General features: G+C 35.9%; 4 protein-coding genes across 4 annotated transcripts; 3 read left to right on the forward strand and 1 right to left on the reverse strand.

The window, feature by feature from the left end:
* The first annotated feature begins 38,570 nt into the window (after positions 1-38,570).
* Positions 38,571-43,878, forward strand: LOC143582313 (putative transcriptional regulator SLK2). The gene is made up of 10 exons (XM_077064913.1): positions 38,571-38,632; positions 39,767-40,778; positions 40,863-40,994; positions 41,537-41,585; positions 41,691-41,905; positions 41,975-42,043; positions 42,132-42,232; positions 42,660-42,753; positions 42,854-42,923; positions 42,998-43,878. Exons 2-10 carry the CDS (start codon positions 40,008-40,010, stop codon positions 43,702-43,704), a joined length of 2,208 nt encoding a protein of 735 aa, XP_076921028.1. The 5' UTR covers positions 38,571-38,632; positions 39,767-40,007; the 3' UTR covers positions 43,705-43,878.
* A 286-nt stretch (positions 43,879-44,164) lies between these two features.
* On the reverse strand, positions 44,165-46,274 carry LOC143582314 (E3 ubiquitin ligase BIG BROTHER-related-like). Its single transcript, XM_077064914.1, has 8 exons — positions 46,228-46,274; positions 45,667-45,776; positions 45,337-45,565; positions 45,110-45,144; positions 44,961-45,023; positions 44,588-44,709; positions 44,390-44,498; positions 44,165-44,269 (listed from the first exon to the last, which is right to left on the reverse strand). The coding sequence occupies exons 2-8, from the start codon at positions 45,769-45,771 to the stop codon at positions 44,237-44,239; spliced, it is 696 nt and encodes a 231-aa protein (XP_076921029.1). The 5' UTR covers positions 45,772-45,776; positions 46,228-46,274; the 3' UTR covers positions 44,165-44,236.
* A 12,194-nt stretch (positions 46,275-58,468) lies between these two features.
* LOC143582311 (uncharacterized) lies at positions 58,469-58,909 on the forward strand. The gene has a single exon (XM_077064911.1). It carries the CDS (start codon positions 58,469-58,471, stop codon positions 58,907-58,909), a length of 441 nt encoding a protein of 146 aa, XP_076921026.1.
* Positions 58,910-66,345: 7,436 nt separating this feature from the next.
* Positions 66,346-68,041, forward strand: LOC143582315 (putative (S)-N-methylcoclaurine 3'-hydroxylase isozyme 2). The gene is made up of 2 exons (XM_077064915.1): positions 66,346-67,218; positions 67,400-68,041. The coding sequence occupies exons 1-2, from the start codon at positions 66,346-66,348 to the stop codon at positions 68,006-68,008; spliced, it is 1,482 nt and encodes a 493-aa protein (XP_076921030.1). The 3' UTR covers positions 68,009-68,041.
* The last annotated feature ends 4,048 nt before the right edge of the window (positions 68,042-72,089 follow it).

The following is a 72,089-nucleotide window of genomic DNA, read 5'->3' on the forward strand; positions in this document are numbered from 1 at the left end:
GTTTATTATGGCATGTTTGAGATTGAGTTTGAAAAATGATTATTGGTTTTTCAAAAAGTCATTTTTAATAGTTAAGATTCGGGGCTTTTGGAAAACTACTTTTTAACCGTTTCAAAAAGATAAAATTAAAAAGATTTTTGTGATTGTCAAACACATTTTAACTTATTGGCCTTTTAAAAACACAAATAAGTCAATAAGCATTTTTCAAACTCAATCCCAAACATGCTCTTAGAACAAGCTGAGTAAATGGTAACGGGTACCGGTACTAGTATCGAATCGGGTACTGCCGGTATGAATTTGGTACCTGCTAATTTTAAGGATTTAGGATCGGTACAGTATCTGTATTTTACCAAAATAGTGCGCCCGAATTTGCTCAGTTTGTAATAAACAATATGAAACTGATTTTTTTTTTTGCTTACGTGATTGTTTTTCCATCTATTTGATCATATATGCTCGCCTTTCTCAAATTCATGCAGTTCTCTACAACACTTACTATTACAAAAGATGATTTCTGGTTTGTTTAATTATTACAACTGAGCAAATTCGGACGCGCATGTTTCGAGCGAGCTTTGAGGCCCAAGCTTTTTGGGCAATGCTATTTTACAAACTCAAGTTCAAAAATATTGTTGATCCGAAACTGATAGAATTAGTTTTGAGTTGTATTTGTGAGGTTCTTGTATATGGGAGTTAACATGTAAAAGCTATTTAACATGCATGTTAAAAGGTTATGTTCTTTTATTCGAGGCTTTAAGGTTATGTTCTTTTATTCTTTATTTATTAATAAACTAATTAATCTTTTCATACATTTTTTTTATTCATCAAGTCCTTTTGCCTTTTGGGATCTTCTTAAACAAGATTTTCTTAATATTTTGAATCGGTTTTATTAGGAGGTCTGCGGATTCCTTCATTCACCTTATCACGAAGGTTTATGACCCCCAATCGATTAGCGACTTTCACCCCATTAGCCTTATCAAACTGAAGCATTCTAGATGGTCTGTTGAATGTTAATAAAGTTTACTTGTGGCTTAAACGACCGAAAATACCGTAAATCAAGCCTGTTTCCCTTTTCATTTCCATTCACTAAACATTAAATATGAAGTCTTTAATATGAATTCTTTCTAAAATTTTTAATTAATGTTTTGTTGTGTATCTTTACTATTAATAAAAGTATTTTATACATTTCATTTTTAATATCTTATTAATATTTAAGAAAAAAAATTTCCAACAACTATATGGGGTATATATAAGCTTTACATTATGCAAACAAATTTAGAAAAAAATTAACATATACTTATTATAAAGTGCTTGATTAATTATGCTTAATTCAAAGAAATTATTTTCTATTGACATCTACATATGTCTTTAAAATTAAGATCAAAATATTTTCTTAATACTTTTGCCCTTATAAACTAAAATTTGATATTAATTAAACAGAAAGTAAAAACCAAAAGGCATATGATCTAGCGATGTGGGGATATTTAAAAAGATGTGCTTTCACATATGTAGATTTATGAGCATTTTTAATTAATCAAATCAATTTTCACATATTAGCTAGTATGATTACAATATAAAATGATATATTATAAAACTTTGAGGATTACTACAAAAAATAAAAATAGCTTTACTAATAATTTTTTTAATAATGCTTTTTTTTAAAGTACCTATTATGTTTTTTTGTAAAACATTAAATATGCTTGAGCCACGATATATTATGTTTTTCTCCCTCAATTTACACCCACGATATATAAGTCACAGTAGCTTGATTTCCCCTCCTTTTTTTTTCTTTTTTATTACTTTTTACTAAATAAGCATTAAGGCTATCCGCTATGGTGGGGGGCTTCGAAGCCCCTCAACAGTGCCACGTCAACGCCACGTCATCGTCTCGTAGAAAACGGGACATCGAAGTCCCCCCCGCTATGGTTTAATGCCCCTTGGGCGTCCAATATATATATATATATATAAGGTTAAAATGAAAACTCATTTGAATTGTAAAAACCCGCGAAAACCCTATGTAACATCATTTTTTTTTGTTACATGTAATTTATGTCGTAACATTTAATACAAAATATCGAAACATCAAAAAAAATGTTTTGCTATTTTTTTAATATTTTTTTACTAATTTTTATATATGTTTTCAGGAGAGAGAAAAAATTATATTTATATTTACATTTTTTATTCACTTTAATTGTGGACCATAAGATTTAAACATTAATTAAAAACATGTGGTTGAGAATGAGTTTCTAGAGTTTTCACGACTCAAATGGGTTTTTATTTTAGCCTAATGCCCCTTGGGCGCCCTATATATATATATATGTATGTATATATGTATGTATGTATGTATGTATGTGAGAGATGAGAGAGAGAGCCCCATCACTGCGCCCATCGTCACAACGGCCATTCCTCCTTCCTCGCCCGCTTCAACCGCGCCCCTTTGCGGTGTTCCGCGCCCACCGCGCCCTCATCACCCCATCCGCGCCCATAGCGGATAGCCTAAAGATTGATTGCATTAACTTAATAGAGAAAAGTTAAAATACAAAGGGAGACAAAAATGAAAAGGGTGAGAAAAATTTGTGGCCTCACAAAAAACCCTTAAAAAAATTCCAAAAAATTAATAAAAAAAATCATAACTCAAAATATAAATACAAAATGAAAGAATTAAAAAACAAAAATGTTTCCCTTGTCATTCTCGTTCAAAAAAAAATTCCAATTATAAATAAAAAAAAGACATAATAAATCGCAGAAACAAAAGACACAATGACGAAAATGAACAAAAGACACAATTATAACTAAAAAAAACACAATAAATCGCAAAATATAACACTATGCCGAATAAAATGTAACACAATATTGACTAATATAACACGATAAAAAAAAAGACACAATGTCAAGAAAAAAAAGACACAATCAATGACGAAAATAAACGCAAAACACAATGATAAACAAAAAGACACAATAGTTTTTTTCACTCAACATTGTGTCTTTATTGAGATTTTTTTATTTTTATTTATTTTTTTTAAGAACGAGATAGACGGTGAAAACATTTTTGTGTTTTTACTTTTTTTATTAACTTTTGAGTTATGATTTTTTATTTATTTATTTTTAATTTTTTTAAAGGTTTTTTTGTGTGACTATAAATTCTTCTTATCCTTATCATTTTTGTCTCTATTTGTAGAATAACTTAACCCTAACTTAATAACCAACTTTAATATTTAACATGTAAACAGAATAAAATATTAAATAAATATTTACTGAATCAAATTGTTTTTCCAAGCACCATGATTTTTAGGGAACAAAATTAATAGACAAAATCATACCTAATCAATACAAAAAATTAAACTTAATGTTAAACTAAAATCAAAGAAAAAATCTAAAACATTTAAGTATTTACTACATTTGAATTTTTTAATCATTATGTTGAACAAAATTGAAGTGTATGTTGATTTTTTCCCCATTAACAACTTTATAAAAGAAATGCTAGAGACTTACACCTCTTGGTTGGAAGTCTCAAATTCAATAATCGAAATTAAAATTAGAAAAAAAGAAAGGTTCAAAAATCATGTTTTTCCAAACTCCATAGTTGTCTTTACTAATTTAAATACAAATATTAAATAATTAATAAGTTATTTAAAAATTTTGTTTTCCCAAACACCGTAATTGTCAGTGCACACAACTTTTATATATTTGGAGCTGAAGGTAGAACTTTGTTTCACAAAAGGTTCACCATTTACATTCCTAGGGAGTTGCAAAAGGTACATAGCACAATTCTTTATTTTTTTATTTTATATATTTATATTTATACTTTCTTGCTTTTCTTGTGTTGCAACTAAATCATATGCTTATTGTTCCGTCTTTCTATTTGCAATATTTTGTGATAAGAACTAGGGTGTTTCTTAATCAAACACTTCTTTGATTGGGCCAGTGTTGCCATTATAATTCTCAGTCATATTCTTGATACTTACGGATCCTATCAATTTCAAATAAAAAAAAGAACTATTCGCGGATAATCATTCGATGGTGACTGATGAATCAATGACAAATACGTAAAAGAGACTTTCAGCAACAAATTACGAGGGGCCATCGATCTGGGTAAGTCCAAATTTGGATTGTCTATCGCGGGAACCATTTTCCGGCAAATGATGGTGGCAATAATGGGTTAATTTGTAGATTTTATATGGAAATTGTTCGAATGCGTTCTTTATTGTCAGATCTAGTCTGCTTATTAGGTTATAGGCAATGTTATGATCAAGTAGGTTATAGTGTGTACACACAGATTTAGGCAGCGTTTGACGAGGCTGGAGAGAGTAAATCATACTGTTAACTTATCATTCGCTCAATATAATACATATTTATAGATATCAAGCTCATTCGCTGGCATCTCCTGCAAATGAGGCTTCATACACCTCATAACAACCTCATACGCTGACATCTCGAGCATATGAGCTCTACTTCTAAACGAATAATATCCAGTCGTCAACTACATAGGCAAATATTCAAAACAAACGAATAGGCCTGATACGCTTATATTCCAAGCGCATGAGCCTATCAACTATATATAATTAATTGGGATTTTTACATATTTCCTCTTTCTAACCCTTTGAAATTACATATTTCCCTATACATTTATTTTAAGACCAAAACAGTACGAAGTATAAGACAAACATACAATATTGTATTATTAAATTAAAATTGCCAAATACTGAAAATTAACTCATAATTTATTTCAATTGACTTTTGAAGAAATAAAAGAAGCTTATGATTAAATTTTCTCTTATTTCATGTCTAGCTTCTGTTAAAGCTATTCAAGTTTTATTACCTTGGTATTAAAAAGATGAGTTTGAATTATCTTAAATTTACTTTTGCCACACCTTTATTCGTTAGTTATTTAATCACTTTTGTTTATATATGTAACACCATTTATTACATGAAATGACACCTTTATTCAATTGAGTCATTAATTATTGTGGGGCTGTATTTATTTTTCTAAAATTATATTTACCAGTGTTTTATGAGAAACTAATTAATTAATTCAACACATTAGTTAAGGTTAAACAGATAATACTATTAATGAACTTTTAATATATATAATAGTTTTGGCACCTCTACCAGTTCTAAGTTGTTTTATTATTATTATTATTATTATTATTATTGTTGTTGTCGTTGTTGTTGTTGTTGTTGTTGTAATTTTGTTCAAAGTTAACATGTGAAGAGACTTTAGCATTCAAAAAATAATTAAGATACTTTTTTTGAGATAAAACAGAAATGTATCAGCCCATCATGTACTTTTATGAGATAATATTGGATTTCTTAAGTTCTACATTAGCCCATGACGTAGAACGTAAGAAATGTATCACATGTATACCAAAATAAAAAGAAATCTGATGATGCTAAATCTTTTGTTGAAGTCATCAAATGAATTCGAGTTGTAAGAGTTCATCAATGGAGGATCATTCTGTAAGAAAGAAGTCAAAAATTATATGGACTAAAGGTTTGAGTAAGAAGTTCCTAGAAGCCATTGGGAAGCTTGGAATCGATAGTAAGATCGAACATCTTAACCTTTTATTGTTTATTTGATAAGGCACCATGTATTTAATTATACATGAGAAGCACCATTTTGACAAGTTTTCATGTGCTGTCAATCCCAGATGCTTCACCCAAGAAAGTCCTTGAACTTATGAACGTGGATGGTTTAACAAGAGATCATGTATCTAGTCATTTGCAGAAATACCGAATCTCGGTTAGAAAAAGAACTAATGCATGCAATGATGATCGTTCTGCTTCAAAGCATTACTTGTTAAAGAGCCCTATGGTTAATGCCATCTCTTTGAAGAACTCTTCGTATGTGCATAACCGTGAACAAATGAAATGGGCATCTTATAGCGGAATGCATACTACAAATCTTCAACCTATAGACAACTCACGCTCTTGTTTTCCCTTCTTTGAAGCTGCAAAATTCAATGCTACAACTTCATCTGCATTTACCCATACAGGTGCATATCTTGCATTATTGATGTCCAGAGATCAAACCCTCTAGACATCTGATTTACCTCCCTCATGTTAATCGTAGGACCGATCCGTGGGAACGCCCAATGGTGGTGTACGCTATCTTTTTTCTCTTTTCCCATTTCAATTTCCCTTGTTCCTATATGAGACAAGGTTTTGCAAAAACTCTTTTTTCTCTTTTCCTCACACTCAGCCCCAAAGAATACATTTTTTGGCAAATTGGAAATAAACAATCCCAATTTTTATGTATTGACAGATAATAATCCCAATTTTAAAAATCACTATCAACGGTCCCAACTTTCAACTATTTTTGTCTCAATAGACTCCGGTTAAAAAACACTTTGCGTCATTAAGTTTTTTTCCCAAGTTTCAAACCGATGTTTTAGGGCTTTTGATCGAAAGAACGATACGAGTCGACCGATATAAAACTTATCTCGAATCGGTGATCCAAGCATGAAACAATGTTTCAATTCAGGTGCTTGAATTTCCAATTAGCGAAAATCAAGTCATTTGAATCACCGTTTCGAGATAAGTTTTACATCAGTCGAATCGTATCGTTCTTCCGATCAAAAGACCTAAAACATCGGTTTGAAACTTGGGAAAAAAACTTAACGGCATTAAATGTTTTTAACGGAGGTCCATTGAGACAAAAATAGTTGAAAGTTGGGACCGTTGGTAGTGATTTTTAAAATTGGGATTATTATCAGCCAATACACAAAAGTTAGGATTATTTATTTCCAATTTTCCATATTTTTTTTTTGTTTTATTTGAAATTATTCTCAACATGTAAAACACTTGATCTTGTTGTAGTTAATTAATATGCATGAGAATGACATACAATAATTGCTTGACAAATATTGTGGCAATATCAGCCCATGAGGAAGAGATCTTAGAGGGATTTCAGAGTGAAGATAAGCTTTTCTTGGCTAAAGGTACAACGCCAGATGCAGTAAGTAATGCATCAAATCATACATACCAATATAACAAGAAATCAAGTGATGCTAAATCTTGTAGAGAAGAGAATGAAACGAACTCGAGTTCCAAGAGTGCAATAGTAAAGGATAATTGTTCAGGAACGAAGTCTAAATTTATCTGGACCAAAGACTTGAAAGAAAAGTTCCTAGAAGCCATTGGAAAGCTTGGAATTGATAGTAAGATCTTATAATGAACACATTAACTTTTTGGTGTTTATTTCATATTATATCATGTATATATATGATAACATTGAAGCACATTTTTCACAAGTTTTCACGTGTTATCAATCCTAGATGCTACCCCAAAGAAAATCCAAGAACTTATGAAAGTGGATGGTTTAACAAGAGATCATGTAGCCAGCTTTTTGCAGAAATACCGAATCTTATTGAAAAGCATAGCTAAAGCAAGCTATAATGTTCAAGCTGCTCCAAAACCATACCTGTTAGAGAGCTCAAAGGTTAATGACACCACTTTTGGCAAATCTTCAGTGACAGTTGATCAGCTTCAAAAGATCTGGCCGTCTTATACCGGAATGCTTACTAGTAATCCTCCACTGGTAGACGCTTCAAGTTCACGCTTTCCCTTTTTTGAAGATACAAATTTCAGTCCTACAACTTCTTCTTCATTAATGCGTTCAGGTGTATATCTTACCTTATCATTAAAGTGAAAGATATTTACGGTAAAATTTATGCTTTCATATGCCAACTAACGAGGGGTGAGCATAAACCGGGTAAGACCCGCGAGACCCAATCAGATCCGGTTATTTACAATAGATTTCTTGGGTCCTAAGAATACTATTAAACCAATCAGACCCGGTTATTTAATATTTACAATAGGGTCGGGTCCTGAGTCGTAAGAATACCACTACATGGGTCTGGGTCAGGTCTCGTGGGTCTGATCCGTTGGTTATGTCATGCAAACCATGACCAACAATCTTGATGAGCAAATAAACTCAATTAATGATACTACATGTATACAATTTGAACTCTATTAAATCTTGTTAGTGCATAATTTGAATGGTTTCATCTATGATTAGGATGGTTTTTCAACTATAACGTCTGTATAATAATACTACTGAAAGTGGCTCATCAAGTGGTATTCATATTACCGAAGATTTATGGATCAATTATCAATTTCAAAAACAATTCAAATAGGTATATTACATATATGAATTCAGTTCTATGCTTTACAATAGAATGACATCTATTTATACTAATTGAAGTTTCCTGCCTCTTCCATAAACATATTCATCTTGTTAGTCTTCTTATAGTGGGACTGTATAGACGATTTACTATAGGTTTTCTACCTAACCAAGCCTCATCGTGTTTGAGTAGTAAGTGATTTGGAAGGAGATAAGTTCATAATACTTGCATCCGGGATCGCAGCTTTTGCGCAGAAATGATTAGGAAACTTCTTTGATTTAAGTATGCTTCTTGTAAGTTTTGACACCGTTCTATTATTTCTTTCGGTCACACCATTCTGTTCTGGAGTGTATAGGGCAGTGAGTTGCCTTTTTTTTATCCATTGAAGCTCACAAAACTCACTTTATTCCTTTAATGTGCATCATCATGCTAGCCCTCTTCAACTTCCAATGTAGTCACTATTTTCGCGTGTTCCGTGTGCTTCATCTCTAAGCCAACTGTCTTTGTAACATGACCGCATGTATGAGGGCAATTATTTCTTTCTGGCCCATGACCCCTTCCTCGGAATGTACTCTGCCCATGTCCACAAACTTACTACTTCTATACTTACCATTTGACTCCCAATCTGCGGTTTAATCGTTCTTTCTAGGATTTTAAAAATCCCATTAGTTTTGCCGGAGTCATGCAAATGCTAACTCAATTGAGGTTTTAATTACTTTCTTGTCATCGTAGGTCAATTGGTATAGTTTCGAAAGTAGTTATTCTACTCATAGTGTACGTATTTACTGAAATCGGTTCATTTTGTTTTTCAGAGTGGAATGGCAATATGGAAAATGTGACAGCAGAAGATAATCTGGTATTGAATGAAACTGATATAGCTTCTCTTTTCTCATAAACCGATGATAGCTTTGACAACCAATCTACTTCAGTAATATGGCCATTACTCTAGAAGGCTGATCAATACTTGTAATCTTAATCTTGTGTGGTGATGATAAAGCTTTCCAAATATGGATCTTGATTTCGTGTGTTTGCATTTTTTAATGTAGTATGTGAATTGTCAAAACTTTCAGAAGATTGTCGTGTTTGATTCAAATCTCAACGTGGAAATCACATTGTGTTTTGATCCAACTTTCAACATCGTTAATAGTTCTTTATATTATTATATAGGAAAATTGGTTTTAAATAATCCCAACTATCACCTATTGGTAAATAACAGACCCAACTTTGCACTTGGCTGGTGGCGGTCATAACTAAAGGGGTATTTGTTTTTAACGGGCCCCGACTAACGGATGTTAACCCCGTTAGTGATTTGCTGACGTGGACCTTCTTCTCCTGCCGGAAACCTGCAACTCGCCTCCATTCTCCCTAATATCATCATACAGTCTCTCTCTCAGTCTCTCTATCTTTCCCCTCATACGAAACCTAACCGACGTGTCGCCGTTGTTGTCTCCGGCGAAGTCCACCCTCGTCAATCGTGCGTCATTCGAGGTAATTGACACTTCATTCGACTCGTTTTGACCCCTTTAACAAAAGCCCTATGCCTATTTTGTAGATCGTGTAACATTGATTACGAATTTTTGAAAATAAGATCGGGTTTGGTATCTAGGGATTGGCCATGGAAGAAGATGTAATGTACTTCATTTTTAAATCTCCGATGTGTTTTGAAGAGGGAGGAAGACGGTGTGATGATATTCGGGAGAATGGAGGCGAGTTGCAGGTTTCCGGCCGGAGAAGAAGGTCCACGTCAGCAAATCACTAACGGGGTTAACATCTGTTAGTCGCGGCCCGTTAAAAACAAATATCCCTTTAGTTAGGACCACCACCAGCCAAGTGCAAAGTTGGGCATGTTATTTGCCAATAGGTGATAGTTAGGATTATTTAAAACCAAATTTTCTATTATATACAGGAGAAAGTTAACGTATAAATGAATTTAACTTGCTAATTGTGAGAATTAAATAGAGTAATTATATATATAAATAGAGTAATTACGTAATTACTCTACTTGTATATATTTTTAATCTACTTGATTCTCACAATTAGCACGTTAATTTTATTTGTATTTGATCTAAACATATATATATGGATCTTGCGAGAAGTGATATTATAACGAGAAGTGCGAGAAGAGAATCTGAACATTGATTGTGTTAATCAATGGTAAACAAAAGAAATGACAAATTCGTAAATAAAAGCATATGTCTATGACATATTTTTAATTAAAAAGGGTGCATATATATGCCTTTTGTGATGTAACCCTTATTAAGCTAGACATTAATGCATTTAGCGGTTTCATTTTTTATGCTTAATCAATGGTAATACTGTCATATATAATTTTTACTATTTTATTTCTTTCATTAAGCTAGACATTAATGTATATGAAAATTTTATAATTGTAGATTATTCGCATGATCCGCTATTTATTATATGTATTTAATATATAAAAAAAGAGTTTATTTTGTACTGTGTAAATGGTATTTAACGGGTTTATTTTTTTATGCTTAATCAATGGTCATAGTGGCATATATAATTTTTACTATTTTATTTCTTTCATTAAGATAGACATTACCGTATGTGAAAATTTTATAATTGTAGGTTATTAGCATGATCCACTATTTATTATACGTAATTTAATATAAAAAAAAGATTAATTTGTACTATGTAAGTGGTATTTTGAATTGTGTATGTGTAAACTTTATTGTATGTAGCTTCATATATGTATTATGGAGAAGGTATTTCGAATTGTGTACGTGTAAATTTTGTCGTGGGTAAGTTCATATGTGTACTGTATAGGTGGTATTTCGAACTTTGTACGTGTAAATTTTATAACATGTAGGATCATTTATGTGTTATGTAGGTTCATATATGGGTTGTGTAAATGACATTTTGAATTGTGTATTCGTAATTTTTATCTTCTGTAGGTTCATATATATACTGTGTAAGTGGTATTTTAAATTGTGTATGTGTAAACTTTAGCGTGTATAGGTTGATATATGTACCGGGTATGTGGTATCTCGAATTATATACGTGTAAATTTTATCGTGTGTAGGATCATTTTATGTAATATGTAGGTGGTTTTACGAATTCGGTATAAAGTTGAAAATATTTCTAGATTTGGTTAAATTTGAAATATTATGACGAACGAATTAATCATAGATTAAAAAACAATTTAGAACAGCACACAGTTTGTTACTTGGTTATATTATTTAATAAACTGGTATTCGAAATGCATCAATTATTTCATGGTAAATGAAACTAGTGAAAAAAGAAACAAAAATAAATCCATACTAACAAAAGGACATCTAATGGTATAAATAAATTGTAACTTACAAATCATAAAGTCTGGATATTAATGCTTTAGACTTTTATTTAGGGATAGGTTAAAAAAATTAAATGATGAATTATTTTAATCTACCTATACTACACTTTTATTTATTTATTTTATTTTTTCACAAATTTCATTAATTACAATAAATGCAATACATTTTCAACCATTGATTAATAATCTAATGGTTGAGATCACTTCTCGCATTTCTCGCTATAAGAATCACTTCTGAAATGAACCTAATCCTTTATATATATACACATATATATAGGGAAGGGTTATACTAAAAAGAAGTAGTTTTCTAAGAAGATTAGGAATAAATAATAGTCATTGGATCATGTTAATCAATGGTTAAGATTTAAAATTACCAAAAACTGACATAGTTTCCTAGAATTATTTTTTCATCATAGGTTATAATGGCACATGTCAAAAATCTATTGGTTCTTATCATTCTTAGGAAACTACTTATTCTTATTTGAACCCTTTCCTACACACACACACACACATATATAATATATATATATATGTGTGTGTGTGTGTAGGGGAGATTTCAAATGAGAACTACTTTGAGTTTTAAAAACTCGAAAAAACTCAATGTAATAATTTTTTTTTGAATTTTTTTTACACATGCGTAATATATGTAGGTTACATATACGTAAAAAAAATTACAGAACCTTTTACGCACCGAGTCGATTTTTTACACATGTGTAACGGACGTAAAAATTAGTGTAATCACTTACATCTTTATTCTCTCTTCTACTTTGACTTTTTTGTCAGATTTTTAATCTCAACCACATAATCCAATCCATTCAATTAAATGTGTGGCCAAGAATTGAGTTCTTAAGTTCTTTAAACTCATCATGGTTCTCAAAATATCCATCCTCTCTCTCTCTCTATATATATATATATATATATATATATATATAGGGGAAAGTTAACGTACAAATGAAATTAATGTGCTAATTGTGAAAATCAAGTAGAGTAATTAATTACACAATTACTCTATGATGTAGTTACATAATTACTTGACTTGTATATATAATTACTCTACTTGATTCTCACAATTAGCACGTTAATATCATTTGTATTTGATCCAAACCCTATATATATATATATATATATATATATATATATATATATATAAAGTTAATTTTGGATATAATTGAAGTAATTTATCAATAAGCTTATAGTATTAATTTTTTATACAACATATCTATAACCAATTCATGGTGCCTATTTCGAGTCAAAACCATGTTTAGTCATTTAGAGATGACACTATAGGATGGCATAATGGCATAGTTTCATACCTGATTCTTAGACTACGTCCACGTCCCATACGCAACAAAGTGTTCGTCGGATATCGAGTATACACATATAACCACAAATCACTAATACTTCCAATCAAATATATAAGCGTGCTATTGATTCTTAGTCAGATTATGCAAAATTATGAATACATATTGAACACTATAAACGCAAAATTAATATTTGTAAACGAAGATTCACTTAAAAAAGTTACCAGGATCAACAGGAGAGATTCTTCTTCACTAAACGAATGGTAATATGCTCAAAAGCAAAATTGTGAGATCATATTCACAAACATTTTTACAAAAATGGACATAAAGCATACCTTGATTTCATGAGCCAACGGTGCTTCAAAGCGACAACTTTGATATTGCGACGGCAATATTGGTTTTTCTGTCAAGAGATCGAGCGATGGAGAGACATCAAGAGGAATCAGTGTTTCTAATTTTACAACTTTGAATCATTACACAAACTAATCTGATTACTAATTATTTTTTAATATAAATATAAATTAATAATTAGATTAGTTTGATTGGACAACATCTACTCCCACCTTCGTTGTAGAGGACCCCCAAACGAGCTGGAAAACGAAGTGGGGCGGGGTTCACCGTGTTTTCGCCAAAACAAGCGACTACGCATGATCTTAGAAGCAGTGAAATATGAATCAGGGAAGTGGGGGCACAGTGAAGTTAAACCACCTTTAACCGATGTTGACCGAACCTTAAAAAAGTCAAAGTTTGACTTTATTTTACATATATGTAACTTTGGATAATAATAAAAATGTTCTATTTGAATCACTCAGCTTTCATTTCTAATTTAAATTATAGGTTTTACCAATTTTTTTTTAGAATATTTTTTTTGTTTCAATTAGGAAAATCTTTTATTTTATGTTGATGTGAGCTGGTAATGTGGATTTTAGGTAATTTTTATATTTTTTAATATAATTAGCATGTGTTTTTTATACTTTGTTAATATAATTACGTGTATTGGAAATACCGACCCTACATCTTCTGCTCCATTTCATTCTTGACACAAAAAGATTTCGATGATGGCTCGATTTGAAGGATTAGTGGCCCGATTTGGATTAAAAAAAACATGGGTGACCTAACCAGAACACTTTTGAAACTTGATTACTAATCGTGAATCTTATGCAAAGGTTTTTTTTACCCGCTCGGTTTTGAATAAATCTTATGTCGGCACGTAGATAAAAAAAAGCGTGTCTCAATGGTGTGTTTGGATTTTAGTAAAACTTTATATTTTAAAAATTATAAACGAAAAACTAATTATGAGTAAAATTAAATATAATAATATAATATTACGAAAAGTACAAAAAAATTCATAAAACTCGTCAAGACTATTTTTTACCTAAACTGGTCGTCTCGACAAGTTTAGGGTGTCAAAATACCCGTCCCTGAATTTTTCTTAGCCTAAAATAGTCGTCGCGACTAGTTTTATAAACTACTCGTTGACACCAAGGATCTAATCGTCACGACTAGTTTGAAATATCTATTTTTAAAATTATTTACAAATAATACTTAAAACTTGAATTTTTTTTTAATTACTCATTTTGGGAATTTTCCCGGTAATAATTAATAATAATATATAATATCCAATAGCTAACATGGTTGAGTGATATTATAAACAAGGCCCACTAAACCCAATAATAATTATAACTTTTTTGCCAAGTCTATTTCAACTAGAATTTCCCTTTCAACAACCATTTCTCTTGGGATTATAATTCAACTAGCACTCCTATGGAGATAACAAGAGGTACGTGACACAAATTTCTTGTAAATAATTAATCTTTATCTTTTTAGGTTGGCTGATGATAATCACAAATAAGAAAATTGTTAGTTTCAGCTCCTACTCTTCACATATTTTTTTTCTAATTTCAAATTTATGTTTTAAGGCTTTTTATCAGAATGAAGATGTGAGTCAATTGATTTAAAACTTATCTTGAAACGATGTTTCAAATTACTGGATTTTTGTTAATTGAAAGTTTAAACACCCGAATTTAAGTAGCATTTCGTCATTTGAAGCACTGCTTCTAGGTAAGTCTTACATCAATCCACTCGTATCCTTGTTCCAAACAAAAACCCTTAAACATTAGTTTGAAGTTTGGGAACGGTCAATGAAAAAATAGTATGAAAGGTGGGAACCGGTGTCGTGAGATGAGATTATTATCGGCAACGTAAAAAAGGTCGGATTAATGAAAGTTAGTTTTTCCTTTTTTTTAGTTATTATCTTTACTGGGTCAATTCATGTGATTATATGTATTTATTGTAGTCAAAAAGTCATGAAAAAGAAACAGACGTGTTTTATTATTATTTTTTCCTTCTTATTCTATGTTTGCTTAATATGCCCTCGACATCTAAAAGCTCATCTTGAGGCATCATTATATGTGAGCTTTTAACGTTTTTAATTATTAAATGAAAAAATATATATACCAATCTCTCAAATTTTCATGACATTTAAAATGGATCTAGTGGGAATGATTTTTTCTAACAACTAAATGTTACACTCTATAAGAATTTAACTCTTAATCTTCAACTTTCAACTTTGTGCTCTGATCACTTTATGACTAAGTGATTGATTTATTTGTAGTTGATGAAACATGGAAAATGATATTGCTAATTGATCAAAAATATTATTTTCTCTTATTTTATCACTTTTGGCTTTTTATGATTTATTATTTTCATGATAAAATGACGAGTTAAGTATGAAATACTATAAAATTATGACACCTTTCTCTGGTAAGTTATTACTTTTGACTGTATGCAAATTAATAACTTGTTTCCATTCAATTAACACCCCATGAGTCATTAAATTCAGTTATTGTCTATTTCATAAATACTCAAGAGTCAAGACTAACATGATGCCTTTTTATTATTATTACTATTATTAATTTTTATCTATTGTTGTTTACTAGAAAAGCATTGTCCCCTTTAAAAAGAATAGATTAAATAACTAATGACCATTTAGACTTTCTTAATTTATTAATCTCAGCATGATCATTCCATTATAAGAATAGTGAATGATACAGGCCATTCACAATAATCAAAGAAACCGAAAAGCCCGTAAAAAAGTGTCTAGACACTTGTCATATCAGATAAACGCTCCATCTTAACATATATTATATATATATATATATATATATATATATATATATATATATATATATATATATATATATATATATAGTGTACAATGGCCCCAACCCCAATCCTGTTTTTCTTGTTCTTGGCCAAACTACAAAAACTGAGTGCCAGAAACAAGAGCACCAATGGTAAAGCAAGATGATGTGGTGTCTTTTGAGCCCAAAACAGGCTTATTGACCATACCTTTACACAACTAAATCATTTGGTGAAGATAAAGAAAATGAACTGTATTTCCATGAATGCACTAACTGGCCGTCATTATTCAGGAAAGAGGTCTGCAATCAAGTGGACAAAAGAACTGAATAAGAAGTTTCATGAAGCAGTTGAAAATATTGGAATTGATAGTAAGATCATAAATTGAGTCACTTTATTTTCTATAATAATTCTATCATGTATCTCATTATGCAAGTTTGCACTTCTATTCTGAAAGTTTTCATTTGTTATCAATCGCAGACGCAACCCCGAAAAAAATCCAAGAATGGATGAAGGTGGACGGTTTAACTAGAGACCATGTATCAAGTTATTTGCAAAAATATCGAATATTATTAAAGAAATTAGCTAATGGCAATCATGGTGTTAAAACTGCTTCAAAACCAAGATTGATAGAGAGCTCAATGGCTAATTACAGAGCCTCTAGGAACAACACTTCATGGATTCTTAATCAACAACAAATTAATTTGTCAAACTATAGCAAAATACATACTACTATTCCTCCAACTTTGAACACCTCAAGCTCCTGTTTTCCTTTTCCTCAAGGTATACACATATAATTGTAGTAATAGTCTGACATCTAATCGCATATCATTCTGGACGACCGCCAAGATAGAGGTCGGATGACTGTTTTGATTAAAAAGGTTTCAAGTCTAACCATCTACGCTTTGATACCATGTAAGATGGTAAAAGAATGATTAATTTCACTTAATGATCAACGGTTACATTACCGAGAGATCATAAAAATCCCTAGAAACCTAAACTGGGTTTGTGGGCCTGTGGACTCAACATAATATATTTTATATGAATGGTCGTCTGATATAGGCTAGACGGCCGTTTCGAATAAAAATAATTCAAAGTTTGACCGTCATAGTTAGAACGGTCATCCGGATATTGGTTTGACATCCGATGTGACCAATAATTTTCAAAATACATTTGACTCTTTTTTTCTTGTCAAAGTGTTTTGTGAAGGTCGTTTGATGGTGTGAAATCATATGGGAGCGGTGTAGCTATAGCTATTGCATGACCCTGTCATAAATGTTATTTCTGTAATATTTGCTTTCTTACACCAACATACATTAAACGATTTTAGGTTATTCCATGCAAAAGATGGAGAACAATCTTGAGGAGCAAAGGAGCTTAATTCATAGTACTAGTGGCATGGGTGTTGTGAATTTCATGAATTCTAGTAATTCTAGGTTGGTTCCTGATCATGATGGTTTCCATCATGATTCTAGTGGCTCTTCAAATGAAGTACTTCGATACAATAACATTCAAATAGGCTCATCAAGTGATGTAATAGTTAACAAAGAGTTAACAATGCGTTGGGATCAAGAGAACCCAATAAACATTGCAAATTCAAGCAATTACTCTTTTGTAGCAAATTCCAATGGATTTGAAAACAATTATTCTAGTCAAGGTGCGTTTGTTCAAACGGGTTCCTTGTTTGGTTCAAACTTGAATGGTTATATGGAAACTCGGATAACAGAAGATGATTTGATATTGACCAATGCGGATATAGCTCGTCTTATATCATATATTGATAAGAACGGTGAGCACGCAAGTAATTCAGATAATATAACCGTTACTCTAGACACCTCAAATCAGGTACGTGCAAATCTTGATCTTGTTTGATGGATATAATTTTTTTCCGAAAATATATTGATCTTTGTTTTGTGTTTACAACTTTTACTGTGGAATGTGAATGGGCAAAATCGTCATCAAACTCTAGATGGACATCTTCTGTGATCTAAGTTTCAACCAGGTGAATGCTTCTTTATATAAGAAACAATTAATTAAGGATCAGTCTGAAGGTTTTAAAATACTAATCCTTGCAGACAATATGACATTTCTAGGCCTGCTTTTGGATCCAGATGCTGAAGATTGGCGAATAACCCTCATTTTTTTATTGCCTAGTTTTCTTATGGCTAGGTCGGATTAAAATCTTAGTTGTATTCTCGCATAAAATCGATTGAGGTTCAAGCTTAATACATCGTTCGTCGTCTTATTTTGTGGAATACTTCGTGCTTCTCATTTTGTTAACCTTTTGAAGCTAAAAACTACTTGAACTTGAATAGTAACTTGGAAGAGTTGTGACCAATCATGCATTCATCAACATATTAATGATACTGGGTTGGCCCGCCGAAAAAGTATGGGTTCGCTCGTAAATACGTATCTATAAATTACATATAAAACCGAAAATTTACTGGGTTCGACCGAACTCGGTCGTAACTATGTGGCTCCGCCACTGCATATTTGTTCCTTGATCTATGGGTCTACTTGACCTACCCACTTTGATCAAGTAGCCAAGATTTTGGCCGGATTTGAAATCACAGGGGCTCGATCTAGTGCCCTCAATCAAAACAGAAGCCCAGCTACCCAGGGGTAACCCAAATGACAAAAGGCGACCCCGAGCCCGCAATTGCAGACTACGCTAGGTAGTCCAAGACCACCATCTTCTGTTCTAGGAAAATTCCGCCTCTCGAAGGCCCATTACAAACTCGGGTGGATCGGATTCGAACTTGAGACCTTACGACCTCCAGCCTGAATCTTCACTTTCTCTCCAATACTAATTGAACTAAAGCTCTTCGACATCTCCTTTCTTCTCTAAAGCTTTTACAATCTTTTACATCATTTCTATGTGATAAATGCTTCAGTCTAATAGTTAAATTATCAGTATCTTAACCTAATCAATTTGATGCAGTTTCGATTAGCAATCAAATGGCTCAAGAACACAATGATTTCATTCAAACGATTTGAATCGAATGCTTCGGTTGATAAGCTTAAAGCTTACAAGTTCTTTATTAAAAATCAATCAACTGAAATGAAAAGACCTGACAACCCTATTTACATATAAAAAGAAACATTTGGACCGGGCCGGGCCGACTTAGCATCATAATTTATATGATTAAAATCATTTATCTTATTCATGTTTGTATTGTCCTCAACTCCAAGGGGGTGGTACACGTAGAGTATTAGTATCTTAACCTGGCCAATTTATGTTATTAAAATTCTTTATCATATTCATGTTTCATGTTTGTATTGTCCTCAAGTGGGGTGTAAGGACCATTCCCTCACCAGGATTTGAATCATGTAGTGTACATGTTGAATGATTTTCGTCAATAAGACAAATTTGACTTCAATAAAACAAATCACTAGATTGACTTAACTTGTAGCTCTAAGTCTTATATTTCCGATACATGTTGTGTCCCTCAGTCTGTTAAATTATTAATTTCCCTCGTTCTGTTAAATTAAGAAGTCAATCACCGTCACCGTCACCATCCATTTACACCCAAGGGATCAACCATCCTCATTTTCATCCATCTTTTTCTCACTATTGATCATATTTCACTGTAGGGGTATGGTACTAAACCCGGTTTTACGACCCTAAATTTATTATGTTTGGCTTATTTTATTATATGGACTAATACAATGTTATTGGGCTGAGGGGGTTTTGTGGAGGTAACCCTAACTGGGCTAGGCCCATTAGGGTACCATGATGGTGGCCATGAGGCTCTCTATATAAGGAGGTCTCCACCTCCTTGTTAGGGGGTCATTCTCAATAAGAGCCACCACCCTATTTTTGTGTCTGTAAACAAGAGATCCTCAGGATTTCTTAGCAGTCACCTCCACACCCCCGAAAAGCCATTGCAGGTCTCAAGCAATCGAAGAAGAAGATCAAGTCGTGGTTCGTTCATCTCGAAATCCGTGGAAACATCGTCATGGATCAGGTCAGATTCATTTCATGCTTCGACATTGGCGCCATCCGTGGGACGGCAACGAACTACCCTTCGATTTTCGTCTCGGCTGTCAGATCTCTTCCAGGAAAAACCCAGATCTGGAAGTTTACAGAAAAAGGCTTCAAGGCTTGTCTATTAAAGCTCAAAAAGATCCATAGATCTAAAAGAGGCTTCCAGATCTGTGCAAAAAAGAAACTACATGATTCGGATGATCAAGCCTCCGGATCTGTGATGGTTTTAAATTCTCTCCGCTACGAGCTTCAGATCTATCTAGATCTGATTTACAGATCTAGATCTAGATTACAGACCTGGATTTTAGGTTTAAAATTACAGATCTCTCAAATTGTAGACCCAAAAATTACCAGACTTCCGCCGCCATGCACGCGCGCTCGCGGATTCTCACTCCGCAGCCATGCATGTGCCACCGCGGGAACCACCATGTGGGTTTCGCGCAAAAGACCTCCACCATGTGGGTTTTGCGCAGAAGACTGCCACCACGCATGCTCGCTGGCGAGTCACCATTCCGCCGACATGCGTGAGCGCAACTCTCCGCCATGCACGCGCGCCCGCGAGTCACCACTCCGTCGCCGTGCATGCGCACATAAGGCCAAGCGCCAAACTTAAAGGTCGGGAATCCTCATAAACCCATAAGGCCAAGCGCCAAACTTAAAGGTCGGGAATCCTCATAAACCCATAAGGCCAAGCGCCAAACTTAAAGGTCGGGAATCCTCATAAACCCATAAGGCCAAGCGCCAAACTTAAAGGTTGGGAATCCTCATAAACCCATAAGGCCACGCGCCAAACTTAAAGGTTGGGAATCCTCATAAACCCATAAGGCCACGCGCCAAACTTAAAGGTTGAGAATCCTCAAACCCATAAGGCCATGCGCCAAACTTAAAGGTTGGGAATCCTCATAAACCCATACGGCTTCGCGCCGAATACAAGACCGAACGCGGCTCCGCTCCGCTCAACACGCCGTCATAATTAAACCTATTAACACAAGCCACGTCACATGCGCGCCACCGCGGGTCAACCATTCCGCCATTCTACATGCGCACCGCCATGATGCTTGAGCGCAGTCGCATATCACATGCTCATGCACCACTTATGCTCACGCATCGCATATGCTCACGCATATTACATATGCTTACGCATCACATGCTCACGCATATCACATCAGCGCACGCAACATCTGCGCATGGCGCATGACACAGCCTGTGCGCACGCGCACGCAACATCTGCGCATGGCGCATGACACACAGTCTACGCGCACGCGCATGCAACATCTGCGCGTGGCGCATGACACACAGTCTACGCGCACGCGCATGCAACATCTGCGCGTGGCGCATGACACACAGTCTACGCGCACGCGCATGCAACATCTGCGCGTGGCGCATGACACAAAGCCAAAGCCTATGCGCAAGCGCATGACACAAAGCCAAAACCTATGCGTAAGCGACACAACAAATGAGAATAGTCTAATCCCAAATCAGGATAAGGACAACTTTATTTAGCAGCAATTAACTATGGGACTATCGTGGTATACCACCACTACATTATCGCGATGGAAGACATCCGAATCTTAGGGCGGGAGCCTAACAATATCCCAAACGGCCACGCGCTAATTTGATATGTTTGTGCAGGTTCGGCTACGAGTCGCACAAGCACATGACATTATTATTATCTGGCCGACTGCGCCTCCATTATTATTTTGAAAACAAGCTGGGATAGTCATCCTGCGTAGAAGAGGCCCTTGTGGGCCAGTCATTATCGTCATATTATAGCTCATAAGCCGCAACGTGCGCAAGCTTCATTATTTTATAGCTCGTAAGTCGCCTCGCGCGCAAACTATTGAGCATCATTATCGAGATGCGCGCTCTATCTTTTATCAGGCCTCGCGCCACTATCGTAAGTCGACATTGCGCGCAAGCTTCATTATTTTATATAGCTCGTAAGTCGCCTCGCGCGCAAGCTTCATTATTTTTATAGCTCGTAAGTCGCCTCGCGCGCAAGCTTCATTATTCTTATAGCTCGTAAGCTCCCTCGCGCGCAAACTATTAAGCATCATTATCGAGATGCGCGCTCTATCTTTTATCAGGCCTCGCGCCACTATTGTTATGATGCGTGCTATATCTTATTCATGCCAGTGCACCATCATTATCATAAAGATCACAACATGTCACCATCATGGAGAAAACCTCCCAAAACTCAAAGACAATAAAGACAAGGCCGAAGAAAAGGAAAAAAAAAACCGCCTCATGTCCTAACACACCTTATAAAGTCCAGCGCTCCACCTAAACGCTTGCACGCCTAGGAGCAACACTGGACTTGGGGGGCTTGTAGGGGTATGGTACTAAACCCGGTTTTACGACCCTAAATTTATTATGTTTGGCTTATTTTATTATATGGACTAATACAATGTTATTGGGCTGAGGGGGTTTTGTGGAGGTAACCCTAACTGGGCTAGGCCCATTAGGGTACCATGATGGTGGCCATGAGGCTCTCTATATAAGGAGGTCTCCACCTCCTTGTTAGGGGGTCATGCTCAATAAGAGCCACCACCCTATTTTTGTGTCTGTAAACAAGAGATCCTCAGGATTTCTTAGCAGTCACCTCCACACCCCCGAAAAGCCATTGCAGGTCTCAAGCAATCGAAGAAGAAGATCAAGTCGTGGTTCGTTCATCTCGAAATCCGTGGAAACATCGTCATGGATCAGGTCAGATTCATTTCATGCTTCGTAAGCATGAAATGAATCTGACCTGATCCATGACGATGTTTCCACGGATTTCGTGGAAACAACCCCCAATTGATCTTCTTCTTCGATTGCTTGAGACCTGCAATGGCTTTTCGGGGGTGTGGAGGTGACTGCTAAGAAATCCTGAGGATCTCTTGTTTACAGACACAAAAATAGGGTGGTGGCTCTTATTGAGCATGACCCCCTAACAAGGAGGTGGAGACCTCCTTATATAGAGAGCCTCATGGCCACCATCATGGTACCCTAATGGGCCTAGCCCAGTTAGGGTTACCTTCACAAAACCCCCTCAGCCCAATAACATTGTATTAGTCCATATAATAAAATAAGCCAAACATAATAAATTTAGGGTCGTAAAACGGGTTTAGTACCATACCCCTACAATAGATATATTATAATGGGTGAAGTAAATGCGAAGTAATATATTATTGTGGTGGCAGGTTTGGTTGTTACTAAAGTGTAAGTCATGAGTTCAAAACTTGTAGTAAGCAATTTTTTTTCTTAACAATTGTCATAAAAAAGCCTCAAAAACTTATTTCGATTTAGGCATCCACATTCGTTGAGCCGGCCCTGATCCGTTGGCAAAGCCATTGCCGACCGTCGTTGAATTTGTGCCTCTATTCGTCTTGTATATCGACATCGCTTGTACTAAGCAATTTTTTTTTTCTTAACAATTGTCATAAAAAAGCCCCAAAAACTTATTTTGATTTAGGCCTCCACATTTGTTGAGCCGGCCCTGATCCATTGACAAAGCGATTGACGACGGTCGTTGCATTTGTGCCTCTATTCGTCTTGTATATGGACATCGTTTTCCACAATTTGAGTTAGGGTTTCGTGAAATTAGGACGAATTGAAGGTGCTTTAAGAAAGTAAAAGGGAGATACGATCGAAGGTTGTTGTAGGTTTTAATCGATAGGTCTGCAAATTGAAGATGATGTAAAATAGTTTTTAATATAAATGAATTAATGTACATAACTAAAATGTGGCTAATTTACTGAAATACTCTTACTTTCAACGTCCAAATTTAATGAAGGGATTTTAAGGATTGATCAAGTGGTTGTTTTAAAAGGAGTGTTGCAAAGTGCATTCACCCATTCACCGCATGGGTGCATAAAGTATTTAACTCTTAACTTTTAGATACGATGGGAAGTACCATTATGAAGTTACAGGGATAACATTTGCTTACTAAGTTGTTATGCATAAGCAATTTTATAGAGATTAGGCATCTTGTTTTTCTTTCATGGCGAAGATATATTAAAAAACAGGAACACTAACAATAATCTAGGAATAGGGGCATTTAAAAACCCGAAATAAAAAATAAATCAAAATCCAAATCATAACCGAAACCGTGAGAAGCCGATATGAATTCTTATTAGGATATATTGTTCAGATTTAACCAAATCTTTACTTATTTATTCCCAAATTGGGTTAGGATTCGAATATAAAAAATTTTAAGAATTGGTTATTCTTATTATTCGGATATTCATTTAATATGAATAAGCATGTAACATGTTTGTTATTAGCGGAAGGGCCGAGCCCATTATGCTTATTATTATAATATTATAAGCGTGTCCGGCCCACTCATCACAGACTATATAAGCCTTACTATCTTAGCCTAGTTCTCGAAAGGGCGTCTTCGCCTACTTCATGATTTCGGTGACGATTCAAAGTGCTTCATACTATCACGTTGCAGTTTTCGCCACTTCACGATTCAAAGTCTAAAGCAAGAGTAAAAGCAAGAGATTCAGGTGACGATTCCAGATTGGATTCCTTTTACATTCAGGTTTAAAAAATACACTTTGTTACCATTTTATATGTTTCCCAATTTACTTTCTCAATGTCTGAAAATAGGAGATTAAAGTTCATCTGAAAATTAAGATAATTTATCTAGGTTTTGCTATCATTTTACATGCATGTTGTTTCGAATGAAACAACAAAAGGAAACGTAACTTGCATAAAGAAATTGAGATAATCGGAACTTGTCATCTGTTTGTTTGGAACCAAAAACTAGAAAAAATAAACATGAACAATGAAATAGGAAAAAAATGTTGTTCGCGTGGGTTGATTCGGATTATTCGATTTAATTCGGATTACTTTAATTTATCTGAATTCGACGAATTGAAATCGGATCAAATCAGATTGCGGATAATGTCTTAAAATTTACAAATCTGAAAATTACAATACTAATAAACAGATATTCGATCTGACGAAGGGTACAAACGAAGACCAACCCACAGAAATATATAATTTAGTTTCGGTCAAAACACTCTTATGTAATATAAATAAAGGGGAAGGTTCATGTGCATTTTAGTGTTAACATGAGTACGTAGGAAATAATATCATTTTATAAAAAAAAACGAGAACGTAAGAAACAACATCAACTACAATATCAATCTATGTAAACAATTATTTATAATAACAAAGAAAAAAAACCTAAAAATTACAACAAAAGAATCAAAATCAAGAACAAAATAATAACAGCAAATACCAACAAATACTTATATCAACAAAAGAAGAAATCTAATAACAACAACAAAATATAAATAAGCAAATACTTACAACGTTGCATAATAAAAAATTAGCAACTACGAACAAAAAATAACATCAACCACTTATATAAATAAATCTAATAATAACAGCAAATTGGTTCTCACTTTATGTTAAGAATAAAATGTATTTGATTGTGTTTCTATAAATAATATAATAACATCATTCACTAAAGTTATCAAATAATCAAGTAATTTTATTCTTTACAGTTATTTCATGTACATTTAAAAATGATTTTTATGCCATACACTTAATTTCAGTTTGCTTTAGTTCAATACTAGGTAAGATCACATGTGATACAAGGGTAGTTAAAAAATACAACAAAAAGAATGATTAAGTTTACATTCAAATCATAGCATCAATATCATAAACAAATTTGAGATTCAGAAAGTTAAAACATGGATCTAATGAAAATTTAAAACAATGAATTGAATTAAAATTTTTAACTTACTTCAAATTGTGTAGAACACTCGTCGTTCTCTAACCCTAGATATTCCAAAGGTCTAATTGCCTATAAGCAACAGTAATTGCAACAATTAACCAAGTTTAGATTAACTTTTAATCTAAAATATCATCGAATTAGAAAGTTACATTATCAATTGAAGGTTCTACTCGTTAACTTAGAAGACGAATTTGTGACAATTAAAAACCTGGTAAGAAGATGGAACCAACGATGATTGTTGATTTCCGATGGAGAGAACAGAAGATTAAAGAAGACGGAGGTAGTGTTTTTTTGAAAATTAAGGTTTGGCCTAAAACTTTTGTGAAATATATGTGAAATCGATCGAACCGATGAGGGTGATTATTTTAATTTAATTTTGATTTATTATATTAAAGAGAAATTCTAGAATTTGAATGTATGTTAATTTAATTTTGAATTTTTTTATTAGCAAGAAATTATAAGAATATATGTTATTTATGAAAAGAATTATTTAATTTAATTTTGAATTATTTTATTAATAAAAAATTATGAGAATGAATGTTATTTATGGAAAAAATGTTGTTTTTATATGTATATAGATATAGATTTAGATTTTAAAAAGCGCTAGTATTATCTACGTATTAATAGGGGTTCTTAAAGTTGATCCCAATATCCGAGATTTGAAAAAAGATAACTATAAAAAAAATAAAAATTGTTGTTTTTAAAAATGTTTTGGATATCCGAAAAATATCTAAAATATCAGAAAAATTATTCAAAAACTATCCGAAATATACGAAAATAATCAAAAATTTACAAATAATTTTTATTGTTTAGTAATTTAAAAAAAATATTTCGGATAATTTGGATATCTGAATATCCAAAAATTTTTAAAATCACTATCCAAATATGAATTTTTGGATAATTCAGATATTTCGGGTACGGATTTAAATTTTTTTAGACACCTCTGCATATTAGCATCTACGTTGATTTAGTTTATTATAAGAAAAAAATTATCAACCAACATATTAGCGTCTACGTTGATTTAGTTTATTATAAGAAAAAAATTATCAACCAACAGGTAATATAATTTAATGGCTCACTCTTTTTATTGTTTATGCCATTTGTTTTCTATAGTATGTTGTATTTACTTTATTTAGATTTTATTTATTTATTTCATTTTTTAGTAGGTTGTATTTTTTTTTTCATGTAGAAGTTTTCATTTTTAAGGGTATTTTAATTAGCCAAAGTCAATTATAACTATAATTTTTGTTTTTAAAAGATAATTATAGTGATTATACAATCATAAGAGAAAAGCCGTAGACACACCCATCCCTGTCGTAGGGTTTCACCCAACCCTGCCGTAGGGTTTCACCACCGGAAAAACCCTACCGTCGTAGGGCCTCACCCCCATAACCTCACGACCCAACCCACCATATACACCTACCCATCCCTACCAAAGACACACCCATCCCTGCCGTAGGGTTTCACCCAACCCTGCCGTAAGGTTTCACCACCGGAAAAACCCCTGCCACCGCCGTAGGGTTTCACCGCCGTACCACCGGGTTTCTTTATGGACCGTCGGAAGCCTATACCGGAGGCGATTCAACGGAGGATAACGAAGTTTTTTGTAACAAATCTCCCTGATCGGTGCAGCTGCAATGATTTAGCGGGGTTTGTTAAAGAGTATGGTAACATTTTCGATATTTACATTGCTAAGAAAAGAGATAGACTCGGAAATAGGTTCGGGTTTGTTTCATTGTTGGACGTCAAAAACAAGGAAGAAACGGAGAGGATGTTAAGCAAGATTAATATGGGAGACTTTGCGTTAAAGTTTAACGTGGCGAGATTTATTCTTGAAGACGGTGAGGTTAAGACTAAGAAGCCGGAAGAAAGAAGGCAGCCGGAGGAGCGTGTGAATATGGATTCTGAGGGTAATACTCATAACCAAAGTGCAAGCCGGTTGGTCGATTTCGGTAGCGTACATTCTATGATGCTTTGTTGGGGAGGAACCATTTTGTCAATCAGAAAGGCTCGGTTTCGGTGGACGACGATGTGAATAGTTTTTCTGATTTGCATGGGAAGGCTTTGGTGGTCAAACTGATGGATATGGATGCTTTGAAGAATGTTCGTATGATCTTGAAGAAGATTAGTCCGGGTGGATGTAAAATTCAATATTTAAGTGGTCTGTCGGTTTTACTGTCTTTTTCGGATAACAAGATGGAGACGGAGGCTCTTCAGGCGGGTAGAGATATTGTAGGGATGTTGTCTAATATTGAGATGTGGGAGGGGCAACCATTAATTTTTGATCGATTGGCGTGGTTCAAAATATTCGGTATTCCTCTGCATCTTCGATCAAATGTGGTAGTTAAAGCTGTGGGGGGTATGATTGGTAAAGTAGTTCATAAACCTATCTTATCGGAGGAGAAGGAGGATCTATCCTTTGAATCCGTGACAGTGTTGGTTGAAGGCAGTAGGAGGTTGTGCGAGGAGATGGATATTCGGTGGAGGGGAAGATCTTTTTGTGTATTGGTGTTGGAAGAAACAGTTGATTGGACTCAGGAGTTCATCTCCGATGGTGGGTCCGATGATGATGAGAGTCTGGCTAATAAAGACGAGGTGGATCATACAATTGAAGAGGATGTCATTAGTAAGGATGAAAGAACGGAGCCGGTGGTCATTGCCGGAAATGCTGTCAATGTTGTCGGAGAGGATTTGGTCAGTGAGGATTTTGTGCCGGGTCCCACGTTTAATTTTGACCATTTTGTTAATTTAGAAGGTGGATTTAAAGCTGGTAATAGTAATATTAACAAAAGAAAAAATTTCAAAAAGTTCTCTTCTGTGGGCCGGCCCAGTGATGTGGGGTCTAGTGGATCAGGGAATTTGAAAAAAAGGGAAAATGGCCCGTACCAATGACCCTTTTGGGCTAAATGAATTGTTGGGTATAGAGGATGAATCGGTGTCCAATTTGGGCTCGCACGAAATGGAGGTGGACTCGCAGGAAGCGGATGGGGTTTCCAAGGGGACCTTATCTGGAGTGGATGGTAATAATGTTAACGTGACCGAGAAGGAAATCTTAGATCTTAACAGTCATCCACGGGAGGGATCAACTAATATAGACAGCGGCGGTTTTCATGGACCGGCAAATTCTAACGAAATGGATTTAGGGGATTTAAGGTCTCATTTGAAAATGTACAACGGGGACATCGAGGTCTCGGCGACCATTACGTTAGGGGAAAAACTTGAAGCTCGGCTGTCTAAATTTAACAAGATGGTGAAAGAATCAATTGTTCAAGAAGGGGTACAAATAGGTAACCGATGAATTTCTTATCTATTAATATTCGAGGGATTGGGGTGATTGGTAAATCGGGTTGGATAAAAAAGTTAAAGGAGGATTGTGGGGTTTCGTTTTTAGCTGTGCAGGAGACTATGTGTTCGGATACACAGATGTCTTCGTTTTGTAATTTTTGGGGTGGGCAGGGTTTTGAGGCGGATTGGGTTAACTCTAATGGATGATCTGGTGGTATTGCAAGTTTGTGGGACCCAAAAGTTTGCGAAAAGATAGCACAATTTTGAATGATAATTTTGTTGCAACCTCCGGTTTTCTGGTGGATGGGAATCAATGATTTAATGTAGTTAATGTGTACGCCCCTCAAAATAATGTAGACAAGAGAGTTGTTTGGCAGGAGATTCTTAGGCTTATTCAGTGTGGGCAAGGGTGGTGGGTTGTGTTAGGTGATTTTAATGCAGTTAGATGTCATGAGGAAAGAAAGAATTCTACCTTTGATCAAGTGTGTACCAGGGATTTTAATGAATTTATTGATGAAGCGGATCTTAAATAATATAATATGAAAGGTAAGGACTAAGAAGTATACGTTTATGGCTAGTAGAGGTGATGTTGTTAAACTCAGCAAGATTGACAGGGTTTTGGTGTGCTCTAACTTTATATCTAAGTGGCCGAACGTGTGCTTGAGGGCTTTCCCTAAAGAGCGGTCGGATCACGCCCCGTTGGTTTTGTCTTTAGTAGATACCAATTTTGGTCCAAAGCCTTTTCGTTGGTTTAATTCGTTGGGGGATAGGGTCGATTGTGAGGATATGGTGGGGAAGATTCTTAGAAATTGTGATGTTTCAGGTCCTCCAGATGTGATTTTAATGAAAAAAATTAGGTTGTTAAGAGACGAACTAAAAAAGTGGGTTAAGGATTGTAAAATTAAGGAAGGTGAAAACTTAAAAATTTTTAAATCAGAAAAAGAAGATTTTGAGTTACTAATGGAGGAAAGGGATCTTGAGGAGGATGAGGTGTGGGTGTGGGAACAATGTAAAAAAGGTATAGAGGATATTGAGGCTTTAGGGGCTAAAGATTTACAACAAAAATCCTGAGTTAAATGGGCGTCCTTCGGTGATGATAACACGGCCTTCTTTCATAGTATGGTTAATGGGAGGAAAGTTTAAAACGCTATTCCAGGTTTGGAGATTGACGGGGAGTGGATTTCTAAACCCACTTTGGTTAAGAAACATGTTTACAAGTTTTTTAGAGAGCACTTTCGAGAAAAATTAAAAATTCGGCCAGAGTTGGAATGTGAAGGGATTAGAACCGTCCCTGCGGACCTTAAAGATAGTTTGGTGGCTCCTTTTTCTAAAGAGGAAATCAAGTCCGCGGTGTTTGATTGCGGGTCGGATAAAGCTCCTGGACCAGATGGTTTTAATTTTAAGTTTGTAAAGAAGTTTTGGGTTTGTTGGAGAATGACTTTTACAATATTCTTGTAGCCTTTCATGAGTCCGGGGTTATTAGTTCTGGTTGTGGATCTTCTTTTATCACTTTGATTCCCAAAAGTAAAAATCCTTTGGGACTCAAGGATTACAGACCTATCACGCTCATTGGGATTATTAGTAAAGTGATTTCTAAAATCCTTGCTAATCGTCTCAAAAAGGTTTTGGGGGTGTTGATTTCTGAGTCTCAGTCGGCGTTTCTCAAAGACAGGTTTATTTTGGATGGGCCTCTCATTGTTTCTGAGCTGGTGGATTGGTTGAAGAAAAACAATAAGAAGGCATTCCTTTTGAAGATAGATTTTGAGAAGGCGTATGACAACGATAAATTGGAATTTTTTGATTAATATTATGCTACAGATGGGCTTTCCGAACCAGTGGTGTTTGTGGGTTAAAGGGATTTTGGATTTGGCTAGGTTGGCGGTTCTAGTGAATGGGTCGCCGACTTTCGAATTTAAATGTGAAAAGAGGCTCAGACAAGGAGATCCTTTGTCCCCTTTTTTTATTTCTGATCGTGATGGAGACTCTTTCTTGGATGTTGAATAAAGCTAAAGAGATAGGGGAATTGCTAGGGATTCGCATTTCGGACGTGGATATCACTCATCTTTTTTATGCTGACGATGCTCTTATTGTTGGCGAGTGGTCTCGAGAGAATTTAGAAAAAATAGCTCGGGTCCTTCGGTGCTTTTATTTGTGTTCGGGTCTTAAAATTAATTTACATAAGTCCAACTTGTTCGGAATTGAAGTCGAAGACGACGAAGTGGATGACATGCGGGCTGTGGTGGGGTGTAGAAGGGGATTGTTTCCTTTTGATTATTTAGGGATCAAAGTGGGGGCAAACATGAATCGTATTGGCAATTGGTCTTCTGTTATTAATGTGGTGGAGAAGCGGCTCGCCTCGTGGAAGTCTAAACTTCTATTTATTGGAAGAAGAGTAACTCTTATAAGATCGGTTTTAGAGAATCTTCCCATTTATTATTTCTCGCTCTTCAAAGCTCCTTCGGCGGTGATTGAAAAGCTAGAAGGTATTATGCGACGTTTTTTATGGGGAGGATCTGGTGAAGAAAAAAAGATCAATTGGGTTGCTTGGGAGAGAGTGGCGAGGCCGAGGAAAATTGGTGGGTTAGGTTTAAGTCGATTAAAAGATACTAATGAAGCTCTTCTTCTTAAATGGAGTTGGCGGTTCAAAAAGGATGGGAATTGTTTATGGAAGGGATTCATTGCGGTTTGTCATGGTGGCACTCGAAGTTGGTCCTTCTTACCGCTAAGGTCGGTGGCTAATGGATGTTGGAGAGAGATAGTGAAGATCGGGGAGCGTCCGATTGGTAATGATAAAAAAACTTAATAGTTTCTTGCATGGTGTCGCTGGGGATGGTGTAAACATTAGATTTTGGTGTGACCCATGGCTCTCAGAGTTTCCTTTACGGTGTATGTATCCTAATATTTTTAGATTGGAATCTCAAAAATGGTGCAGCGTGGCGGATAGAGTGAGTTTTCAAAATAATGATCGGGTCATGAGATGGGCTTGGCGGCAGGATCCCAGATCATCGGTAGAGCTGAATGAATTATTTGGGCTTCTGTCCAATATATATGAGTACGACTGGGCCGTTGGTTGTGATAAATGGATTTGGGCTGGATCTGAAGATGGCATGTTCTTGGTTTCTGCTGCAAAAAAACTTATTATTGATAGCCGACAATATGACCCATTTTTTAAGTTTAAATGGGGTGGGTGGATGCCGATCAAGTGTAATGTGTTGGCGTGGCGAGCGGAGCAAGATAAGATTCCTACTAAAATTGCTTTAAATAAACGAGGGACGGGTCTTAGCGAGGAAAGTTGTCTGTTTGTAAATTGCATCAGGAATCCGTTAATCATATTTTCACAGGTTGTATTTTTGCAGCTGAGATATGGGATAGGATTGCCGTGTGGTGCCGTTTTGATCCTATTTTTGTGTTTGAAGTTCAGGATATTCTTGTGTTAGCGAAAGGTTTAAAGAAGCCGAAACTCGACAAAAGGATGGCTCATTGTATAGTGGTTACAACCTTATGGAGTATGTGAAATGCAAGAAATGAGAAGATTTTTCTAGATAAAGAGGCCAAAGCTTACGAAGTGGTGTCCAAGATTAAATCTTGTTCGTATTTTTGGATCGAAATAGGTCTAGATTTAAATCTATAGAATGGAGCAATTGGTGTAAAGATGTAACTTGGTTTTCCTTACGGCCCTCGTTTTGAGGTCTTGCAGGTCGTTTGTGTTGATTGAAGCTTAATTTTCAAAAAAAAAAAAAAACAATCATAAGAGAAGGTTACGGAAATGAGTTCCAACATTAAATAATCATATAGTTTATTTAGTTTAAATATTATTTAAATCAACTTAGCAATAACTTATAAAAATAGCTAACTATCACCAACAAAATCTCTTAGTTAAGTTTAATAAAAGATAGTTAGAATAATGTTGAAAACAATTTAATTGTTTAAAAAAGTATACAAATTAATTAGCTAAGATATTCCTATATGTATATATACCTTCAGTTTGTTTTGAAGCAGTTTGAACACCACCACAATTTTCATTAGCTAATTTCTTTAACCGGAGTCGATACTTTTGCAAATAGCTACATGATCTCTTGTTAAAATTTTCACCTTCATGTGTTCAAGGATTTTTTTGGGGGTGGCATCTACAATTAATTAACAAATGAAAAGCTTTAAGAATTGTAAGCCTACATGATGAAATATATGATATAGTTATCTAATAACACCAAAAATAAAGTGGCTTATTTCATAATCTTACTATCAACTCCAATCATTTCAACTACTAAGTGAAACCTTTTACGCAATCTTTCCGTCCACACGATTGTAGTCTTCTTTCCTGTAGAATGACAACCTATTAGACTATTAGTGCATTCAAGGAAATCGAGTTTGTTTCTTCATCTTAACCAAAATGTTTAGCATCATCAGATTTCTTGTTATTTTTTTATGCATGGTGTTGTGCATATCTTAGGGATAATAATAAAGGCATCATATTGGCATTAACTATATAATATTTAAGACTTTGCCTTTATAAATGAATTTATCTACTGTAGTTAATTAAAAAAAATGTGTAATCCAGAAATCAGTCAAGTGATTATATTATAGTTGTGTTTATAAAAGAATCAAGTACAAAGTCACGCTATAACTTTCTGGGAAAAACACACACACATAATAACTGAATGTTAATATCTCACCTAGGTATTAATTAAATATTTTAAGTGTAAAGTGAAATTTTAATTAGGTATTAAAACAACTTAGATTCTTAAAAATATTTAAATATTTTTATGTTATCAATGTTGATTCATACAAAACAAAACTAATTAACTACCTTATACTTTTCATAATAATAATAATAATAATAATACGGGTTAGGTTATAATAAGAAGTATAGTTTTTGTAGGAAGGATAGGAAGTAATATTGTCCATTGATTTTGAACATGGAGGGTTGAGATTAGTTTAGGTGGAATTCATGCGTGAAATAAGGGGAAGGACATAAAAGGAATAAAACATTTGTTGACTTTCTCTCTTCACATGCAAGACACATGCAAAATTCCCTCATCATTTTAAAACGTCCATAACTTTTTTTACGATGTTTTTATTGAAAAACAAATTCACCATAATAACGAGTGTCTTTTTATCTTTTATATGAGTACCATATTGTTATATAAAAATTAAAAAAAAATTAGTGGGTTTTTTACGTATTGTGTTTTACAAAATTGTGTTATGCAATTATATTTATCATTGTGTTTTTTTCCATTGTGTTTTTTATATGGTGCCATACAATTATGTTTTTTATTGTGTTTTTGTGTTTTTTTTTCATAGTGTTTTTTTCCATTGTATTTTTTACATTGTGTTTTTTAAATTGTGTTTTACATAGTGTTTTCCATTGTGTTTTTTTTCGGCGGATGTTTTCCGATGACTTTTTTCGGCGACTTTTCGGTGAATTTTTTGGCGAAATTTCTCGAGGATTGTTTTCTGGTGACTTTTCGACGACTTTTCCGACGAAATTTTCCGACGAAATTTCCATAGACTTTTCCGGCAAGGTGGCGGCGGTGGGTGACAGTTGTGGTAGCGGTGGGCGATGGAGTGGTGGTGGTTGTAGGAGATGAGTGAAGATGTAAGTGGGTTTTTGAAAATTAATTTAAGTGGGTTTTGAGATTAAAATAAGTGGGTTTTGATATTAAAGTGTTAAAACTAAAATACCCTCCTTTCTAGCATTCTTAGAAAAATCAAACTTCTTATTTGAACATAATCCTATACATATATATTGAATAGTGGTATAACTATTGATATTATGTAAAGAGGTCAGCTATACACACATCATCTAATATCTAGTATAACATCATTTCAAACGCCCATCCACATAAAGGTCAGATGGCTGTTTTGACAAAAAAAAAGTTTAAAGTTTGTCTGTCTAGGTCAGAATGGCTTGTCTGGATATTGGTCAAACGGAAATTCTGACAATTATGTTCTAAAGTTTGACTTTTTTGGTCAGTAACCGTCTGATTATTTTGTGGATGCCCCTTCGATTCAATGGTGTGAAATATGATGTTGGTGGTGTAGCTATAGGAGGACCCTTCAGCAACTTTGATGTTTTCTTACGCTAACTTACATTGAATGTATCAGGTCATTCAATGCAAGGGATGAACAGCAATCTTGAAGAACAACGTTCTAGTGATTCTAGGCTTTTTCCTAATCATGATGCTTCCCGTTATGATTGTGGTGCCTTTCCAACCGAAGCACGCCCATACAACAATAATGGTATAGGCTTATCAAGTGGTGCGAACTTGAGCACGGATAACAATGAGTTGGGATCAAAAAATCCCAACAAACATTGGATGTTCAAGCAAATCCTGTGATAGGAACCTTGATTTGCAATTGGCTAATGATCTTTTGTTAAATAATGCAAATAATATACCTCCTACTCTACACCCCTCAAATCAGGTGCATGCTAATCCTGATCTTATGCAATGAATATAAATTTTCTAAATAATATTAATTTTGTGCTTTTTTATTGTAGGGTGTGACTAAGCAAAACATTCAAGATATTGCATCATATGATGTAAATAAAAATGAAGATATCCTATTCATTAACCAACATCAGAATCAAAATGGATATCTTCCTGGCTTTCATCCGAGTTTCAGCCAGGTAAATACTTCTTTATATATAAAAAACATTTAATTATCAATCACTTTGAAGCTTTTAAATCGTTAATCCTAGATTATTGATATTTGAAACAGCAAATACGTGAACAACTCATGAATCAACCTATTCGAAGTCCCGAGCCCCTTGAAGGAAATATGACATACCTAGAACTACTTATGAACTCAGATGAGAAAGCTGAGTAGCCTGTTTGAAGTCCTGAGCCTCTTCAAGGCAACACGATATATCTAGGACTACTTATGAATTCAGACGATGATGAAAATATAGCTTTATATTTTATAGCCTAGTTTTCGTGGGCAGACTAGATTAAATTTCAGTTCTTAATTATTTATCCTAGAAACCCGATTGAGGTTCGATCTAAATACTTTGCATTATTATTATTATTATTATTATTATTATTATTATTATTATTATTATTATCTGTTTGGAGCTAAAACCTCCTTGAACTTCAATGATAATATATGATTTGTGAATAACCATGTATTCTTCAAATTATTAAATGGACCAAAGAAACCTATCTAGGCTTGTTCCTAATCATGATTTTATAACAGAAGCAGCACTTTTTAAATAGAACAATAAATGCATAGATCAACAATATTTATATGCAGTATATAGAAAATTAGAAAACACAAAAATAAAAAAGCAATGAGAAATCATAAAGGAATCTGAATATTAAATATATATATATAAACGAAATCTTTAAAAATCTCTGGTTGCTCTTTACAATCTCTCAAGTTATCAGATTGCTTTATTTGTAAATAGGAGCTTCTCATGCACTTGACCCGAATTCACAAGTATGGGTTTCACCAATCCCAGATAACCCTTAAACATGTTACTACATCTCATTAAATTAAAAATTAATCTCACCAAAAATTTGGTATGGAAATGTTATAAGATAAGGATATACTAAAAATTAATATTCGATTTTGTTTTTTTTAAGAAAGATATTATTTATAATTAAGAAATAATTTTATAGTAAAAAAATAAGTGGGCCATGGGTAGGGGTGTTCATCGAATCGAATAACGAATTTTTAAGTTAAATCGAATCAAATAATCCGAATAATTGTTTTTTTGCCGGTATTCATATTCGATTAAAAGTTGAACTATTCGATTCGTATTCGTATTATATGCCCAATTCGAAATTCGATTCGAATTCGTATTTGAAATTCGAATTCGAATAAATTCAATTTTAATTCGAATAAATACAATCTAACTCAAGTTTACATGTGCCAAAAATTCGAAAACCATAATCATAATTGCAAAAGAAACATAAAATTAAAAGTAGCAACAATACCACATGATAATAAATTCAAAACTAAACTACAAATAGTATAAATTCAAAACATTCAAAACGAGAAGTAAATAACACCCATATTAGTATAGGCTAGGAAATAATATGGCATAATAGGTTTAATAATTTGTAATGGACATTTATTATTTATGGATTTTACAGAAATAAAAAAATATTTTATATATACATATATGTATATATAATTTGAATTCGAATTTCGAATCGAATCGAATAATAAATCATAAATTCATATTCGATTCGTATTCGATTAATATACTCGAATACGAATCGAATCGAAATCGAATTTTTTAAAACCGAATTCGAATCTTAATAATCGAATTTGAATCGAATCGAATTTCGAATGTTTCGAATGCGAATCGAAATCTGAACACCCCTAGTTATGGGTCTCTCAAACCCATGTAGCTTTTAAAACATGTTATAACATCTCATTTATTTGTTAAACTCTTTCATCATCAAATCTTATATATATATATATATAAACGAAACCTTTAAAAGCTCTATAGTTGCTCCTTACATCCTCTCAAACCACCAGATTACTTTATTTGTAAATGAAGTTTTCTCATGCATTTAACCCGAATTCATGGGTATGGGTTCCACCAAACCCAGAAAGCCCTTAAACGGATAGTATTGGTTAAGGCTTGGAAACTTAATGAAGTAAAGAAATCAAATTCACAATTAAAGTAAAACTATAACCATACAACAAAGATTAGCATGACCCTCGCAAGAATGACAAGCAAAAATTAATAATGATCCAATTCTTTCTGTTTAAAAGATAGTAATTTTGTAAGAAGTCATAAAGCATAATAAGCAGATCTATTGAATAAGGAAAATAAGTGATATTTTCCATTAAATTTCTACAATTGTGCGATGAAACGTACTAGACCATCAGCTATAACGAGGTATTCAAATATTTGCACAATCAATAAGTTAGTTAGAAGAACCTAAAATCAGAATCGACTATTTGGAACTAATGGAATCAAATGGAACACTGTTAGGCTCATCATATGAACTGAGATCCTCCCCACGATCACCATTCGACGTGAAAATCGTATTGGTTTATTGCTGGAAACTAATAACTATGTAAGAGCGAGAGTATTGACAAATTGAATGACCTGATTTGTATGTCGTCACGTGTATGTGTTACTGTCATGGAAAATATTGATGGTCACAGAACCATGAATGTCCACACAACTTGCCACATATGCAAAATACCACAGGCAAACCCAACATAAATCAAGTCCGTTTGCTCTTAACACCCTTGGTTAAACCCGACCAGAATTATCAGCTTGACACAACATCCATTCAAAAAAAATCGAGGACCAAATTTTTTTAACGACCAACGAATCTTTTAAATGAGCTACCGACTAAATTCACCATATCGGAATACACTTGCCTTTCGATCCGGGGAAAACCCTCACCTAAGGCCAACGCACGTGAACACCCGCCGGTGAAATAAAACTCGTTCAATTTAAAAATCCAACCAGTACACCGTCAACTTATTTACCAATTAGATTTTGAAAGTTTAGGAAAATGAGTTGAAGTTGAAGTTGGTAAATGTAAATCCAAAACAGAAAACAAGTGATATTATTATTGGCCATGTTTTAACCACGTAGTCATCAAGCATCTAGCCACCGTCCGATCTAACTTGACCCTCAATCTTCCAGTTAACCGGCTACAGCCGGTAACAGAGGGTTACTTCCGGTCACTCTTCCATCTGCTAGGTATATAATAATCAAACACACACCGATCCAACTCTGCAACTTTTGCTTCATCTCCACGACTCTTTCCACTTAATTTCTAGGTTAGATCATAATAATAATTAATATTATTATTATTACTCTCTACTGTTTCAACACCTTCAATTCACCTAATAGTTTACAGATTTTGATGTATTAGTTTTAGCTATTTGATCAATGTGATTAGGTTATATTGAAGTTTTAGGAATTAATGAGATCTTGTTAGTTATTGTGGTTAATTTATTGGATGTGTATGATACTATGCTTTGTTAGGAAGTTAATTATATTGTGAATTAGGTTTTCATGATTTTAATTGTGTTTAGGTGAGTATGAGGCTAATTAGGGCTTTTTATTGAGTTAAAATTAGGGATTTGGTGATAATATGCTAATTTGTATGTAATTATATTGATATGTGATGTGTAAGGTCTTTGATTTTAGGTTTTTTGTCAGTAGTAGGCTATGAAGAACCCTAGAGTTCAATTTACTGATAAATTTACGGATTTATTTTCTTAGTTTTAGCTATTTGATTGATGCGTTTGTTACACGATAATTAGATCTTTCTGTTGATGAGATTAGGTTATTTTTTGCTTTTAGAAATTGATGAGATCTTATCGGTTCTGGTAGTTAGTTTAGTGGATGTGCATGATATTATGCTTTGTTAGGGAGTTATTAACTTTGTGAATTTGGTCTGTATGATTTTCGTTGAGCTTTGCTGATGGTGATGTTTTGGGAGTCAAAATTAGGGATTTGGTGGCAATTATATGTATGGCGCGTTATACGCTATATATATGTGTAGTTATATTGATTTGAGTATTGATCTGTGCTGTTTAACAGTTCAAGGTCCTTTATTTTAGGTTTTCTGTCTGTAGCAGGTTTTTGTCTTTTGTTCTTATTGTTGCAAAATCCTGTAGGTCATAGTGATATAGAAGAGAATCCTATAGGTCATAGTGATATAGAAGAGAAGATTAAGCTGTTGTTTTAAGGTGGAAGGATAATAACTCATCTAAATTTGTTTTGAGTTTGTAACTTTTCAACTTATCAAGAGGTATTTTATGAGATCAATCTAGGGCTTTTTTAAGACTCAAAATTAGGGATTTGGTAATAGTCATTTGTATGGTGCATAATGTGCTAATTTTATACGTAATTATATCGATTTGAGCATTGATCTGCGCTTTTTTTAGGTTTTCTGTCAGTAGCAGGTTATCCCAAACCCTAGAAAAAGTTCATAGTTATCTTTATCACTGAAGAAACCTTTAGTTTAAAGTAATCACTGAGGTTGGTGATATAGAAAGACAAGATTAAGTTGTTTTAAGGTGGAAGGATAATTATTCATCAAAGTTTGTTGGTGTCTATAAATCTTTCAACTGAACAAGAGGCATTTTATGAGATCCAAAAGCACTGGCTACAGATAATTACTTAGGCTTCAGCCAAGAACAGACTATGGGCCCTTCTCGGGCCGGTGGTGGAATGGTAAATTCTTCAAGTTATGGAGTGTTTTTTCAAGGAGATATGACAAATCCAATTGGGAATGTCCAATTGGGATCATTTGGAAGCATGTCGAATCCAATTCCTGGAAACATGCTTTCGAACGCTCCTCCTGTTTTTGCAGACATAACCAGTAATAATATGAATAGTGTCGCTACTTCTGGTACCAGTATTGGTGCAAGCTCAATGGTTACAGATGCTAATTCAGGGCTTTCAGGAAATGGGCCACATTTGCAAAGAAGTGCAAGTATCAACACGGAATCTTACATGCGTTTACCTGCCTCACCATTATCATTTACTTCCAATAATATTAGTATTTCTGGTTCTTCCATCATAGATGGACCATCTAATCAAGATAACATATCTCAATTACAAAAGAAGCCAAGATTAGATACCAAACAGGATGATATGATGCAACAACATGTTGTACAGCAGATAATGCAAAGACAAGATTCTATGCAGTTACAAAACCCTAATCCCCAATTGCAAGCTTTCATCCAGCAACAAAGATTAAGGCAACAGCAACAACACCAGCATCAGTTGCTGCAGTCTCTGCCACCTGTCCAGCGGGCCCACTTGATCCAGCAACAACAACAGCTTCAGTTGAGACAACAGCTTCAACAACAAGGACTGCAATCTGCATCTGCAGTTAAACGTCCTTATGATGGCGGTGTTTGTTCTAGAAGACTAATGCAATACTTGTATCATCAAAGGCAACGTCCCACTGTGAGTATGATAAATAAAAATTTAATGTCGTTTTTGTATAATTTGAACAATAGTATTGGTGTTTAATTGTTTATACATGTACAGGATAATAATATTGCATATTGGAGGAAATTTGTGGCGGAATATTATTCTCCACGTGCCAAAAAAAGGTGGTGCTTGTCTTTATATGATAATGTTGGTCATCATTCTTTGGGTGTTTTTCCCCAAGCAGCTGTAGTAAGCATATCTTTGATCACTAGTACATTTATATGTATTTTACTTAATTTTGTTCCTGTGCACGAAGGGGGGCATGTTTATGCTCATTCATTCAACTTTAGCTGAAAACGAACCTGAGATATTCGTTTGTTAAGAAAATGAACATTTTGTTCGTTAAAAATCTAAATGAACAGGAAAGAACGTAAACGAACTAACATAAACGAATGGACAAATATGGGCTTATAGTCTAAAGTTTAAATCAAAATTAAAAATCGTAACATAAATACTGTATAGTGTATATGCTTGAATTTTCTATTAATATTTAGACAAACAAAACAAATGGGCATAAACTAATGAACATAAACCATCTAAATAAACTAAGGTTTACAAACTTAAATGAACGAACGAAACACGTGTTCATGTTTGTTCGTTTGTAAATGATTGAACATAAAGGAACATCCTATCAAAACGGTTCATTGAACGTTCCGTTCATTTATAGGCCTTTTACATAAATCGGTCAAGTTTAGTTCCAAAAACACAAATCTCACATGTTTTTTTTACAGGACGCATGGCAATGTGACATTTGCGGGTCAAAATCCGGAAGAGGGTTTGGTATGCAATACTGTAATTGCTGGGAATTTGTTTTTAAAATATATTGTTTTATACATCAACAACATATTACTTATTATATATTTTATATTTGTGCATTTTTGACAGAGGCAACTTTTGAAGTACTACCTAGACTGAATGAAATAAAATTCAGCAGTGGTGTTATAGATGAACTTTTATTTCTTGACTTACCTCGTGAAAGTAGATTCCCTTCTGGAATAATGATTTTGGAGTATGCAAAAGCTGTTCAAGAAAGTATATATGAACAACTTCGTGTCGTTCGTCACGGTCAACTTAAAGTCATTTTTACTCCTGATTTAAAGGTTAACCACATTTTTATCATATAATAATTTCATTATAATTTAATAGTGTGTAAATACTATATGATACAGATATTAACTTGGGAGTTTTGTGCGCGCCGACACGAGGAACTTCTTCCTCGTCAACTAATGGCACCCCAGGTTCGAAATTTTATTATTTCTAAATGCAAAATTTTGTTTGGATTTAATGAAATGATTAATGGTAGTATTTGTTTTTATATTGCTGTAGGTGAATCAGTTGTTACAGGTTGCACAAAAGTGTCAATCCACAATTGCAGAGGGTGGACCTGAGGGGGTTTCGCAGCAAGATTTGCAAACAAACAGTAAAATGTGAGTGCATAACCGTGTTTTTTAGGCTTGTAAACAAACCGAACGAACGCAACAGAGCATGCTTGTATCTGTTTGTTAACTTTAAACGAACAAATGATCGAACACGAACAATTAAACGAACGAGGTTTTCTTGTTCGTTTTCGTTCGTTAAGAAACTGAACATGTTAGTGTTCGTTTATGTTTGTTTATTAAACGCATAAACAGATGGTTCACAAACATGAAAGAACATAAATGAACGAATTTAACTAAATGAACAAAATGTTTTGTTTATGGTCGCTCATTTATTGAATAAACGAGCTTCTCACTGAACATTTGTCTTGTTTACAGGTCTAGTTATTGTGTTTTCTAAATGTTTATTTTATCTGCTAATTGTCACAATGTTTGCAATATATGAACATATCATGTCTAACTGTTTGTTGCGGCTCAGGGTTGTGACAGCCTGGCGACAGCTGGCCAGGAGCTTAGAGTTGCAATCTATAAACGATTTGGGATTTTCTAAACGATATGTTAGGTGCTTACAGGTAAACGTTTCTTGCACAAAATATTATTCCGGTAAAGCCATTCGTTTTGACCCATGACATGAATTAACATTTGTGGTTTATTGTTTTGTACTTATGCTAGATATCTGAAGTTGTTAGCAGCATGAAAGACTTGATGGACTTTTGTCAAGAAACCATAGTGGGCCCAATTGGTAACAAACAGTCTTCAATATTAATATTATCTTGTATTTTTTTATTTATTAAGCAATTTCGTGTTGAATTACAGACGGGTTGAAAAGTTTTCCACGACAGATGTCGACTGGTCAAGGCCTCTCAAATGACCAAATCGCACTCAATAAGCTAGTTGCATTGCAGCCGGGCCTTAACGGTCCAGTGAACAGCATTAGCAATCAAATAGCTAACCGAGTGATCCCCCTTGGCGGCTCAGCCCAATCAGCGGTTACACTTTCAAATTATCAAAATATGTTGATGAGACAAAAATCCATGAATTCAAACTCTCAACAAGAATCCCCCAATAATTTTAACCAGAACGGTTCGTTACATGGTTTGGCCTTGCAAAATAACCGATTCGGTGGCGGCGGTGGTGGCAGCTTTCCGAACGCTAATCTCCTCCAGCAACACCACCAGCAGCCGCTGTCTTCTCAAGGCGGCAACCAGGCAGCACAACAACACATGATTCAGCAAATGCTTCAAAACAATAACAATAATAACAATATCAACAATAATAACACTAACAGTATGAACAATGGCGGTAGTGGTGTTGGTGGTGGTGGAGGGCCAAAGCCGGCGGTCTCCGGGCAGAGTGGCGGGAGTGAGAGTATGAGGTATGGAGCAGGCCCGACGAGAAGCAACAGCTTTAAAGGGCATTTATCTGAAGATATTGGTGGGGATATAGGTAGTGTGTTTAATGAGAATGGATTCTTTAACAATGATGATTTTGAGGAAAGCATGGGTTATGGTTGGAAGGATTAAGGAACATGTTCTGTGAAGTTGAGGATGTTTCTTTGTATAGGATTGGATTTGAATCATGTTACATTTAAGTTGTTGGTTTTATGCCATTCAAGTGTAATCTATGGTTATTATACACATTTGAGGATTTTTCAAGTTTTAACTGGTATTTATATGATTTTCTACTTTATTTTTTCATGTTTTTGGAGTTATTATTATACCTTTTTTGTCTCTGAAATCATATGTAATGTAATCATGTTTCAGTTTAATTAGTTTAATCTATTTATTATTATTCTTTAGGTTCAAACATGGAATAAATACCCAAATTTGGCAACAAATTTCACTTCTTTCAACATGCAGAACCAAAGTTCAAAGCAGCAACTCATGATCAAGGTACCAGAAATCAAAATAGCAACTGTGATGATAAAGATAAACAAGCCACATATTATATATATGTTTATCTATATAAATAATATATTAAAAATATATATAAATAGTTTTGATGCATCTTTCCATGAAAAGCTTTTTCTTTGCTTCAAGTTGTTGAAGGCTTAGCTTAAACCACCTCTTTTTGACAGATAGGGCAGTTCTGCAATCAACCGAAGCATCAAAATTTGAAATTAAATCGTCAACATCAACATAAGTTTTCGAAACACGAAAAGGGTATTTTGGTAAACTGAAATTTGCACAGAGTCAAGATTGTTTATACCTTCCTGCTCTTCAACCACTCAGTAACGCATTTTGAATGATACTGGTGCGAACAAGGCAATGTGATCAACCGATCGCCAGAGTTGAAATCCATTAGACATATCACACAGCTAAAATCATCCATGTGATTGTTTAATCCAAATATTCAAATGTGCCCATTATGTCCCAATTTTTAAAAAATAAACATAAAAATTCTTACTTTTGTTTCTTTTTCTTTGAGAACAATCGAGACCCGTACTTTGACGTTGGTAATTTAGAGATACGTGCTGATGATATTCCTCGGTTTTCAACACCAACCGTTTCAGTTAATTGTAACAAGTCCTGAAAAGATTGTTTTATAAACAATGGTTAAAGAGAACGTGAAAACAAAAAACGGATCGATTTGGGTCATAATCCATCTATTTAGATTAGACGGATCATGGGTCATATCATGACCCGTTTAGGTAGGTCGGGTCAAATCATTCAAATTTGACCCATGAAGTAAATGATAAATAAATGGGTCGACCTGGGTCGTAGATAAAGATCCAATTTGTTAGGTTATGTGTCACGTCTTATAATTAGCTAATATGTACCTCATATTGCATATTATCAGGATCAATGGGGTCTTGCCTAGAATTCGAGCTTGCCGCTTGTGCCTAGTCATCAAACATAGATTTTATTAAAAAAAAAAAAGATCATACCCGATTAGTTGATTATTAACTTCAAAAACAAATATTATTACCTGTGTGGATGTTGCTACATGACTCTCTGCACTACCTGCACAATGTTTAAAAGTAGCGTTGACAAACAAACAAACGTACTTAGTAATAATACTATCTTTTTTACAGTAGTGTTAACAAATTCAAAATTGTTTATTTTCACATATCAAAGCCTATACGTGCATCGTAAGTTCCATTATAATGTTTTTAACATCAAAAGTACAAAAACTAGTATAAAGATGTGACCAACCACTTGAACTGCCACTGAATTCCGATACAAGAAGATCATCAAACCCTTCACCCAATTCCTGCAACGATCTAGCCAAAGCCTCATCGATGGCTTCTTGTTGCTTGACATCATCATTCCTTGAAGATCCACCTTCATCCACCAAAAGATGAGCCCACTTGCTGATGTCATCATCATTGGTACCCTTATTGTTGTCTCGGGCACGTTCTTGAAACGAGTGATACATACTCGCCTATAACAAATTATTAACCACAACACTCATGAGATAGAAACATTAACATTATAACAAATTCTAACAAATTCTCAAATCATATGATCTTGATTAAATATTACTTGTTGCAAGAGAGCCTCTTCATAACTTAAACCGTCATCATTCGGTAAAAACTCGTACAAATTCTCGGCGATTTCATGATCATGGAGGTCCACACTTCTACTCATGAATGCTGGCTAATAAAAAAGGAAACACAAGTATCACTAAAAGAAGAAAGTTTCTAAGTTATACTTTTATAAACAAAAAAAAAAAATTAATGAAAAAAAAAATTCATGAGTGAATATTAAAAATTGAAAGTGTGACATGATAGCCATAACTAAAAAGGAATTACACCATTAATGACTCATAATTCACAAATCAGAAATATTAATATTAATCCATTAATTAAACATCAAGATTTTACAAGATCCATTACAATGACATAAGTAGAGATAATCCTAAAACAACATAAAAGTACAGAACACAACAGAAACAGGTTAAGAAAAACATTAACAGTCACATGACTCACATTGCTGGGATTTAAAAACAAAAGTACAAAACAATGAAAGTGATAATGTAGATTTGGGAATCTGGTGAAAGATTCTTGCAAGATTCAAGAAAGAGATGGGCTAGAGATTGTGTACCTTTGATGATTGGAGGTGAAGAAGGTGCAGAACAATTATAATAATAATGATAAGTGAAAGAGTGAGGGTGTTTGTTGTGGTCACCGCCAAAGGTAAACGGTACAAAAGAATGTAAAAGGTGGAAAAAAGAAGGGAGCTGTGTGTTTTTGATAAAAGGTGAAGGTCCACCATCAGGATATCAATAACAAGTGAATAATATAGCACCCAATTTGTGATTGACGCAGATTGGAGTGTCGAATGGAGTGCTGTCCTCTATCTTGAAGCGTTTGAGCACATCATGGACATACTTGGTCTGATGAATGAACATCCCATCCTTCTTCTGATCAACCTGCAATCCTAAAAAGAAAGTTAGTTCACCCATAGCACTCATTTCAAACCTCTTTTTCATGACGGCCTCAAAATCTTGACACATGGAGACTCTTGATGCAGCAAAGATGATGTCATCCACGTAGACTTGCACTAGTAGGAAGTCGCTTCCATCTCTCTTGAAGAACAACGTGCTATCTATCTTCCCTCTTTCAAACCCATTTTCAAGCAAGTAATCTGATAAAGTTGAATACCAGGCACGAGGTGCCTGATGTAGTCCGTACAATGCCTTGCTTAACTTGTACACGTGATCAGGAAAGTCTGGGTCAGGAAAACCCGGAGGTTGCTCAACATACACTACCTCATCAACTTTCCCATTCAGAAACGCACTCTTCACATCCAACTGAAATACCTTCATCTTCTTATAAGCAGCGTACGCCAAAAACAATCTAATGGCTTCCAACCTTGCGACAGGAGCGAACACTTCATTATAATCAATCCCCTCTTGTTGATTAAAACCTTTAACGACTAGCCTCACCTTGTTTCTTATGATAATCCCTTTCTCATCTCTCTTGCACTTAAACACCCATTTTGTGCCTATCGCATGCACATGCTTCGGTTTTTCAACCAAAGTCCAAACTTCCATTTTCTTGAATTGAGCCAACTCTTCTTGCATAGCTTCGACCCACAAGCTGTCCTTGAGAGCCATTTGATAATTCTTCGGTTCAATCTGGCTGATAAAGCAGGTGTACAAGCATTCGTTGATTATCCCTGTCTCCTTGATGCTTGTGTAAACACAGGTGTGCTCATTCAAGCTACGTCTTGTTTGTACACCGGAGGACACATCACCAATCACATTCTCCAAAGGGTGATCTTTATGAATTCTCGTGGTCGGAACAGAACCGACATGCAAATTGTCTTCCAAGTTAGAAGAGAGCTCGTCAATGGTTGTTTCATGCTGAGAGTGAAATGGATTGAAAAATTCTTCTTCAGTCGAGGTAGCAGGGGTATCGACAGCATTTGATGAGGAAGGTTGACATTTATCGATCAGCTGTCTTTGCAATAGGTTTTCTTCCTCATCAAGGATCATCTTCGTAGCAACTCTCTCTTCTTCTTCAGCAATATCTAAATACGGTATGTTAAAAGACTTAAAAAGTTTAACATAGTCGAAAAACTCAGCAGGTCCGTTGCTTGGTTTTGGCGGTTGGTAACTTGTGATATCGGTGTTACACACCACCTCAACCTTGCTGGTCGATGTATTGAAGACGTGTCTGTTGGGAGTCCCAACAACATAACCGACTAAGATTCCTTCATCGGCTACTTCACCAAATTTAGAATTTGTCTTCAAAATCGAACAAGGGGACCCGAATGGTTCAAGACCACTCAAGTTGGGCTTTCTCCCATGCATAAGCTCATAACACGTTTTACCAAGTCTTTTAACAGGTGCGGAAGGAATCTTATACCAATTGTAGGTTCCCTTGACGGATCACACGAGATATCTCGGTCTACTCAGGTGCGGAATCCCTGCATAGATCGTTACGAGCGTAGAAAGCAAATCAAACAAACACACACGAATAAACCGAAACACGTTATATATTAATAACTGAACTCACGTGATATGAATCACTGATACAGACTCTCGTCCTCACGTTACAATGAACTTAGATCAACTCGATTCTCTTAAACGACTAACTAACTACAAACCAAGCCGTAAGCTGGTATATAAATACACGACAACTTCGCCTGATATGTTCAGGCGAAGTTGTCCATAACTTCGCTTGTTCAACAAGTTCGCCTAGGCGAACTTGTTAACAACTTCGCTTAAACAAAAACATAAATAACATTACAGACTCGATTACATACACTAGACTATGAACTACTGACATTTATGCACCAACAGTCCGGATTGGATGTTTGATTATGAAGGATTGTTCAAGCAGTTTCGTGGAATGTATATGACACCAGCCGCACCAATGGTTTCACCTGTTGTTTCTCCGCTTGCTCAACCAGATAATGATCAGTCTATCCTGATGCATGCTGTTTTGAAAGATCTTGGACATGTTGACATAGCTGTTGCTGCACCCATACTGAATGTACAACCAATGGCTAACCACCAAGTCCTGATTGGTAACGAGCAGCCCTCTGCTGACACCATTGAAATGCAAGCTGTTGATGACATGACTGATTCTGATTCTGACTCATACATGTCAGCTGACAACAACCAAAATGTTCAAGTCGATCAAGCAGATCTGCCTCCTGCAGAACCAAGTGTGGTGGAATCTGTCCCCACACCTCCCTCAGAAGAAGACAATCAAGGTCCTGCAATGGAGACTGATGCATCATGTGGGCAGGTGGAACCCCTTCCGAATGAAACTTCTGATAACACCAACACAACTTCTGTTCCAACTGTTGCTGTTCCATTCTATGACAACCTATGGGAAGGTCCCATTGTTGCAGGACATTTGGTTGAACCAAAAGAAGATGGAACTGATCCTCAACCAAGTGTTTCTATCCCTGCGACCACTGTCATGCATCGCATAGAGAGCCTGTCTATTCAACTTGAGGCCACACCAGTCGAGCATGTCGACCAAATTCCACAGCTGTCAATTCATCGTCGACATCCGACCGAGAACATCATCGGAGATCCATCTGCTGGCATCCAAACACGCAACACTTCCAGTAACATTAACAGATGTCTCTTTGCTTATTTTATTTCTCAGGTAGAACCCAAGGACTACAAAGTTTCACTAAAAGACAACTCCTGGGTAGAGGCTATGCAAGAAGAGTTGTTACAGTTTCAAGTCACTCGACTTAACAAAAAGATTTTAAAAAAAACTAGGTAGAGAAAATGAGTTAACTTTAAAGATTTTAACTCACCAAAAAGATTTTAAAATTTACTTTTAGTAAAACAAAAATCAAGTCACTCGACTTAACAAAAAGATTTTATTTTAATATATAATATTGATTTAATCTTTACTCCTATTAAAGTAAATTCTAAGAAAATTCAAAAAGAATTATCCCATTTAGAGGGAGCTCCTGTTTAGAGGGAGTCGGATATTCAAAATTTTCAATCTAGAATTTGATCCGTTTTTTTTTATGGAAAGTGATAGTACGTTGGTATGTAATAATTCTAGCGCGTTAAAAGAGTAGAACAAAAGGCTACAAGATCATTCATAGATGTGTAGGTAGGCTTGACAAACAAGTAAGTGTCGGGTGATATAAACTTAAACTAATGCCGGTACTAGTGGATATACGATTATGAAGCGGTTGCATGATTCCGTTAAGTCATATTCATTAAGGCAAAAATGTAACTATACATGTCATACCCAAGCCTCTCTTTACCTGATCACAGTCGTCTTATGAAAGTCAGCGTCAGTTTCAATTTTTTATAGAGTCAAGTAACGCGTCAAAAAAAGCAAGAAAAAGAAAAACAAATGAGTCAAAAAAGAAAAAGAAAATCAAGAAAAAGAGTCAGAAAAGGAGTCAGTCCTAGGAATTTTAACTTCTGCTTTATTTCTTCATTTATTTTCGACTCAAGCCTTGGACTTTCTATGTTTGTAGTCATACAAGATCTGATTGTTAAGGCCCTGAGTCTTCTGCTTTGTTTTATTTTCTTTCTTTTGTTAAAGCCTTGGACTTTCTCTGCGCGATAATATGGTATTATCCGACCTGATTGTTATGGCCTGAACCTCTGCCTTATTTTAAACTTTCTAGATCGAGTCAAGTGTGCAAAGCACAAAGTGTCTTGTGTAAGGTGTACAATAATTCAGTCTGTCAATAAGAGTACTGTGATCAACTAAGAAAGGTCTAAGTCAAGTTGAGGTGATATGTTAACACAAAGTAGGCCTGAGATATGATGGAATCAGTAATATGTCTGATTAAGTGGGGACCACATAAGCACCGTGCCTAATTGTACTTTAGACGTATCATTTCTGGCATCAAAACACTTGTCAAGTTAAAAAAGGAAGACAATATCTACGTCAATGATGAACTTGTGTCACAATAATTTCAAAATGGTAACACGATCTAGGGCTTTACAAATCAATATGATTCCATATCTTGATCGTTCTTTGTAAATTAACCAAAAGAAAAGAACTATAAAAAATTAATTTAATATTGTTGTTCTAACTTTAAAATGTCTCAAATTTTCATTTATTTTGTTTGTATTTTCTTAAGTATTAAGTATCTGCATAATTTAATATCTTAAACTTTATTTTTATTTATTTTATTTTATTTTATCTTTAATTTTAAATTTATAATTTTATTTTTGTTTTTAGTTATGTGTCTTCTTTTATTATGTTTTGTTTTGAGAAAAGAGATCGATCGTGCAAATGTTAACGCTTATGGACCAACAAAAGAAAATATTATAAACAATCGAGTGTGTGGATTCGACGGGTAAATGTTTTTCGGGTTTGAAAATGCAAATTGTTTTAAAGACCGAGGACTGAGAGTGTATTTTCGGTGAATACTCACGATGTTTTGACCTTATCGCGAGATAGGCTGACCCTATATATAAGGGAAACCTAAAATATCTTTCACTATTCACCAAACATTTTTAACTTTTACTCTCTTCTCTCTCACATCTTCAAACTCTCAAACCCTAATCTTCATCTACTTTTCAAAGAATCTGGCCCTCATAATCACAAACATGCCATTGAATCCTGAGTATCCACCCTCGGGTCATAACAATTTCTGTGTTCTCGAGTTGCCTAAGCTAAAGGCTGATAAGGTGTTCACTCCTATGGTAAAGGGGCTCAGGCAATCACCCCTTGCCTATGCTATCACTGCAAATCCAGCCACTTACTACAAGTGGGTTTCAGACTTCTGGGCGTTCGCCAGGATTGCAGACGATTCTCTGTCCTTCACAACAACGGTTGCGAGAAAGTAATTAACCACCAAAGAAGCAGATATTCGAAGAGTATTAAAGATTGCTGACCAGCCGGATTACAAGTATGAGAGAGGAAACAAAAAGAAGCTGGAAGATTTCGATGCGCAGATGGGGTACGACACGGAATGGAAGAGCTTAGAGAAGAGTCATTTATTACCATACTGGAGATTTCTCTTCCACATTGTCACTCATTGTTTCACAGACATTCGAGGTGAATTTGATAGCATGAGTACGGACTGGGTTCGTATTATGTCCGCATTGACCAACAAGGAGAAGTTCAATTACTCAAGACGGATATTTTTGTGCAGCTTGCGAACATCAAGAGCGGGGCTACATGGTTGATGTACCCGAGATTCGTGCAGCTGTTGTTAGATGATATTATTCCAGATGTCCAAAGGCCGGTAGCCAAGAAAGCTAAGGACAAGAAATCTCATCCTGAGCCATTTCATGTACACAAGATCAAGGTGTTAGTGTTTGGTGTGTTGTTAAGCACAAAGGGCAGAGGTCATCAGTATACGGGACCACGACCTGGTCCTAAGTTTGGATTGTTTGAGGAAATGGAGCCTGCTGGGGATGAAGCGTCTGATGAAGGAGAAGAGAAAGAGGAGCCAGAGGTTGATGCAGAGCAAGACTCTTCTGATGAGCCTGCCGAGGATCGAACAAAGGAAAAGCATAACTTGAAAAGGAAAGAGGCCGAAAAGGGCAAACTAATTGAGCTTGAGGAGAAAAAAGAAGACCAGCCACCCTCGAAGCGTCTGCGAAAGGTTGGAGACTCCAAGAAGGCTCCAACACTTGTCGTCAAGCTTCCCTTCAAAGGTAAAACCCCCTCCTCTCCTGCAGTCACCAAAGAAGCCCTGGCCCAAGCCCTCGAAACACTAGATGTAACCAAGATAAAAATTCCTGCCTACAAGATACCAAAAATAAGAAAGAAAACTAAAGTTAAGAAAACCAAGACCCTACTCCATGACTCGCCAAAATCCTCACCCGAACCCTCACCAACAGACCAACCCATCTCCACATTCCTACCCCAAATCCCATCCTCACCTCCACAACAACCAACTCAAACTGAACCAGAATCCTCCCAAGTCACAACACCACCTACACAACCAATCACCGAACCCACAACCTCCTCGATTTTCACCCCATCCTTCTTCAGCTCACCCATACAAACAACCAGCCTTTGGAGCAAAACAGTCATAACTTCCCCAACCCAATCCTTTTCCCTACCTCTGCAAACAACCCAACCTCCCACAATGACCATTACACCACCAACTACAATAATCTCACCCAAACCCATCAGCCGAGGGAAGTCTTCGACAACTCCGCTATACGCCGATCATATCCTCGATAGGATCGTCGCACTGGAGGAGTCAAACGCTAAGAGGGCGGAACGAGAGATTGTGCTCCTCAAGTTCATCAAAGATATGAAGCAAAAGGTTCTTGAGGATGAAAAGGAAAAGGCAGATCTAAGGGAAAGGATCCGGGTGTTGGAAGAACAAAAAGCAGCAAGCGATGAAATTGCTGAAAATCAGAGGTTATTGACCAACACCTTCCACACCCGAATCCAGAACATGCAAGCGCTGATGAATCGAGAAGCCTCTGAAAATTCCAATCTAATAGCAGACCACTCAAGACTTGGATATAGGCTAACTACACTTGAACGAAACTTACCAAGTGCTAGTGCTCTCAGAACTAGCGTAAACAAGAAGATAGAGGATGCAACACGTAGGTGGGATGTTGAGAATGAAGTTACAAACTCCAGAGTCACAGCTTTAGAGAATCAGCTCGCCTCAACTGCTTCCCTGGATTCACTCAGAGCCGAAATGAAGAGTGTTCAAGAGAAATTAAAAATGCAAGATCGTCTGAATGAGCTTCAACTCAAGACAAATGAAGAAATTGTGGGAAAGTACCAAGCGGCCTCAGACCTAATGGGTATTCATGAAGATGATTTTCATGGTATGGAGGATAGGCTTGATGTAGTTTTCAGAAGCTGGAGAAGTTCTGGTGTGACTTCTCAAGTTGGTGGTTCACAGCCTACCGCGGGTCCTTCTGTGGCCTTGCGAGGAATTCAGGTCGAGGCTTCTGAAAGTGAGGCGACTGTTGGTCGAATTGTACAATAGGGCGGCCAATCCAGCGGTATTGGTGGTGGTTATGATGGTGATGAAGAAGATGATGGTGATGAAGAAGATGATGATGATGATGATGATGATGATGATGAAGATGACGGCGATGATGATGTACACGACAGCTTTGATGACGATGATGGTGATGGTGGCAACGGTGGTGGTGGAGATGGAGGGGCCGGGGCGGCAGGAGGTGGAGGTGGAGATAACACTCAATCACCTCCACACTCTCAACACGATGCTCAAGACCCTGCTAACCCCGGTTCAGCCAGCAAAGTCAGAGAGGATGACTCACTACTTGAGAGCTTGTATAAAGATATCATCTCTCCGACTAACAATACAGGTGTGATCAATGATTTTATTAATGCAGGTATGAGTTTTGAGGAATTCATCGAGAGAACGAGAACGGAGGAGGCAGTAAATGAACAAGACGATGACATTAACTACTCGCCAAATTCGGATACTCCTCCCGCTCAAGCTTCAGAGGCTCCAACAACCGATCCTGTCATTGACCATCCGCCACAGAAGAAGAGAAATACGCACATTGTCTCAAGCTGTGCGTCTGCCCGCGTGCTCAACTATCCGTATCATGACGACTCGCTGATTGATGTGTTGTAAAACACACGTATTTTTCGCACCTTTTATCTGCGTAATATATTATATTTTATGTGTTTTTACTCGTTTTAGATAGGTTTTACATACATTTATTAATCTTGTAGGTTTTGGGTAAAAGAAAGGAAAAAACCTGGACTTTTCGAGCTTTTTACGAGCCTTTTACGCATACAAGTTCAAGACAAAGCTCAAGGCCCGACCCGTATGCATCATGGAGGCCCAAGACCATATTATATTATATTATATAAAAAAAATAAAACCCTAATCAGCAAAAGGGAGCTGCTGATCGGAATCAATAGCAGCACAACAACAGCATCAACAGCAGCACAACAACAGCCAACAGCAGCACAACAGCTGCTGATCGGAATTTCCAGCAAGAAAAAAGAAATAAAAAGCTTTTATGTGCTAGGGTTTTGATCGTGTGACGGCTAGGGAAGGAAGAACAAGCAAGAATCAAGCCTCGGGATCGATTTACATTAGTTGTTACAGCAAAGAGCAGCCCGGAAACAACCAATATCCTTACATCTTTTTCATTGTTCATACACTTTTAGTTTCTTGCTTAATTGTTGAATTGTTTTGCAATTACTTGAGAGATTGAATTGTTTATGATTAGGATTGATTATTGGACAATTGTTAAGATGATTGGTATGAGTTTTATGGTGTTTTTATTGAGTGTTTGCTGCTGTCCAAAAATTATGCTCAGCTAAACTTGTTAGTTCTACCTAGGAATGATGATTATTGTTAGTGTTTGATAGGTTTTATGGATTGTTTGATTAATGGACTTGAATTGCTATTGTAAAGTTTGATTTAGACATGAAATAGGTTGTGTTTAAGGGCTGGAAATTTTGGTGATTCATTGCATAAATCCCGTGTGTTGATTGATTAGTTTTGTATTGATTGATCAGATCATTGTTTGATTCTAGACTTTGTGTTTAGGGTTTGTTTGCGGTAGGTACCACCATAGGGTTTTGTTGTGTGATTATTTGGATTAAGTACAGCGGTTAAACACCTTCCTTGAGACCGAGAGGTGATAGGAAGTTAGGGTTGTCTCATTGTCTTTGCATGCTAGAATAAGGATTGCGCGAGAGCGAGTTCGTTTCTTGTCAGGTTTAGGTGTTTGAGCGACTAGTTGATCTATTTTGGTTTAAGTTGAATTGTTCCTCTATCCTTGGTTGTGTAGTATTCATTACCATTAGGGTCGAGTGTTGGTGAGACCGAGAGGTGATCCTTCATTAGAACACGTTAGCAATTATTTCCCGGTTTGGTCGTTTTAGCCGATTTTGAGTAGTTAGGGTTTGTTGTGTGAGACCGAGAGGTAATCCAGTGAGCCCGAGCGATCCTTAGTCGTGTCATCTTTAGGAACCGGTGTCTATATATCATTCAATCCATTAGCTTGTTAGGCCTACAATTTGATTCAGACCTAGGTAGACGTTTTTCTCCACCCGAAGTCAACTCAGTTAGTTTTCCGTTAAGTTTTCTATTTTTGGTAAGTTTTGTTAGTTAATCCAGTTAGTTTAGTTAAGTTAAAAGAAATCAAAAATCAATATAATATTATTTTAAGGTAGGTCTTGTCTAGGGTTAGTGATCTTTAGCGTTCTGTCGTGTCCACGTGTTCAATACTCGGACTTCCTAAGTCTATACTACTTGCGATCGGTACACTTGCTGGTTGTGTGTGGTTTTAGGATTTTCGTTTTAATATTAAAGCTTAGTTGTGAGGTCATTTTTATAGGGTTATTAGACACACATCAAGTTTTTGGCGCCGTTGCCAGGGACACGGTTTTAGGCGTTTTGAGAGCAATCCGAGTTAGGACTTATCTTTTGTGCTACATGTAATTATTTTTGTTTTATTTTGCTTATTTGTTAGAATAGTTTAGATAATATTATTTCTTATTATAGTTTTTATGCGATAGACTCGATCTCGTGGACCACCCGACACGGAAGCATTTCCCGAGCCAGAGAGAGAGTTTCGTGAGAGATATCGTCCCGTTTCACCCTCATCCACTTCTTCATCCGTTGACCCCAACGATAGGGATAGGATCATGGGCGACATTCCACCACCGAGGAGGACAGTTGCGTACCAGGCCCGACCGGCCAATGCTGGCACGAGATCCAGCATCGCACCACCCGCCATTGGAGTTGCTATGAACTGGCAGATCCCGTCGAACATTCTGAATACCATTGCTCATTCTGCTCAGTTTCATGGGTTGCTTCATGAGAACCCGCACTCTCATCTCACCCGCATCGTGCGAATCTGTGACACTTTCCATCTTGCGGGCGTTTCCGAAGACGCCGTTAAGCTCCGTGTCTTTCTTTTTTCACTCGCTGATCAAGCGAGTCTTTGGCTCGAGTCCCTCCCACAGGGCTCTATAGCTACTTGGGCTGCCATGCAGACCCAATTTCTCGAGAAGTACGATCCTCCGGCTAAGGCCGCTCGTTTGCGTAATCAGATTCATTCTTTCCAGATGGAGGACACCGAGAGTTTCTTCGAGGCATGGGAGCGTTTCAAGAATCTACTAGCGTTGTGCCCCAACCACGGCTTGCAAGATTGGGCGGTCGTCGAAAAGTTCTACAATGGAGTGACGTATGCGACACAGAGTATGCTCGACACGGCGGTGGGAGGAAATCTGTTAACAACCAAAGACCCCGATGAGTGTATCGCTTTATTCAATGGGTTAGCTATGAGTGGGTACCAGAGACCACCCGCCAGAGGAGGCAAGACCGTCGATCCCATCTCATGAGGCATGCATTCGGTGGACACCACCACCGCACTGACGGCACAGGTCGAGGCGTTGGCGAAGATGGTAAAGGATATGCAGACGAAGAGTAAGTTGTGTGAGATCTGCAGAAGGGAGCATGATACCGTTCAGTGCCCAGTCAGTTCGCAGGAGGAGGCCGTAGACTTCATAGGAAATCCAAACCGAAACTCAAATTCTTTCAATTCTTATAATTCGAGATGGAGAGGCAATCAGAACTCCAATTGGAGGAGCGGCAGCTAGTCCGGTTTTCAGCAACGCCCGAGTTTATTTCAGGATGCGGGCGAAGGAGTGAGCAGTGGGGAGAAGAAGCCCACATTGGAGGAGATGATGGCACAGCAAACACAGATGTTGTCACAGCTCATGGCACGAGGGGATTCCCGACACAAAGAGACGCAGGAGAAGTTACGCTAGCACGAGCAGTTCATGAGGAATCAAGGAGCGTCTATTCAGAGTCTCGAGCGGCAGATGGGAGAGATAGCGAGTCGGTTGAATGAGAGGCCGCAGGGTACGCTGCCGAGTAATACCGAGCAGAACCCGAGAGGATTCGTGAAGGCTGTGACGACAAGGAGTGGTGCAGGGGCACGAGATGAGCCCGGGATTCAGCAGAGGTCTAGAGGAGAAGTCGTCGAGGAGCCTGCAGTCGTTGGAGAGGAGCATGTGGATGATGAGATTCAGATGGAGTCTCCGCCGGCCCAGGTACATCAGAGGAGCATCCCAGGGAGTTCAGCACAGGCCGAGAAACAGCAGTCACCGAGCGAGCCACCGAGAGTTTACAAACCCCGACTGCCATACCCCGGGAGAGTCCGTAGAGATAGAGATGAGAAGCAGAACTCCAAATTCTTTGATCTTCTGCAGCAGCTTTACCTTAATATCCCATTCCTTGAGGCACTCAATCAGATGCCTAAACACACGAAGTTCCTTAAGGATATTTTTTCAAATAAGGAGAAGTTAGCTGAGGTAGCTTCCCTCCCTCTGAGTGCTAGTTGTTCTGCTATCTTACAGAGGAAGTTACCAGAGAAGAGAGCCGATCCAGGGAGTTTCATAATTCCCTGCACCTTGAGTGATGATACAATGGTTTATGCGCTGGCTGATCTTGGTGCCAGTATCAATCTCATGCGTATTCTGTGTATCGCAAGCTGGGTTTAGGCGAACCGAGGCCTACCAGGATGAGTATCCAGCTTGCTGATCGTTCCGTGAAGTATCCGCGTGGGATTGTTGAGAACATGCTCATTCGCATAGGTAAGTTCATTTTCCCGGTGGACTTCGTTATTCTTGACATGAATGAGGATGATAATGTTCCACTCATTTTGGGCAGACCTTTTCTTGCCACCGTACATGCGTTGATCGACGTTCGCGATGGCAAACTGATCCTTCGAGTCGGGGATAAGAACGTCACGTTTGACGTTCGACAGTCATCTAAGCATCCCAAATCGACTGATGAATCCCTATGCTTCATTGATACGATCATGACTCATGTGGGGGAGTTTTCCAGTAACCCCGGTGGAGGCCCCGCCTCAGACACACATATCCTAGATAGGGAGACCCCGGGGGTTGAGATGGTCGCCTTGACTGAACACCCCCCTGATGTTGACATTGAGTCGTCTTCCTTCGACTCTGAGTTATCTACCGAAGATCATCATGATCATCAGTTGCTTGAGTTGGAGGAGTTACGGGACCGTACTTACACGCAGTCAGGTTGTTATAAGCAGCAGGTGAAGGAACTACAAGATCATAAGTTAGAAGGTATTGACCAGTTTAAGTGTGGGGATATGGTCGTATGGTATAATTCCTGGTTTAGGTTATTCCCGGGAAAGTTGAGATCCCGTTGGTCAGGTCCGTTTATTATTACTGATGTTTTCCCAGATGGCACTATTGAGATTAAGGACAAAGGCGGAACATTTATGGTGAACGGTGATAGACTGATGCACTACATTGGCGAGCCGATGACTGATCAGACGGTCGAGGTATTTTACCTTGACCCACTCTATGAGATGTAGACGTGTGGATGCATCACTCAGGAGACTGCCCGAGTTGTAGAGTTTGTATTTCTGTATTTGTGTGTGCTATCTGTTTTATTTGTTTTGTCTATTTGAAAAAAAAAATTATAAAAACCAAAAACACAAAAATATGTTTATTTGTTTATGTTTTTGTTTTCCGTGTTGTACGCCGCTACATGCGAGCGATTTTGAGTTTTGCAGGTTACATTATGCGCATAGTAGCTATGGTGGCGTTTTGGAACAGGTTCTCCCGAGGTTGCGGCCGCGAATGAAATGCTATACGGTCGTTTGGATACTACTTAGCTGTCGAAGATTCTGCACACAAACCAGGGGAGTAACCCGTTCTTTGTTTTAGTCTTGTATACTTTATTTTTATTTTCTGTTTTATTTTTAACCCTTTTCCTTATACTCATCGAGGACGATTTCGTTCTAAGTGTGGGGATGGGATTTATTTTATTTAGTTGTAGAAAGTTTATTGAAAAAAATAAATAAAAAAATAAAAAATAAAAAATAATAAAATAATAAAAAAAATTAAATAAATAAAAATTTGAAAAAATATTTAAAAAATATTTAAAAAATAGTCCCTTGAAATTTGTTTTCTCTACGTTAAACAGGAGATGATATTATTACCGAGTAGTGTTTGTTTCATAACTCCTTGGTATTTTCAAAAATATATATATAATAAATAAGAACAGTGCCCGTTAAACCCGCACGTAATGTATGGTAACCGAACGGTTTAGACTCAGTAATCGTGTGTCGTTAGGCTCAGCCTTTGAGAATGAAAGGGCGGTTTGGTTGTTGACCTAATTGAACCTTTTAAATGGCCTGACTTCAGTGGGAAACATCTTAGGGGTTTTGTTTGTTTAACTAAGCTCGTGACAGGACTGGAATGAAAAGCCGGGTCATACTCAAGCCTCGAGTCACATGATAATTTGTATATTATTTGTATAATCTTTTGTATATGTGTCTATTCCTGTGAAGCTCCGTACTTTGTTGCGCGGTGGCGCAGTCCTGAACGTTGATGCTAGCAGAAGACATTTTTGCTCGGCCCTCTGTTGCACGGTGGCGCAGACCTGAGCCTTGATGCATTTCTGTAGTTTCGTCCAACATGGTATATAAAAAAAATGCAAAAAGCCAAAGGCAGAAAAAAATTGTTTTAAATCAAAACCACCATGAAGGAAACTACTGTCGGTCGATCTTGACCAAGCTAGAGTTTATAGGTTGTATACGAGTCAAAATGTTTTAATCATGTGGCAAAAGGGTTTAAGTCAAGTTGGGGTGGCTCGGTCCGGTAAAACCATAATGGAATTGGTGAAGTGGCAGCAGGGCTTTTAGGTGTGGGTTCCACTTAGTCATACAAATTAATAGAATCGTCACACCTTATTTGCCTCGGTAAGTATTAGGGGCATGGGTTTAAAGTGGACAGCAATACCGGCAATCGACCTGATCTAGCTTATTAGGTGAAAGTTGGAAAAAATATCTGGGTAACGGGTCACTTGTTCTAATACTTTAAAAAAAGAAAAAAAAATTATAATTAATAATAGTAAATAAATAAAACCAAGAGTTGTCAGTTGAACTCGGGTATGATCCTGTGTAGTATTCTTTTTCAGGGACGAAAAAGTCTTAAGTGTGGGGATATTTGATGTGTTGTAAAACACAGGTATTTTCCGCACCTTTTATCTACGTAATATATTATATTTTATGTGTTTTTACTCGTTTTAGATAGGTTTTACATACATTTATTAATCTTGTAGGTTTTGGGTAAAATAAAGGAAAAAACCGGGACTTTTTGAGCTTTTTACGAGCCTTTTACGCATACAAGTTCAAGACAAAGCTCAAGGCCCGACCCGTATGCATCATGGAGGCCCAAGACCATATTATATTATATTATATAAAAAAAATAAAACCCTAATCAGCAAAAGGGAGCTGCTGATCGGAATCAATAGCAGCACAACAACAGCATCAACAGCAGCACAACAACAGCCAACAGCAGCACAACAGCATCCAACAGCAGCACAACAGCTGCTGATCGGAATTTCCAGCAAGAAAAAAGAAAGAAAAAGCTTTTGTGTGCTAGGGTTTTGATCGTGTGACGGCTAGGGAAGGAAGAACAAGCAAGAATCAAGCCTCGGGATCGATTTACATCAGTTGTTACAGCAAAGAGCAGCCCGAAAACAACCAATATCCTTACATCTTTTTCATTGTTCATACACTTTTAGTTTCTTGCTTAATTGTTGAATTGTTTTGCAATTACTTGAGAGATTGAATTGTTTATGATTAGGATTGATTATTGGACAATTGTTAAGATGATTGGTATGAGTTTTATGGTGTTTTTATTGAGTGTTTGCTGCTGTCCAAAAATTATGCTCGGCTAAACTTGTTAGTTCTACCTAGGAATGATGATTATTGTTAGTGTTTGATAGGTTTTATGGATTGTTTGATTAATGGACTTGAATTGCTATTGTAAAGTTTGATTTAGACATGAAATAGGTTGTGTTTAAGGGCTGGAAATTTTGGTGATTCATTGCATAAATCCCGTGTGTTGATTGATTAGTTTTGTATTGATTGATCGGTGCATTGTTTGATTCTAGACTTTGTGTTTAGGGTTTGTTTGCGGTAGGTACCACCGTAGGGTTTTGTTGCGTGATTATTTGGATTAAGTACAGCGTTTAAACACCTTCCTTGAGACCGAGAGGTGATAGGAAGTTAGGGTTGTCTCATTGTCTTTGCATGCTAGAATAAGGATTGCGCGAGAGCGAGTTCGTTTCTTGTCAGGTTTAGGTGTTTGAGCGACTAGTTGATCTATTTTGGTTTAAGTTGAATTGTTCCTCTATCCTTGGTTGTGTAGTATTCATTACCATTAGGGTCGAGTGTTGGTGAGACCGAGAGGTGATCCTTCATTAGAACACGTTAGCAATTATTTCCCGGTTTGGTCGTTTTAGCCGATTTTGAGTAGTTAGGGTTTGTTGTGTGAGACCGAGAGGTAATCCAGTGAGCCCGAGCGATCCTTAGTCGTGTCATCTTTAGGAACCGGTGTCTATATATCATTCAATCCATTAGCTTGTTAGGCCTACAATTTGATTCAGACCTAGGTAGACGTTTTTCTCCACCCGAAGTCAACTCAGTTAGTTTTCCGTTAAGTTTTCTATTTTTGGTAAGTTTTGTTAGTTAATCCAGTTAGTTCAGTTAAGTTAAAAGAAATCAAAAATCAATATAATATTATTTTAAGGTAGGTCTTGTCTAGGGTTAGTGATCTTTAGCGTTTCGATACTCGGACTTCCTAAGTCTATACTACTTGCGATCGGTACACTTGCTGGTTGTGTGTGGTTTTAGGATTTTCGTTTTAATATTAAAGCTTAGTTGTGAGGGTTATTAAACACACATCACTGATCGTATACGCAAGGTACGATCAGCGGAATAGCGTTTGGGCCATCAGACAGCGGGGACCTCATCTATCTCAGTCATTACGAGCTAAAGACTCTACCTGAGCTTGATCTGAACTATCTAAAGAAAGCTCTAGGTTATGGTGCTGCTGGAAGTACGCTGGAAAGTTGGGTCCCGACTTATCTACAACGTCAATCGAGAGTCAACTAAAAGGACTTCGAGCCGAATAAGGGTCGCAAGTACAAGAACCCAAGAGAAATAACCCCGGCTACCGGAGAGCCTCACACGATGTGGAGATACAAGGGCCCAAAGAATGTCACGAGATTTATCATGGCGAGCCTTATCTTCCCAACACTCTCCGAGACTTCATCGATTGGGAGTTCGACAACACAACCGGCGAGGCCGTCATTCACTGCCGTGATATGCATGAGATCAGAATGTTTGACGAGCATGAGCTTATGGGACTACACATTGAAGATGTGAAGAAGCTCTACAACAAGCCGCTGGGAACCGTCGAGGATTTGGGACATCAGAATACCGACCGGATAGTGGAAGCCTTCAACAAGTTCGTGTGTAAACTTTTAATATCTTAAAGAACTCAAGAAATAGTTAATGATAACCTGGCTACGGCAAAAACTTTTAACCAATGTTTTAAAAATCATTTTTTAACCTTAAGATGCTGGGCTTAGAAATTGTGCAATCGGTTATAATGGACGGTTCAATCATATAGAATAGTTAACCCTATTTTGTTTGTAAATTAATGATTTAACTAGTTAACCTTATAATTTTATAAAAATACAACTCAAACTTAAAAATTAATATAACAATGTATTATTTAATGGTATAGGAAAAACCACTAGGTTAAAACTGATCGGTTTGATGGTATCAGAAAAATCACTATGTTAACACTTTTAATAAGAGGTAAATATGGTTTGCTAAAAGTCTTTTGTTTAAAGTCCAAACAATAAAATTTACCTTGGACTGAAACCGTATTACCGGTAAAACCAACGATTCAAATTACAAACCGTTCGCCCAATTTATCGGGCTAAAACATACTGATACTTGCCAGGCATCCGTATTACCAGCCCATGTTGTATGTAAGTGGATCTTTCTTAAAAAGCTACACCACCTTTGAGATTTGTCTCTCTACCACTGAACCACCAATCCAACGTTGCAATTTGTTAATTAATTTTTGCATTTTAGCGGTCGCAAAATGATAGGGTCTTCAGCAATTTTAGGAGCTACACCTAGGGGTGTTCACCGTCTGGTTTGAAACCGCAAAACCATCCAAACTGTTCATCGCTTCGGTTTAACGGTTGGTTTTTTTCTTAAGTTTCGGTTAGTCGGTTTCAAAATTTTCAAACCGTAATGAACAGTTTGGTTTACGGTTTGTACCAAAAACCAACCGTATAAAACCGGACCGGACCGTATAATTTTATTATATTTAATTTCTAAAATATTCTCTATTATCAGTAACTAAGTATATTTGTTAAATTAAAACTGTTAGTTATTATGTTTATATAACACATATTAACCATATTCTGAAAAAAAAAATAAAAAATAAATAAATAAACAGTGGGCTAAGCCCCAAACATACAAAGCATCTCAAAATAAGCTTTCAGAGTGCCAGAAGTCTTTACACTCTTCCAATCGTCCTTATTTCTTAGCATGCTACTCTTTTTTAAGAAACACTAACTTAACCCTTGGCTTAATCACATAGTCTTTAGGTTAAATGCTAGTCTTTCTCACGGGGGTTAGAGAATAATCCGGTTGATGAGAGTAGAATAGTCCTTTTTAGCTAGATATTTCCCATTTGCACCCTTCCTAGGGAGATCTTTGGGAACAATATTCCCAGGATGTCAGGGAATGTTTGGCGTGGGATTTGACTTTCGCTGGCACCATGCACTTTCGTATTTGGTGCTTATTGTTCCGCGGAGGATATGGGTCCACATACGGAAGCTTTTATTGTCCTTTAGATGGATGTGGGACTCTATCTCTTCACTTTTCTTTGGCCATTTTGTGTATCAAAGCTTAGTTTACATGCTAGTTAAAAAATATTCGAAGAACACTGTAATAACTATAAAAAGTTTGAAATTATTTTGGACATAAATATATCATACCTTATTTTGGACACGTAGTATGAAATCAAAACGAGCTTAAACCGTGAAACCAAACCGTTACTAACGGTTTGTTTCGGTTTTCGAGTTTTACGGTTTGGTTTTAGTTTACAATATTAAAAACCGTTACTAACGGTTTGGTTTACGGTTTAAACTAAAAATCGTGAAAACCAGACTGCAAACACCCCTAGCTACACCTGATCTGGACATCGGTGCCCAGTTGTTCACACAATGGATGTGAAGTAAAAAGGTTTTTAAGAAAAGGATGAAATTAAATACTGACAAAGTACAAGTAGTTAAGAAGATGGGTAGTAACGCTTATTAAAAAATCACATAAAATTGGAACAAAGCAACTTTAGTCGACTTTTAGAAGAAGAAAAAAACTTTTGACTTTTGACTTTAAGTGATCAAATGGTTTACTTTCTCAATCAAACTATTCATTCAAACAATCTAATAGGATATGCTACCATAAATCAATAAAAAAAAATACCAAATTATCCAATTTAATGCTATGGGGAACTCCCCAATTTATCAATTTTCTCACAATACCACATTAACGACACACGCTTCACTCCAAAGAAATACTTCACAATTCATCACTATTCCCACTCTGTCACGCCATACAACTAATATTTAAAAGTAATATTAATACTACAAAATATTACCGATTAAAATTAATTAAAACATTCATTAATGATTAAAAGCGTATAAACATAAAGTTAAAAGAATATTAAATTTCGAGTGCTCATTGTTATCGGGTAGTCGAAAATGAAAATATATTTCAGCAAATTTACCGAGCCAACCACATGTTAAAGTCGTTTACGAGACAAAAAAAAATTCCCAAAACAAATCTGTTTGAGTTAAAATTAATACCAGGTGTTCAGAAAAAAATATATATATATATATACACACAAACTTATGTATTTAGATTTTAAAAAATTAACAAATAGAAGTTTTTTTTAGTTAAAGAGTTCAAACGCTAATTAATTAAAAATAGGGGGGGGGGGGTTCGAGAATTTGGCGGTGGTTGTGGTTTACCCACTTAACCCAAGTAAACTCTAAAACTGGAGGGTATACTTCAGTGAGAAGGGTCAAATGGGCCTACGTGGCTACGTGTCCATTTGGTCGCTCATTGGTCTCGATGGAACACCATCCCCTCCTTCACATTTCACTAGTGAAATAAGGGGAATGACCGCCCTTACGCTGATCATTCAAGGGAGAGGGGGAAATGAACCAATCACGTGTTTTTTTTCTTTCAATTTTTTATAATATTAAATAATGAAATGGCGAAGAATGATAAAAAATGAGGAGAATAACCCATACCCTGGGCTGAATGGTGAGGTATTATGAAAGAAAGTTGACGTAACGAATGAGGGTAATAACCCCATACTCTTTAGCCAAACTTTTATTTTTTAATTTTCTATTAAGCCATATAAGTTATTTAAATAAAAAACATAATAGTATTGAATAAGAAAAAAAGTGCAATATAGACTTTTAAAAAAAACACAATACTAATTAATAATAGGAAAATAAAAAAACAACGTGAAAACATTAAATGATGGCTCAGGTTTGTGTTCGGCTTGCTCGAAAGGTGATGGCTCGGGTTCGGTTGGCTCGTGTTTGGCTGGCTCGGAAAAGAATGGCCGACAAACGGTTGGGTTGAAATAGGGTCGTATCGAGCAACCTTTGGTCTATAAATCTTTGTGTTTGCCTATGATGTGACATGACTTTAAAGCTTGAATCAAACAAGGAACCAACTGCATATGAAACTTTTGTTCAACATTAACTTTAATATATTTTTTTCCTTGAATATTTATTGAAGGTTCCGTTGTGTTTCTAGTCATCAACATGAAGCCTATATAAGCACATATCCATGTACAAAGGCAACCCACACCAAACATCCTACTTGAAACTACAATCTTTTGATTCTATTCCATGGAGTTTACTCTCTTATCTTCTTTCTTCCTTTTCGCAGCGCCTCTCTTGCTGTTTGCGGCTCGCAAATATTATAACACATCTAACAAAAACTTCCCACCAGGGCCACGACCATTGCCGATCATAGGAAACATGCATCAATTGGCCAAGAACCCTCATGTGGCAACGGCCAAATTCGCTAAGGAATACGGCCCGCTCATCTCTCTTCGTCTGGGAACTAGAACTCTAGTGGTAGCCACTACCGCAGAGGCAGCCAAGGAAATTCTCAAGACTCAAGACCGTCAACTTTCGGGTCGTGCTTTACCTGACTGCCTTCACCTAAGTTTCATAGACTACTACTTTGTTTGGGCTAGGGAATGTAAAGACCACTGGAAATCATGTAGAACCTTGTCTCGGCTTGAGTTGTTCTCGCCTAAAGCGATAGAGGCGCAGTCGAACTTGAGAAGCGAAAAGTTGAATCATATGTTAACTTTCTTGAATAACACTCAAGGAAAAGCTGTGAAAATTGAGGAATTGATTTTTACAACACTGATTAACACTCTTAGCAATATTTTGTGTAGCAAAGATTTTCTTGATTTGAAAGATGAGGAATCGGCACATCAATTGAAGTTCAGGCTCTTTAAGATATTGGAGAATACTGTTAAACCGAACGTAAGTGACTTTTTCCCCATAATTGGAGGCCTAGATCTTCAAGGATTAAGGAAGGATTGCATGGATCATCTCAACAAGTTGGCTAGCTATTCTGAAACTATAGTTCAAGAAAGACGAGCTCGAATTGCCAAGAACTTGGTTGTCGAAGACCGAGAGAAAGATTTCTTGGATCGATTGCTTGAAAATAATTTCACGAATGCTCAAATCAACATTTTTGTCTTGGTAAGTCTTTAATACCTTGATTAATGCTTTTTACAAAGTTAAAATAGATATTCTGAATAAGTTTATAATCATTGATTCTAAGTTAAGTTCATATGTAACTACACAAATTAAGTTTATAACCAAAAAGATGCTTAATTGATTTAGAGCTATAAGTTAACACATAATATGTCTCTATGTGCAGGAATTATTCATAGCAGGGACAGATACAGTGGTAACAACCATTGAATGGGCAATGGCGGAATTGTTAAAGAACCAACACATCTTGCAAAAAGTGCATGAGGAGCTAAAAAGTGCAGAAATCAACGCTAACGATATCATGAAATCCGACCTTTCTAAATTGGCATATTTGAATGCTTGTATCAAGGAAACACTAAGATTGCACCCTGTTGTTCCTCTCCTAATTCCTCGACGCGCTCTTGAAGCTTGCGAAGTTTTGAATTATACGATTCCTAAATACGCCAACGTATGGGTGAACGTTTGGGCAATTATGCATGACCCAAACATTTGGGAGGACCCTCATAGTTTTAATCCCGGTAGGTTTCTTGACTTGAACATTGATTTTTACGGCCAGGACTACGAGTTCTTGCCTTTTGGTGGTGGGAGAAGGATGTGTCCCGGTATACCCTCTGGTATTAAGAGTTTGCAAACCATGTTAGCGGTTTTGATTCTTGAATACGATTGGTCTCTTCCAAATGGCGAGAATCCAGAAACACTGGACATGACCGAAAAATTTGGTGTCACTTTACAGAAAGAGAAACAGCTTGAACTCATCTTTAAGCATAGAGAATAATCATATCAAAGGGCTCAAGCAATGCACTTGTAATTTTAGGACTTTTACCTTTTATGTTGTGTACGTTCAATAATATCAGTTTTCTGAATTAATATCTCCAATTTTATTATTATTTTTGTTTTTATTTCACTTGCTTTCAAGTTAGTGTCGTTTTCTATGAGGCTGCAGGTCGACTTCACTAAGTCGTTCTCATCAAAGAAAACAAAGAAAAAAATATTGTTTTCTTTAGGTTAATAATGAGAGCAGAATATAATTTGCATGTGTTGACTGTTGACTTCAAACATCATGTTAGTCAAACAAATGGGGCGCTACTAGTAACTCGACAATCATGAGTCTTTTAGTGATATTATATTAAAAAATGTAAGGCCAAGTTTTCTTGATATTCATGCAAATTTTAGATTCCTAAGTCCATTGAAGATAAAATTTTGTCATTTCATTTCATCTTTTTATTGAGTTATGATTTTATTCACGTAGTTGGACCATTTAAACTAATTAACTTGTTAATGCACATAGCCCTACAAAGACACGATATGCAAAAGAATGCCATATATTTAAATCTGAGCAAAAGAGTAATTTAGAATCATTGTTGTAAAAGTAGAGTAAAAATAATATTTGACATAAAAATAATAAATGGATAAAATAACCAGGTTAATTAAAATTGAGACATTCAACCATTAAACTTTCATTGTGTAATCCTTCTCGTTTTAGATCTATACATCCAAAACACTAACATATGTTTATATGGTTACTAATATATGATACTTCGAGATTAATCACACACTGAGCAACATTATGCAGCATCCGAAGTTATATATATATAATAAAAGTACGTATTAAAAACTTTGAGTTGTGTTTTATTTTTATAATTTTGATTAATGAAAAGAACTAAGAGTGTTTTATTTTTTTTCCTGAAAAATCGTTGGAATTTTTCGCCTAAAAAGTCGTCGGATTTTTTTGGCCAAAAAAGTCGCGGGGGAATTTTTGCCTAAAAATTTCGCCGGAAAATAGTTGTTGGAAAAGTTGCCGGAAAAAACAATGAAAGAAAAAATAATGTAAAAAACACAATGGAAAAACACAATCATATAACACAATTTTATAAAACACAATTTGTAAAAAAACCCACTAATTTTTTTTATATAGCAATATAACGCTCATATAAAAGATAAAAAACACTCGTCATTATGGTGATTTTATTTTTTTTAGATGTTGTATAAAAAATTTTGGACGTTAATAAATGTATTATCCATATTACGCCATTCCTCTTATCTAACGCTTGATTTCACTTATATATCCATGTCAAAAATCAATAAACTAAATTACTTCTTATACTTCCTATAAAATACGTATTTTCTATTATAACCTAACCTCTCGAATAGAAAGAGTAAGTGCCAAGTACAAACTTACTTGGATAGGGGCATCAACTGGTTAGTCTGTATACATACTTTCTATCTTTTATGTAGTTTTTTTTTTTTGTTCTTGTCTGGCTACTTGGCTAGTCTGTTTAAAATTCCGCCACTAAAAAATATGTCCAATTTAACTATTTCGCTTGCTTTTAAGTTGATGTTTTGTGTGGATCACATCAAAGAAAAGAAATGTATGCTCTCTTTTTTCAAGGATTATTTTAGTTTTATTTATGAGACGTGAATTTAATATTGTTTTTTTTTTTATGAATGTTTAAGCTTGCCTCTTACTATTTACAATAAATCGCCATTACCAGGGATCGAACCCTGGATCTCTCACACAAAGGCCTAAGCCTTTACCATCCCACCAAAGTGGAGATGGAGGTGAATTTAATATCGTGATGACTTAGCATGTTAGTCAAATATGTTGGGCTGCAGGTCATTATTACAGTTATAAATTTTAGTTGATATTTTATTAATGTAAGGCCAAATTCTTGGGAATACTCACAAAGTCCACACAATAAACTGTGCCCTAAAATAAATAATTAATTGTTATTTAATTAATCATTTTTTAGGGTATCTTGGCACAAAACTGTTAAAACAATCAAGAAGCTCTTCACATAACTATGTTGTTCAAACTAATCTGCTGTTAACTCGAAAAATGCTCATTCGTTTTTGGCACGGTTTGTAAATGATCTGATAGATTCGGTTTGGTTTGAAAACAAGCCAAGCATGAGCAAAGGTATATCTTGTTAGGTTCGATTACTCGAATTATATGCATGCATGTATGCATGTAGGTAAGTAGGCATGTTGGTGTGTGTAGCTTTCTAAATCATTTTAAAATTTTTCACTCTATCAATGTTATAATTTCCTTTGTTTGCTATAAAATTTTAGGATACTTTTCATGTACATTATCTCCAACTTCAAACCTTTTTTTACAGAAATTTGCATGCTAATAAAAGTTTGTCTAACAACTAATTTTTGTAACTTCAAATTGTTTCTTATATAAATCTTTAAAGGGAAAAGTAAATAAGTAATGCTCAAAACTTGCTCGATGCCAATCAAAAAATGCTTGCTCAATTTTGGCTCGGTTTGTAAATGAGCCACTCGGATCAATACGATTTGTAAACAAGTCAAGCATAGCAAAATATTTCTCGGTTTGGTTAGGTTCGATTCGTGAACATCCCTAGACATTTAGAGGTGCACAAATCGGGTTTTTTAAATACCGGGGTTCGGGTATGGAATCGGGTTCGGGTATGATCGGGTATGGCAATACCCGGGTCGGGTTCGGGTCCGGGTATTGTCTCTAAAAAACAGACCCTTTGCATCAGGTTCGGGTCGGGTATAGAACCGGGTATTCTAAAACCGGGTATTTGAATACCCTATTTCCGGGTATTGAATAAACCCTATTTTCAATTTTTTTTCGAGTTTTTTCGGGCTTTTTCCCGGGTATTTTTCGAGTATAGATTGGATTTTTTAAGAGGTTGCATTTTTTTGGGGGTATTTTCGGGTATTTTTTAGGTATTTTTCGGGTAATTTCGGATATAAATCGGGTATTCGAAAAACCCGGTTTCGGGTATTGGAGAAAACCGGTTCCGGATATGGAACCGGTTCCGGTTTTCGAGATTACCGGGTATAAATCGGGTCCGTTTCCTGGTACGGGTTTTTGTACTGAAATGCATACCCTATCCACAGGTTCGGATATCAAAAAACCGGTTCCAGGTATTTTTTTCGGGTCCGGTTCCGAAATCGGGTTTTTTGTTCACCTCTACTAGACATGACCCCAATGGTTTTGACTTTTGACTAGCGATCCTCTTATTAGCCTATGGTTTCACTTCTTAGCCCACTAACAACGGTAACAACACACATGAATTTGGGTTTGATGACTTGATCATCTTTCAAGTTTCAAGTTTCAACTATGGGCCTGGCAGCACCCACGAATCTGTAATCAAGCTGTGTAACTTCTTACCTTATGATTCAATGTCCACATTTAGTTAGCTTTTAACTTTTAAGTGAAGGATTTTGAATTATTTTAGTTAGCACATTTCTATCGTATGGATTTGATTCGTACTTTTCTTATATTACACTTTTAGACACGACCATTTCAAGCATGTTGCATATTAAGTCCCAACTCATAGGTGGTGTCATTTTTTGTTTAGTGAGCATAAAATGAGCAAACTATCATTTTAATAAAAAACGCAACATATAAAAACCTTTTATGTGGCATCTATTTTTTTAAATAATAAAAACGTAAAAGAAAATCTCTCTCCCTCCCTCCCTCCCTCTCTCTCTCTCTCTCTCTCTCTCTCTCTCCCGACCATCTGCGTCATCTTTTCTGGCACAACCCCTGCCACCCCTATTTACACCCTTGTTTCATATCCATGTGTTAAGTGAATAAGTTCTACAAATTATCTTAATCCTAAATATCTTGAAATACGTAGACATTTGTGTGGTGAGATCAAAAGAGATTAAGTAAATAAGAGAATCATTAGAAAATTGCGAGGAACCATTTTATAATACTCGTACTATTATCTTATTATTTATGTTCTTAGATGTTGCTTATTTATGCACGTGCTACCATATATCCGGTTTCGTGTTTTAGTACATGTAGTCCTTGTTATGTAGCTTAGTTGGTTAAGAGGGCATAAGACTTGGAAAAATGTTTTAGTCCATACAATATT

The sequence above is a fragment of the Bidens hawaiensis genome, unplaced genomic scaffold (assembly GCF_021521415.1).
Source record: "Bidens hawaiensis isolate Kalapana, Puna unplaced genomic scaffold, B.hawaiensis_p1.1 tig00031526_1, whole genome shotgun sequence".
NCBI lineage: Eukaryota > Viridiplantae > Streptophyta > Magnoliopsida > Asterales > Asteraceae > Bidens > Bidens hawaiensis.

Coding starts and splice junctions, on each gene's coding strand:
- LOC143582315 (XM_077064915.1), top strand. CDS start 66,346: ATGGAGTTTACTCTCTTATCTTCTTTCTTCCTTTTCGCAGCGCCTCTC. Junction 67,219..67,399: donor AAATCAACATTTTTGTCTTG/GTAAGTCTTTAA, acceptor CTCTATGTGCAG/GAATTATTCATAGCAGGGAC.
- LOC143582311 (XM_077064911.1), top strand. CDS start 58,469: ATGGTCGCCTTGACTGAACACCCCCCTGATGTTGACATTGAGTCGTCT.
- LOC143582313 (XM_077064913.1), top strand. CDS start 40,008: ATGGGCCCTTCTCGGGCCGGTGGTGGAATGGTAAATTCTTCAAGTTAT. Junction 42,233..42,659: donor TTGCAAACAAACAGTAAAAT/GTGAGTGCATAA, acceptor GTTGCGGCTCAG/GGTTGTGACAGCCTGGCGAC. Junction 42,754..42,853: donor GATATGTTAGGTGCTTACAG/GTAAACGTTTCT, acceptor TACTTATGCTAG/ATATCTGAAGTTGTTAGCAG.
- LOC143582314 (XM_077064914.1), bottom strand. CDS start 45,771: ATGAGTAGAAGTGTGGACCTCCATGATCATGAAATCGCCGAGAATTTG. Junction 45,566..45,666: donor AAGAGGCTCTCTTGCAACAA/GTAATATTTAAT, acceptor AATTTGTTATAG/GCGAGTATGTATCACTCGTT. Junction 44,499..44,587: donor TCAAAGAAAAAGAAACAAAA/GTAAGAATTTTT, acceptor GGATGATTTTAG/CTGTGTGATATGTCTAATGG.